This window comes from Pseudopodoces humilis, chromosome 19 (genome assembly GCF_049639895.1).
Source record: "Pseudopodoces humilis isolate 2021_Gansu_Grassland_sample_001 chromosome 19, ASM4963989v1, whole genome shotgun sequence".
Classification (NCBI taxonomy): Eukaryota; Metazoa; Chordata; class Aves; order Passeriformes; family Paridae; genus Pseudopodoces; species Pseudopodoces humilis.
The window spans coordinates 14,227,722-14,297,100 of NC_142218.1; the positions used below are offsets into that span (position 1 = coordinate 14,227,722).

Below are 69,379 nucleotides of genomic sequence, written 5' to 3' on the forward strand. Positions count from 1 at the left end.
CAACCCTTTGAAGTTCTCCACTCTTTTATTTCCCAAAATTAGGTTTCATAATATAAATGGGTCTCTAATTGACTTTTACCAAAGCCAGCAGCAATGGATATTTTAGCAGTGGTTCCTCTGGGTTTAGACCTAATTGACCAGAAGGTGTGTGACCTCTATAAATACACCTCTGGCCCTTCCTGGGAACCAAGAGCCTTATTATTTCTGCCTTCCTCCTAGCCAGCCTGCTTCCCACCTACTCTGAGCTGCTCCCTTTGTTTCTTTATACAGTTATTAGTCTTATTCAAGACACTGCCTATACACAGGTTCTATTAACTTATGGCTTGTGGTGCTACCAGCTTCCTATAGAGACCTGTGTGTGGTACTCTGTGTGAATATAAATTATTGACTGGCAACAGTTGTTCTGACAGGACTTGTCTGTGTGTGCAATAATTCCTCAGCTTCATCCTCTCTCCCAGTTTAACGTGAAAATTCCAAAAACCCCTCAAAACACTGTCACTTTTTTTACTGCCTGCCTTGAAAGGAGTCACTGAGCACCTCGAGGTTCTGTTGGCTGTGCCTGATTTTGGGAGCTTTGTTTGAAGGGAGGGAGCTGCCCCTGGGTACCTGGAGATGCCCCTGCTGCTGGGACGTGGGGTACTTGCTCTGGGGACGAACACACTGCAAACAGCAAGCTAAATAAAAAACACGGGCTTTTTGTAAATGCATTTGACTTCAAAATGGGACTTTCAGTTTCTAGAGGCTAGCAGGGAGTTAGTTTGGAGTCAGTCTTTGTGTGGTCATTTTCGTTCTGGAATGAGGGTGTTCTTGCACAGAATTACACTAAAAATGTGTTGTCAAGAGACATTGTCTTTTGTTTCCATGAGTTTGCAAATATTCCCAAACAAGTTTGATGTAAGCCAGAATGTCCCAGCTTTTATCTTGCCGAATAAAAGCTTCTCCCTGAGCACCAGGAGCCCTGGGCTGGCCGGAGCTCCGGGAGCTGCGGGAAGGAGCGCGTTGCTGAGCCGGCAGTGCCAGGCTGGGTGCCCCAGTGAGGTGCTGGGCAGGGGCTCTCCCATGGTGCTGCCACAACACCACGTCCTGATGAGACTTCAAGGAACTTTCTGAGCTGCCCGAGTTCCTCTTATGAAGGGCATTGTATGTGTACAGTTTGTTTGTATCGTTGCCTAATTATGAACAGCAATTAAGACTTCACACCTACAATTTGTATTCACAATTTGTAAAATTCCCTTGCCTGGAGTTCTCTGCTACTGCTGCCAACAAGGCACCCAGCAGATTTTATTCTTTCCCCGGTGCCACAGAACAGAGCTCTCCATCAGCCCCACGTCTCCAGCTGGCAGCACAAGGGCCGGAGCTGCTGGCTCGGGGCTGCTGTGGCTGCGTGTCCCTGAGCAGGGCTTGTGCAGCCCTCAGCACAGAGAATGGCAGTGCCAGAGGCTGGGCAGGCAGCAGCAGCAGTGCAGCGGTGCAGCAGCCAGCAGACAGCAGTGCAGCAGTGCAGCAGAGCAGCAGCAGCAGCAGTGCAGCAGACAGCAGACAGCAGTGCAGCAGTGCAGCAGTGCAGCAGTGCAGCAGTGCAGCAGTGCAGCAGCAGCAGCAGTGCAGCAGCAGAGCAGCAGTGCAGCAGCAGTGCAGCAGCAGCAGTGCAGCAGCAGTGCAGCAGCAGTGCTGCAGCAGCAGAGCAGCAGTGCAGCAGCAGCAGTGCAGCAGCAGTGCAGCAGCAGTGCAGCAGCAGTGCAGCAGCAGTAGCAGAGCAGCAGTGCAGCAGCAGTGCAGCAGCAGCCTGCTCCCGCAGATCCCCGGACACAGGTGCCTGTGCCCCAGGAGCCAGCGCTCGGTGCCGCTGCTCCCAGCGCTGCGGGGTTTGCAGAGAATCCCTTGTGTGGATCATCCTTGTGCCCGCTCCATCCTGCAATCCCAGCTACCAGCACCTGCCCGCGGCTCTCCCAGCAGCTGGCACCGTTTGGGACTTCATCGTGTTCCAAGTGCCGGTCCCAATCCATTTAACCGCGTCCGTGCAGATCCCGAGAGGATCTGTGGAACGGGGAGCACGCTGAGCACATTTATGCACATCCGAACTGCAATCGAGTTGTACTTTAAACACATGGCTTTGGAAAGTGTTCTCCTGGGGAAGGAGAAAGCCAATGCTTATTTTTTTTGAGTTTTTCTGCTGTGTTGTTAGGCTGGGTGAGGCTGGGCAGATCTGGGAGCAGGAGGGAGCAGGAGGGAGCAGGAGGGAGCAGGAAGGAGAAGGAAGGAGAAGGAAGGAGCAGGAGGGAGCAGAAAGAAGCAGAAAGGAGCAGAAAGAAGCAGAAAGGAGCAGAAAGAAGCAGAAAGGAGCAGGAGGGAGCAGAAAGAAGCAGAAAGGAGCAGAAAGAAGCAGAAAGGAGCAGGAGGGAGCAGTCAGTCCAGCTGCTGATGGCACTGTCTCGGGAGCTCTGTGCAGCCCAAGCACCAATGCCTTTCCAAGCGTGGTGGTCACTCATGGAAGCGTTTACCTTGGAGCCACAGGGCCTGGCCAGGGGCTCACACTGTGTCAGTAATTTTGGTGCTGATTCTGTGCCTTGTGATCAGAGGAAAAGCAGAACATGGCAGCACTGTTTGGACAAACAGAATAGCACCAGTCCTTCCTTTGTGGATGCAGCTCCTGGAAAACTCTCATTTTCTGACTCTGCTGGGGAGTTCTGCAACAACATCTAGGAAATAAATTCCAATGGGAATGTCTCCAAATGGTGACTATAACACGAGAATAAAGTATTGTTAATAAATTAATCGACTCTGGGTTTTTTAGCTAGAAAAATAAACCCAGGCTCATGTTGTTTGAGCGAAACTCAATTCAGCATGGGCAATATCAAGAACACAACTAGGATAAAAACTACCACACAGTAAATCAAAGAACAAGAAAAGTGCAAGCCTATTAATGCTTTACTATAACATTCCTCACAGCCTGTCTGCACTGTGGATAACTGCAAGCCAACATTTTTCAACTGTCCTAAAGAATGTGAAATGTAAATGTTTAGAAGGATGTTTTTGTGCCAAGCTGAGAGTGATCATAAACATCAGCTTCTAATAGAAACATTTTCAAAAGATGCACTCCGTGCTGCCAGCTTTTGAGAGCAACACCATGTAAATTAGGTCAGAGTCTCCTTGGATTCCTGACACTCCATTGCTGCCTTTTAATTGCCAAAAATTGTTGGATTGATGCTATGTTTTAATTTAAAGTATGAACTGCAACTGTATTAAATATGCTGCTTAAATGTCATGTGGATAAACAATAAATCACCTGCCTGGGATTTGTTTCGGGGGACAGGCCTGAAGAAAATCTTGAGGGAAAAGAAGCGCTGTTCTAATGATGGCCCTTTGTTTCCGTGGCACAAGGAATGTGCCTGGTATTTTGCTGCCAAGTGGAGTTTATGGGCTGGCTGTAACCCTGCCACGCTCATGATGCACCCAGAGCAAAGCGTGAGGAGCCGCTCCACCCTGTGCTGGAGCTGTGAGCACAGCAGGGAGGGCACAGTGCCCATCCACCTGCACGTGCTGGAACTGAAACCCTGCCCTGGCACTGCCCTGCTTCCTCACTGCAACCTCCTCCCTCAGCTAGCAGCAGGGAATCTTCAACAAAATGGCCAAATCTAGGAAAATTAAAAATCCTCGGGCACTATAACCAGTTTCAGATGGTTATGTCACCCCAAGATTCCCAACAAACTCACATTTCGTAAGTGAAGCATTTTCGCTTTGGGATTTAGAGTTTCCATTTTAGTTTAGTGCTTAATTATGTTTTAAAAACCCTTAAAGCAAAATTAAACATTCGGATCAAAGTATCAAATGTCTTTTTTGTCACTGTTGCTAGTGAATCCAATTTAGTATCTTGCTAGAGGAGACATCTCTGATCACAGCTCAGAGCATCTCCTTATATAATCAGTGTTCATATTCTTCCACTCCCCATCATCCATGCCAGAGATGATCCCTGATGATGTGAGGGTTAGACATGACATGGTTATTAGTGGATCGTGGCTCTACATCTTTGGAGGGTTTACTTTGATAAAAGCCTTGGAATAACTCCAGAAAAATCTGGTTTTAGATAAACTTTCCATGTTTTATGTGCAGCCTGACACTTGTTTGGAAGCAATTTAAAAGGGGATGTTGAGAGGACAGCTGTAGGTACCGACCCCAGGTACCCAGAGCAGGACCCAAAGTCAGGGCTGAAGTATCAGTGCAGAGAAGTGCAGTCCTGGGGTTTCATTCTCAAGAACAACAATACATTTTTGGCTCATTCTTTTCTTCAGTTTTGTATTTGTGCTTTGGGATGTTCACGTGCTGCATTTACAGCCTGCTTGTGGAAGGGTCCTGGGGCTCTGTTCTCCACAATCCACCCGGGAACAGCTGAACCTGACTGCAAAGCTGATGGGAAAAGCCAGGAGAAAACACACTCAGCGTGAGCAGGAGATGTCCTGCATGGGTGCAAAGACAGTGTTTGAGTTCATTTCCCCTTTTTACTGTTTCTATTGCTACAGAAACAAATCAGATCTTTAGGTGGAGTTAGAGCCTGTGTCAAAGGAACAGAGACCAAGAATGAGCAGGAGAGGGGAGGGGAGCAGTCAAGCCTCACAGCATGGAAAGATGGGAAAAGGACTGAGGAGCAGAGAGTAAGAGGATGTGAGCTGTGCTCACAATGAAATCACTGGGAATTCTGCCATGGAAGCAGAACTGAGTTGTTCTTTCAGGTATGAAAAGTACTGTGAATGACAAACAGAACTCCCATTAAGAGGTTAGGACAGGAAGTTGTTTTCTTCCAGGGATGAGCCAAGAAGCTGGAAAAGCTGAGTCCCTAAATGTGAGTGTTCAAGCCAAGCCTTGACAGAAGCCTTGCTTCCAGCATCCCCTGAGGGTGTCTTTTAATTCCCATTAATACCTCTTGTGGTCCTTCCACCTCTCTCTTGATTTCCACTGGCCTTCCTTCTCTTTTCCACCTGATCAAGGACTGCTCTGCAATCTAAAGCATGCAGGAGCCAGAGGATGTCTTTGCATTGTCTTTAGTAGCCTTTGAATCAGAGCAGGGAGGTCACAGTTCTTAGGTTTATAATTTGTGTTGCAGATAAATCAGGATATTTTGTTATAGTTTTGATTTGAGCCTCACAAAGCCCTGGAAATAACAGAAGCAGCAAATAGATAAAACCAGGTTCATGCCAATGGGACAAGCAAAATATGTCATCCCAATACAAGCAGATCTTGGTGCAGAACTAGGAATGAAGGCTAAGTCCTGACTTCCCTCCTTCTGCTTTTACCATTCCATCCTGCAAACTCCCCCAAATTATCCTAAAATTGTGCAAAGAGTACCAGCCAGCAGAGACCAGCTCTGCCTGGCTGCTCTGAGCCTGCCAAGGCTGTTGGGATAGCGAGAGAAGGGACACACAATTCATTCTGAGAAGGTTTTTTTCCCCTTTTTTGTCGTCCTCTTTGTGGTGGTTTGTGAAATGCCGAGGAGGAACAGTACAATGAAGAGAAAATGTTCCAAGGAAGCCAGGCTGCTCCATGGCATTGCCCAACAGCACCCAGTGTCCCAAGCACGGAGCTGTGCATGGGGGTGTGGGACACACATGGGGACCTGACCCTGCTGGCAGGGGCCTCCCTTCCCCTCTGAATTCACAGAGCACAGAAAGGGCACAGAACCAGAGCCTCCCCCTGCCTGGCTGAGGCTCTCCCTCACTCCAACACAAATGCAGGTGCAAAGTTAGCGAGTCCAGAATTTTTTTGAACAATTTAGAGCCATAAAATGGAAGCTGCCTCTGAGCATTTGGCTCTTCCTCTCCTGCAAGTTTGGGCCAGATGCAAAAGAGGACTTAAGCACTTACAATTCCATAGGTTACTCCCTGCTCAGGATAACATTTCTTCCAGTACCAGCAGCTTTATGTCTGGACATGCCCAGAACTGCTGGGATCTGAGCAGCTTAGTGCAGAGTCCCCACCTAAAACCCACTGGGATCCTCGGAGGAGGAAAGGAGCGTCCCTTTTCTGAAGACAGCCAGGTCAGGAATGTTCCAAAGCTGATGCACACCAGCAGGACCAGTCCCCTCCCGTGGTGCAGGGGCTCCCTTTAAAGCTGAGCAGGCAGGAGAGGCGTGCTGGGGCTGCAGGGCTTGGTTTGCACTGAAGGCTCAGCACAGGGACAGTCCTGAAAGCTCAGCTGGGACTGTCCAGGAGAACAAGCGTTCCCTCCAGGAGTGAGACAGCGAATCTCAATGTTCCCTACACAAAGAAGAAACAAAAACTCCAGGCCCTTTCAAGGAAAACATAAATGTAGTGAATTAGAGCAAAACCAAAACAAAACCAGAAAAACAACCAACCAGAAAAACACACCACCAAAAAACTGAAGAAACCACAGTTATTCTGCTGCCTAATATCAGAAGACATGATGGTACTTGCAGCTTCCTGCTTGGACCTGGCTTGCTCCAAAGTTATTTTGTGTGTTAATCCTGTGGTTTAGATGATGAAGATTAGGTCTGAGTGAGCTGGTTCAGATAAAAGGGGAAAAGGCAGCAACCAAACCTTCACCCAAACTCTAACCTAAACTTTTCTAAGCTTTGAATAAAATAAAATAAAAAAAAGTATTAACTTTTCTTTATTATTCTTTTGTTTTGCAATTAAGATTTTATTTGTAGGTACTGTTATTCATCAGCTACAGTTATTCATTCAAAGCTTTGCAAGTCACAGTGCTGTGAGGAGGAGAGCTCTTATCCCTGCAAACACCAAAACACACATTCCAGGCTCACAAAAATATGTTTCTTCTGTCTCTCCTGAACTTGGCTTTTTAATGGAATAGGGATTTTTAACCCTAGTTCCTGCTTCCAGTGTAACTGCCACCATACCATGCAAGTTTCTGCTCAGTTTTGGTTTCTGTGCATCTTGGCCTGGAATGTTCAGTTACAGATTTCCTGATAAAGATCCCAGCTGACAGCCAGCAACTTGGCCAATGTTCCTCAAAAAAACAGGAATATAAAATCATGTTCCAAAACCTAAGCAGAAATGTGTGAGTGATTGATTCTCAAAAAAAAAAAAAAACAAACCCAAAACTAAACAAACAAGAGCTGCCTGCTGCTTGGCAATTTTGAAAATTAAATTAAAACTCTGTTCTTTTACTTTACTACGTAATACTTTTCAGTACCTATTTTTAAACAGCTGCCTCAGCCAATAGCACACTTTAGGGCTTGGTTAGCACATATTTGGCACGCAGAGCACCAGGGAAAAACACATTTACTGCATTTATTCTCAGGCTGGACCACTCTGGAGATGTCAAATGCACACAGAACACAGAGCCAGGCTTTGCTCCTGTGCAGACCCTGGGCACGTTGGCACAGCTCTCGTAGCTGCTGGCTCAGCCTCGTGCTGGGAGCTCACAGACAGATCCTGGCAGCTCCGGGGCTGCTCAGCAGCACCTGGCACACGCCCTGAGCCCCTGGCTGTGACAGCCCGGGGGATTGGGCTGCTGGAGTATTGTCCATGTTCTGCTCAGAGAATCCCCTTTCCCCTCCTGCAGCCCAGCCCAGCACAGCAGGGCAGGAAAACCCTCGGGATCTGTCCCATGAGGGATGCAAATCCCAGGAGGGAGGAGGTGTGGGGCCAGCTCACCCCAACATCAGCACAAGGCAGCTGCTCCTTGGTCTTTGCAGGACATAAAGGAGGCGCTCAAATTGGAGTCTGGCTTCTTCACTGTGTCACTGGCAGCAGGCAAGAGCCTTCAAAAGGAGGCTGAGCTTCCCAAATGGTCAGGAAATGAGGATTCTAACAATCCAGGAGGATTCATCCAAGCCTTCCAGCCCTAAAGCCGGGTCGAGTGTCACAGGAGGGCACAAGGCTGTGGGAAGGGCTGCTGCTCACACCTGCAATCACTGACTTCGCGTGGGCACCAAGGAGGGAGCTGCTTTCTGTGCTCCTGTTTCTGCAGGAAATATTAAAAAAATAATTAAAATGGGATGAGTGAGCCAGCTCCAGAGAGTGACTTCCATCATTATAACCAAAGAGACTTTGCTTAACATTTGAACTTTCTGAGTGCTTATTCTAATTCAACCACAGAATCCTCTGAGAGTTCAGCCATCACTAATTAAGACCTGCAACGATTTATCTGTGGTTCATCCGTGCACTTGGCAGCTTCTGCTTCAGAGGGACTGAGCACTGCACAGTGTCAGTGCTGGGAATGCCTTCAGAGGAGCACAGGGACCAACCAACTCCACCTCTGAGTCGCCTCCCTTGCCCCTTCCAGAGCTGGGAATGCTTCTGTGTGGCCTCATATTTATGGTGAAAACAAATAACCCACTTCAAAAATAAACTGCCCTAGGAAGTGTCTTTGAAAATTTTTAAAGCCCAATTATAAAAACATAACATGCAAATGTAAATAATTTCCCCTGCAATGAATGCAGGAAATAAAGAAGTGGTATAAACAATAGGGAATTGGACAGGTCTGTTTTATTTCCCTTCCTCCTCCATCTCCCCCACAGTGTGATTTAATAAATATTCATGAAAAAAAAAGGAATAACACTTATCTATTAATTTTTCTGCTTTTATTTTCTGATTATGCCTAATTTAAAAGTGTTTTGGGGTTACATTTAGTCATACATACATGGTTGTTTGAGCCGTTTATTAGCCATGATTCATTGTGCATATCAGCACAGCGTGGAGCTGATGCCTTCAGCGTGTGTCTGCTCCAGGATGCTCAGTTATCTGCCTGCCCCGAGCTATCCAAAGGGATGGATTTGCATGGACACTGCTCCCCCATGGAGGAGAATGCCAGGAATGACCGGTCTGGTGCTACCTGGCCAGGTGAGCTTCCATTCAAATAATGCACATGCCACCAGGACAATTCAGATCAAAGGTCTGCCTTTCGACAGAATTCAAATGTAAGGACTTCCAAAGCAGATTTAGCAGCTGGCTTTACGAATGAACTTATGTCAGCTGCTCTGTATGATGAGTGACTAAATGACTTCTGTATCTAATCTTATCTCACTATCTGTCTGTCTGTTTTTCAGCATTTCAGTGCCCATCACCACATTATCCAGGTGCCACCAGAAGATTAAGAAGCTTTGCAGTGACATTCTCAACCAGGTCTGTTCAAAGGTCATTAGCAGAGCCCTTCATAGTGGAAAAGCACGGAGGGGAGCACGGAAGTTAGCCACAGGAGGAGAGGAAAAGGGAAAGGGAAAGGGAAAGGGAAAGGGAAAGGGAAAGGGAAAGGGAAAGGGAAAGGGAAAGGAAAAGGAAAAGGAAAAGGAAAAGGAAAAGGAAAAGGAAAAGGAAAAGGAAAAGGAAAAGGAACAGGAAAAGGAAAAGGAAAAGGAAAAGGAAAAGGAAAAGGAAAAGGAAAAGGAAAAGGAAAAGGAAAAGGAAAAGGAAAAGGAAAAGGAAAAGGAAAAGGAAAAGGAAAAGGAAAAGGAAAAGGAAAAGGAAAAGGAAAAGGAGGCAGCAACTGCTGGAGCCTTTCTGGTTGTGCTCACGTGGTGTGGATCTGCTCAGGTGGTGCTGGAGCCCAGGGACCTCGTGGCAGTGGCCTTTGTGCTGCTGCAGGGACTGTCACACTGGTTGTATGCTCCTGTCACCTCGGACTTTGGCACTGCTGTCCCTGTGCTCTCCTCAGATGCCGTTCCCAAGCTGGGTCTCTGATTTCGGTGTGCTCCAGCCTCAGAGCAGGATGTTTCTCCTCAAACATCCCAAGCAGAGAGTGGGCACTGCAACTTGGAACCAGCTTCTCTGAGAAAATGTATTAGTTCAATTTTATTTTCCTCCCAGTGGACAAACCCTCCCAGCTGTGTGTTTGAAGAAGCCAGAAAGGGTGGGTTTCAATGTATGCAAAGCTACATGGCACCCACGGAATCAGGAGAGAGGAGTTTGTCCCAGGAATGCCAGTCCTGCTCCCACTGAAGCTGTGGTGTCTCTGGGGACAGCCTGGGAGCGTTGTCCTCTCGTTCCAGGAGGGAACTGCCCATCCCCTGCTGCTCTCCAGGCAGGTGCTGCCAAGTGAAAATGTGCCCAAGCTGTTTTTTGCAGCACTGCTGTTCAGAAGCCTGGCTCAGTCCTGAGGAGCCAATGGCAATTTGCTGACGTGTTGCTCAAACAAACCCTGCAGTCCTCTGTGCCCCCCTTGGTATGAAAGCAGCCGGGGATTTACGCTGGGGGATAAATAGGTGGTTCCAAAGTGAGAAGGAAAGAGCCAAAGCTGGAAGCTAACCACAAAACGTGGGTGTAAACGATTACCAAAGGCTTCCAGTAACTCTGCTATCATCAGAGACTGGCTTTATGGGTATGGCCTCAAGAAGTTTCCCTCCACTTAATTAAAGAGGCAGATAAGTATCTAGGTGGAGTGTGCAGATAGGTTCTGAATGAGTTATCCACTAAGGCTGGTTCGCTGCACCTATTGTTAAAGCCAGAATATAATATCAGATTAATGCATTATATTTGCCTATTATAGCACTATGTCATCATTATATGACATGTTATAATTAAAGCTCTGCATTAGAAACAAAACTATTTGGCTTGGGATAAGTTGCCTTTATGACTTCTGTGGTTATGATTTCCTCCTTTTCTTAACCCCTTAAAAATGCATAATATAGCTATTTGTAGCTGTATAAAGAAAGTTTCTAGTCTCAGATTCTAATCTCAGGTAATTCAATGTAAATAAAGTCAAAGTCTGGCACATAGTCTTTTCCTGTGTCAGAATATTTGCTAGTAGAGGGAAATCCATGTTGTCAGGGTTGACAGAATCCCAGAGCTGGGCAGATTAAAGAAGGGGGTGCCTGACTCGCCTTCCTGCCCGTGGTCCCTCAGCTGTCCCCGGCAGCCCCTGGCTTTGGAGCATTCCCCAGGACTTTTCAGGGAGCCTCTTGGCAAACTCTCACTCTTCCTTTTCCTTCCTGGAACTTCACGAGATAAAATTGGTTCTTAGAGCAGTTCCTGGCCGCAGCTGCCGGGAACCCAGCGCTCCCAGATGGAGCAGGGGTGCGGGATCGCTGCCTCGCTGAGATCCGCCTGCGACTGCAGCTTGGCTAACCAACCATGCTAATGAATTTAATTAGCCATTTGCATATGCACGCTTTTCAATTTCAGTAGTTGGTGATTCACCAGGTAAGTGCCAGCCTCAGCCTTGCTGTCAGAGTGGGGCAGAGGGTGCCAGCAGTGCCCCTGTCCCCCACGCCAAGGGCACAGAACAAGGCAGTTCCCAAAAGCAGCCAGGCTGGGGCCGCTCTGGCAAAGCTGGCAGGGCACTGAATCTTCCTGCTGCTCTTCGGAGGCAGCAGCTACTATCCAATATTTTGCAATGCTCTTGTATAAATCTAATTGATGTCCTTTATGCCCCTGGCCGGAGTGAGCGCCTGTTTGGCTCGGAGATGACCCCCTCAGTGACGAGGGCACCCTGCCAGCAGCGGGGGTGACACCCCCCTGGTCCGTCCATCCCTCTGTGAGAGGATGTTCTGCTGCTGCAGTGCTGCTAATGCAGTCATTTTCTTCCTGACTTGTGATGACCTTTCCCCTGGACTTGCAGAGAGCTTGATTTGGCCTTGGAAATTGCCTTGTGCACCAGGAACTGTTTTGTCATTTCTGTTTCTCTTGGAAATGTGCATTCTCCTCCCTGGCAGTTTCTCCCATGCGGGCAGGCCCCGAGTGTGAGTGCCAGATGTGTCAGATCATCAGGCTGGGGCACACACAGGCTTCTGATGGAGCTGCTGGAAACACGATTTTAGCATTTCATCTAAAATAATAGAATTCCTACGGCGAGAAGTAGACAAGTAAAAGTAATAATATGCAAAAATTTGATTTTAACTTTTGCCTTGAACAGATATTTACCTGGATTTTGCCGCTGGTCCCGTGGCCACAGCTGAAGGGAAATTCCCCTCTCTGGTGTCACTCAGGCAGGTAAGGCACTGAGCTCCATCAGGGCTGTGCAGGGTGACCCAGAGGGGTGTGCTGGGCCACACTCGGGCATCCAGCAGAGTCCTGCCCAGAGCTGCTTCATTTTCTGCTCACAGTATCCTAAACACTACAAAACACCGCTCATTTCTCTGAACATTTCCATCAGCCTATTAAAGGTGCTTTTAGAGCCCCCTTCAGTGCTTCCCCATCCTGCCTGCCAGGCTGTGAGCAGGTTCATTGTCACTGTCCCTGTGTCACTGAGCTGTGCCAGCCCCCAGCAGCACCAGGAGTTACACACTGGGGCTCCACAGGACACGGCTGAGGGCTCAGCACAACTCAGGGGACACAGAGCTCAGCTTCAAGGCGGAAAAGGGAAGATGCTGTCCAGTTCTGAGGCTGAACTTTGAGATTATGGGGCAGGATAAAAATATGGCCCCTGCAGAGGATTTCCTAATGAGGGACAGGCCGCCCAGTGGGGGAAAAAAATTACTTTCTAATAGCATCTGCCTATTCTACATATATAATGAGTCAAACTCTGTGTGGTCAAATTACTGTCTGGGAAGGGTTTGGAGTGGAGTTGTGCTTCTGGCCTTTGCAGTAACCCTGAGAGACAGAGCAGAGTGGAAAAATAGAACAGTGTCTGCAGAAACCAACAAGTGACAAACCTAGGAGGTCCATTTGCCTCTTTACTACAGGAATCTGTGGATCAGAAGATCAGGAAGGCACTGAGAGCACAGCTACTACTCTGATGAGCAGTTTCAGTCTTGTAAGAGCACTCGTTTTGCTCTGTCAAGCAGGTGGCTCTTTGTTGGCAGCTGGAGCCTAGGAAAGGGTGAGCCCTGCAATGTGGGGGAGTCACTGCAATGAGGCTGCTGTGGGGGCTGCAGCCCCCTGCCCAGCCCTGCCTGTCTGCACCCCCAGAGTGCCTGCTGTCCCTGCTGTCCCTGCTGTCCCTGCTGTCCCTGCTGTCCCTGCTGTCCCTGCTCCGTGTTGAAGCAAGGTTTTGCCTCCTTAAAAAAAAAAAAAAAAAAAAAAAAAAGAGAGAAACATTTTTGCTTTACCTGTCATAGTAAACTGGCTCTCATGCCAGTAAAGCATTCCTAATTGGCAGGGTTTAGAGACTGATCATTTCAATTTATGCCCAGAACAGGTAGGGCAGCAATGAAAGCTGTCCCACCCAGCCCCACCCCTTCTCACCAGTGTGCCTCAACCCTGCCCTGGAGGGACCACCTGGAGGGCTGAGCAGGGAGTTCCCTCCTCTGCACAATAAAAAGGCCCCATCCTGCAGTAAATAGCAGGCTGAGCTTATGGCTCATTAATAGTCAGTGTCCCTCTGGTCATAAAGCTCCTGCAGGGCTCGTGCAGGGGAGCACCTGCTACCGAGTCCTCAGTCCTTTCCTAAAACTGCCTTAAAACTTGGCAGAAAACACCAGAGTGAAATTTTCACTCCACATTGCCCCGAGGTCAGTGGGGGAAATCGTCCATTGGCTGCTGGAAGCGGTTCCCATCACTGCCACAGCTTGCAACAGCCTTCCCAGAACCATGGGCTGTGGGTATCGCTTCCTTCTTCCCTTCCCCACGTGCAGATTTGCCTCCTTGTCCTTTCTGCTAATCCCTTTCCACTCTGCCCCTCGCTCCAGGGCTGTGTCCCCTGGCAGGCTCAGGCTGCAGGACAGGAGGGTTGAGGGGCTCGTTCCCATCTATTGTGAGTCCCTCACAAGCCAAACTCACAGAACTCCCCTCGTTCTGGGGGAAGGCACAATCAACCCATATTTGTTATTGGCAGAGGGAGAACTACCCAGGAGTTATTACATTTCCCCAGAAAGTGGGAGCATCTATTCCTCTAAGTAAAATGCTTTGCAAAAATGAAAACTGAACCCAAGCGTGGCACAAACTGGGAGCCATTAGCAAACCAGGCTTCTGCAACTGCACAGCTAAAATCCAAATAACATTTTCCAGTAGCCATTAGTCTCAGTCAGATTGCCCAATGCAGGCATCGCTGCTTTTCTCAGCATCTGCTTTATCAGTTGTGTTCCAGCCCGGAGAAGTCCGGGCTCTTGGCAGCAGCAGTGCTGATGTGCAGTGGGTTATTGCTCAAGAGCCTTTGATCGGCAGCCAGCCCCTATCACACCGTGCTGCCGAGCCCTGGCTGCCAGAGCTGGCCAGCAGCGGGGCTGGATGGGCTCCCGAGGTGCAGCAGGGTTCCTTCGCAGAGATGTCCCCTGTTATCTCCCGTTATTAGCAGGGTTCCTTCGCAGAGATGTCCCCTGTTATCTCCCGTTATTAGCAGGGTTCCTTTGCAGAGATGTCCCCTGTTATCTCCCTGCACAGCCAGCTTTGCCCCGTGCTGCCCGTGCCAGGGCAGCCCCCAGCAGCGAGACCCCAGCAGCGTGCCAGCCCCGACAGGCTCTGCTGGGCTCTGAACATCGCAGCCAGAGCTGGGACCCCGGGGCTGCTGGAACACGGGCTCTATCCCACTCCTCAGGCCTTTCGGTGGTTGAGGTTTTCCCCTGGGAAATGCAGAAATGCCTGAGCCGTGGTCAGCTCCTTTCGCACAGCCGGCGGCAGCCAAGTCAGCTCTCCCCGGTTTGAGAACACACGAGATGAAGTGATCAGAATTTGCCGGGGCATGTGCTGCAAAACTGAGCAAGGCACAGAAACTTTCCCAGAGACACGGTGATCTCAGATCCATGTATATACAGATCCATGTAAATACATCCCATGTAAATACAGATTTATGGATTTATCATTACTCATGCCAGTAATAATAGTTCCACTGAAATCACTACAGCTACACGTATAAAATGAAGCACATGTGTAAGATCAGGATCTAAATATGGAACAGGCAAATCCACCTGCAGCTATGGAAACTGCACCTGGAACTGCAGATGCACATTCCTGCATGAGCCTCTGTTATGTTCGGGGGCTAACTGATAATATAAAGATGTTATAGGAAAAGTCAGGACCAGAAACTCTTTGGTTCCAAAGCTCCGTATTTATCCCTTGTATCTTAATTTCTGTCAGTGTTCTTCACTCATTAACTCTGCAGCTCTGTAATTTGCTTTAAGAGGGGTTGAGGACGCTGGAGCTGCACTCAGACATCAAGGCCTTCTGCCATCTCTCCTACTCCTTCAGATTTGGGGACTCAGCCCAGCAATCAGCACTGTTCTTAACTTCAAGCACAGCAATGTTTTGTGCCACCCTGCGTGGTCATCAATAACTCAGCAGCAGGAGCGCAGCCCTGTGCAGAGGTTGGGCTTCCTCACTGAGCTGGCACCGAGGCTGCCTTGTGTGCTTAACTGAACTGCTCCTGCCTGGGGGCCAGCCTGCATTCCTCTTAGCAACCAAACTCCGTGATAATTACTCCTGGTTTTGTACCTGTCCTCGTCTCCTTGTGCCAAGTTCTCCCCCAAATATTCTGCTCCTTGTGCACTGCAGGGTTGGACACGCTGCAGTGCCTCAGTAAGTGACATTCTTGGTTTGTTTCCTGGCCTTTTGCATTGCAAAAAGCAATTGAGACAGGAGCTGTATTTTACTGTTCCAGGACACCTGGGCTCAGAATCCCTGTCAGAAACGTCCACCCCCAGTTGTGTGTGGATGGCAGAGGCTGGAGAAAGGAGCAAAACTCAGTTTCTGCCGGAGCCACCGCGCCCCTTGCGCTTCGCAAAGCGGCTCCAGGCACTTTCTCTGCTTCTTGTGATTCCCTTCCTGAATTGCTGCAGCCAAGTAATTGTTTCATCATGTTGCTCTGAAATATTTTCCCATCGTGTCACCATGGCGTTCATTTCTCAAACCAAAGTTCCTCTGCTCACTTATAGCAAACGCATCCCTAAGCAGCGGCGCCAGGTGCGGAGGGAGCGCGGCGGCCGGGGCTCAGAGCGCATTTTGGGATTCCCGTCACTGTCACTGCTGGCCACCGCTCACCACGGCCCGAACGAGCTGCTGTTGCAATGCCCTGGCAAAGGCAGTTTTTTGTTTTATAGCAAACAAACAAGTCTGGGTCCGTGTGGGGCTGGGGACCGGAGCCTCCCGCGGCCTCCTGGCCAAAGCCCCGCTCGCTGCAGCGGTGTCTGAGCTCCAGCCCATCCCTGCCAGGGCTGAGCCAGAGCTTCTCCAGCCTCCCCTCCCACGGGATTTATTCTGCAAAGTGTGTGAAATTAGGAGACACAACTAAATCCTCTGATTAAATACCCTGAACTCTGGGAAGGTGCTTTGATAGCTATGGAATGTGTGATACAGGAATCCCAAAAGCAAGGCCAACAGGATAGGGCAAGGTGAAAACCAGACTGTGAACTATTATTATTGTTATTATTATTGTTATTATTATTATTATTATTATTATTATTATTATTATTTCCATATTAAATATATTTTGGGGGGGAAAGTTCTAATAAATGAGGGTTAAATTTGGCACCACTTTTTGAAATTGTGGCACCCAGCTGGAAGGTTTGGAATTAAATATGTCCCTGTTGTAAATGGAAATAAATTATCTTCAGCAAGAGTTAACCCACTTACACTCATTTTGAATTCCAGCCCTATAGTTTCCCCCAACCAGGCAGATCTATCCAGCAGCATGTCTGGGAGGGGATAAAAGCTTTTTATTCAAAATAAAACATTTGAGCCCCTGAGCAGGTGGGCAAATGATCACAAAAGGCAAGTTGGTTTCCAGTGGAGTTTCCAGTAGATCAAATGAAGCATATTTAGGGAATGAAGGCCCTGCCAGTCCTGGGGGCTGCAGTGCCCAAGCAGGATGATTGATTTGTATTTGACAGAGGAGCAGGGTGATTTTTATTGGACAGAGGAGCAACAATTAGTACAGAAAGGTGCCTGAACTTTCCTGCATCTTCCAAGAGTCACCAATGCAAGGCAGTGGGAAGAGAGGCAAAGCAGCACCACAGTGTCAGAACTGCGCTGGGTTTCGCATGCTTTGGGCAGATAACAGAGTGAGAATTGAAGAACTGCTTTCAAAACTACAATTGTATTTTTAAATATATTTTTTAGCTGTTGCATGTGATTCTTTTTGCAGAACTAAGCACTACTGAATTCAGACACCTTGTAAACCAGTGCTTTGGAAAGGGGATGGCAGTGCCAAGGATTTAGAGACTGACTTCTACAGAGGAAAAACCTCTGCTATTTTAGTAGCAATGAGAAAGACCTGTAGAATTAACCAATGTAATACATCATTTGAAAAGAAAGATAAAAAGCATAAATGAAATGCTGCTTATAAATTTCTATAAAGCTGAGAACAGCCCTCCAGTGCCTGGAGTTCTCTGCATGGTTTGCCTACCACGAGCTGTCCTGAGTGGCTTCAGGAGGAGAAGCTCAGGAAGCCCTGTCCGAGGCCAACTGAGCAAATCCTGCTCTCAGCAAGCAGAATCTTCCTTGCTATGAGAAACTAAATCAACATTTGGACAGGGATTTTCCAATCCCCCCACTGCAATTAGAAAAGGTATTTGGAATCTTTTGTCTAATTGAGTGCTTGCAATTTTCCCAGATTCATTTACAAGCTATTTTTTCCAGACTATTATTCTCTAGGAAATGTTTTAATTACCCAGGCTTTTTCATATGCTGTTTTAGAGGGCAGAGTATTTCATGACCTCCATGCATTTAATGGCACTACAAAGCTCCTACAGTGTAAGTTATGAGGGTAATACAAGATTAAGAATGAAGGATTGGGGAATTCTCTTTCCAAGTCTTTCACAGATTCCTTCTGAGACTACTGTAAAATTGGTGCATTTATGGCCTTAATTTTCTTGTCTGTACAAAAAAATCACTGCTGGACAAGGTTTCTCCTGAACTAGAAATCCATGGTCCTAATTAGGAGATACCTTGGAATCAGCAGCAATTTAAACATCATTCTTTAAATTGCAGCAACGCAGCCCTGGCTCTCCTGCACTGGGGCAGGCAGGGTTTAAGGATGGGGATTAGCTCCTTCATGCCTGCTAGAGCTCAATCTCCAAAACTGGACTATTATTTAAACAGATATAAATACCTTCAGTGCATCTTATCTTTCAATCTACCCTGCCTTCCAACCCCCACAGACTGAACTCTTGTTGGAAACTCGGTTGTTTAGAAAGATAGAAACGTATCTGAGTCCATCTCCAGTCCCCTGGCAACTCCACCTTGGGCAGCGCTGGGCTCCGACTGGGAACGCTGCTTGTGAGTTTGGGTGACATTGTGTGGCCTCCAGCACAAGAAGAAAATAGGGTCTAACGATGTGGAGAAGTTTCGTAATGATACAAATGGTAGAATAAACAGCCAGGGGAGGCTGGAGTAATCAGCGTCACGAGGGACAGCCAAGACAAGATCTAACGTCTATCCTGCCTGCAAGAACTTGAGTCATGCTGGTGCAGGAGCGAGCTCACCCAAGAAATCTATTTTAGGGGCTCGTAAAAAACAACTGAAGTGCACTGTAGAAATGAAAAAGAGAATGGGGGAAATGTGAACAGGGCTAAGCCTGCCCTGCCCGCTGCTGCACAGCTCTGGGGTGAGCAGGGGACTGCAAATGCCAGGGAGGGCTCCAGCTGATGGACCTGCAGGAGGCTCTGATCTTAACAGTCAAAAAAAGCAGAGCAGTTCTTTCAGCAGAAAACATGTTTTGCTTAAAGAGACACTAGAAATAAGCAACAAATTCTGGAGTTGTCCTGCAGCCCACGGCTGTTTGTGTGGAATGTATAGGAACAAATTCAAGGCCACTGTCTTTGTACTGAAGCCCCCTTTTGTCCTCAGCTGTCAGAGCACGGCCAGCAAAGGAGTTTCTTTCCCCAGGCACTGGGAATATGGATCTAAAAACTTCACACTTAAATTTGGCCTAACAGGAAAATGGAAAATGCTGACTAAGACCTGATCTTTTGCCCAACTCCCTCCACAGAACCAGCCCGAGACTGTTCTCCCCTTACAGAGCTTACAGCAGGGAATAACAGAGCTGGGAGCTGCAGGCAGGCTGGCCTGTCCCAGCCTTGCATCTCCCCTGTCCCAGCCTTGCATCTCCCCTGTCCCAGCCTTGCATGTCCCCAAAACAAAGTCCTGGCATGCTACAAACCTCCTCCTCCTCCTCTGCCATCCCCCACTCGTCTGTCTCTCGCCCCCAGCAAACACCTCTCATCACAGGATCTCCCTGCAGTTTTAGGAAAAGTCTCAGGAGCAAAGGGAAGGGGGTGGTTCAGGAGCCTCTCACCTGGTTGGGTCTCATGGGAGCTTCCTGAGCAGTGCCCAAAATTACCGAAATCCAACAGAAATGCTACTTTCTCATGTTTATTCCTGTAAACTACAAACATAAGAAATGCTGAATCATAGAGAATAGAAACTCTGTAAAGAAAAAACCAAAACAAAACAAAAACCAAACACAAACAAAACCTCATTTCAGGCTTCCTCCCTTACTTTTTCTTCCTCCCTCCCACTTCAGACTTGGCGTTATTTGCCAAGGATTGGTCATGGTTTGGATAGCACATCTTGCTCTACACGTTCAAAACAGCATGAAGTGCAGAAAAAAAACCCAACACAAACACCTCCTCCCCAAACAACACCCAAGCAGCAGCTAAAGCAGGTGATTAGAGGAAATAAAATGAGACAACAAGAACTGGCTCAGGTTTCCAGCTCTGCTCTTTGCCGAGTTTCTCTTGAGGGTTTTGGGGTTTGGTTTTGGTTATTGAGTTGTTTTTCTTTTTTTTTCCTTTCTCTCGAATAAAGCCAAAAGACCAACAAAAATCCCTATCCCTGATCACAGCGTTGAGCCAGAATCAGCTGGAATTTCAACCCTGTGTTTAATCTAACTTTAAACATGCCTTCAAAATAAAACAAGCTACTGGTTTTTAACCTAGTCATAAAGTTTATTAAAATTGTTCATTAATGCTTCAAATGTAGCAAGAATGCATAGATCCCAAAATATACATATGTATTTTCTTATAGAAATAGATTATTCTTTATAATAAAAAAACTGTAGGAACATCTTTAACAGATTACTCAATCCATGACTGACAGTTACACGAGATTGCATCATGTACACAGCATTCCCAGCCATGCTTAAAGGATTGCATCACTTTGCCTTTGCTCTCCTCTCGCTCTTTTAAATAACCCAGCGCCCAGCAGAGCCCGCCCGGGCCGGGGCCGGGGTCTCTCCGCGCCCGGCCCCGCTCCGACCCCGCGCGGCGGCGGAGCCTTCCGCCAACATGTCGATAAAGACCGAAAAAAAAAAAAAAATAAATCCAACAACAACAACACAAATTGAAACCAAACCCGCCCGCTCGGCTCTCGCCCCCTCGGCCCGGCCCCAGGAGCGCGGAGCGGCTCCGCTCGCCCCGCAGCCCGGCCGGGGGTCAGCAGCGCGGCGAGGAGGCGAGCAGGGGCTCGGGCAGCTGTTTGAACAAGTTCCTGAGGGTGCTCAGCTCCCGGGAGAGCTGCTCCACCTTCTTCTGCAGCCGCTCGTTCTCGGCCGTCAGTTCCAAGACTTTATGCTGTGTCTCCAGGTTGCGCATTTTGGCTTTGTCGCGGCTCTTGCGCACCGCGATGTTGTTCCTCTCCCGGCGGAGCTTGTACTCGTCGCTGTGCTTGTCCACGCACTTCTTGGGCTTGTTTTTGCCCGCCGGGGCGGCCGAGTAGCCTCCGCCGGCGGCGGCGGACTTGGAGGACTCGGAGGGGTTGGGGGTGCCGGGGGGGCTGGAGGAGGACGAGGTGGAGAGGTTCCCGCTGCTGCCGCTCGGCACCGACTGGTAACCCAGGTAGGAGCGCACGGTGCTGCCGTAGGGCGAGGACATGCCCCCCGGTCCCGGCCCCGCGCCCCCTTCTTCCTTACGGGGCCCTTTGCAAGAGTCCAGGGTCTCGAAGACCGGCTCCACTTTGGTTTCCACGATCTGGGGCGGGAAGCAGCCCGGCAGCCCCCCCGGCTTGTGGCTCTGGCTGGCGCAGGGGTGGCTGTGCCGGGCGAGGCTGATGTAGGTGTAGTCGGGCTTCTTGCTGCCGCCGCTGCCTTTATAGTCCTCGGCGAAGAGATCGGAAAGGAAATCTTGGCCGGCGCCGCTGCTGCACGGAGGCTCAAAGTTGCCCCCTGCTGCTGCCGCGGGAGGCGGCGGCTGCGACGCCAAAGGCTCCAGGTACGGGCTGAAGTCGATGGCTCGCTCGTGGTCCCCGACGGTGAGCTCGGTCATGGAGCGGCCCCCGGCCGCCCGCGGGTGCAGCTTGTTGAGAGCAGCCAGACAGTCCGCCTCGTAATAGAAATTAGCCACTTCCATGGATTTAAAGGCGGGCGGCTGGATGGGGAGGCATGATGCGTCCCAGGTCACCAGGCGTTGCATGAAAGCAAAGGGGGATGCGGGGAGGAGGAAAGGACGCAGGGGGGCCCCCCCGGCAGAGGGTCAAGCTGCCGCCGTCGGGGTGGGGGGCTCCAGACCCTGCCGCAGTCTCTGGCCTGGGCACGGCCCCGCGGCGCTGCCCAGCCGGGCTGGATCAGTCCCTGCGGCGCGGCGGGGCTTCACCGCTCCGGCAGCTGCGGCGGGGGCTGGCGCGTCTCCTCCGGACCATCTGGTTCTGGGTCCCGTGTCCTAAAGTCTCTGACTTAGGAAAGTTCCTTTCCTCAGTTATTTATAGGGGCGGTGGATCCCATAGCAACAGGCGCGTCACCGCCTGGCCGCCTGCCACTCCGCACGCTCGGCAGCGCCGGTCCCGGCCCCGGAGGAGGCTCCCGGGGCGGCTGCGCCGGTGCCGTGCGGGGCCCGCCGGGCCGCCCACAACAAACCCGGGCAGGGCCCGAGGGAGGGGCCGGGCTGCGGGCCCGCAGGTGCGGAGCTCGGGGCTGGCAGGGGCCGGGACGGGCACGCTCAGCCCGGGCCGAGGCTGTCCCGGGAGCTGCGGCCCCGAGCCCGGCCGGGCTCCGCTCGGGCACCGCAGAGCGGGGCCGGGCCCGCGGCCGGGGCTGGGCGCACATCGCTCCGGGTCCCGTTCCGCCCCAGGGGAAACCGAGCGGGAGAGACTTTTCCGAGTTCTTTTGGCAAAGCAGGGGGAAAGCTGCAAACCAAAGACGGATCCCGTTACTCCCCATGCCGGGCTCGCTTTGGGGAATGCCACCGGCAAGCAGAAGTGTCCGCAGGGACGTGCCCAGAGCCGCTTCCAGCGGCGAGAACAGGGCCGAGCGATGCGGGCTTGGGGCAGGGCACTGCCCCAGCTCCCCCCAGCAGGCAGAGCCCAGCCCAGCCGCCTCCCCAGCGCTCCCAGCACCCAGGAGGGGCTGGAAATTTGTCTTGGCGTATTCGCTTTGCACGATATGGAGCAACTCTCGGGGCACACACGGGGTGGGGAGTCGGTGCTGGAGCAGAAGGAGACACAATGGGGCTCAGAGGAGAGTGAGATTTGTGCGTCAGAAGGTGGAATCCAAAAGTTTTTAGATTTGCGGGGTAAGTTTGGGAAGGAAGACTGAATCCCCATGTCCGTTTTAATTAAAGACACCCACCTTGGGAATCAAACTTATATTTTCACTCTCTTACTCCCACATTTACCTGTCTACAAGCTGATGATTCATGCCCAGAATAAAGGACATTAATTTAAAACAAAACATATAATTAAAGGAAGTAGGAGTGTCCTCCCTCAGTAAAGAAGACCTAGCACTGCAGGGAAAATGACACTGCCTCTTAGAATAATGTGAAGCAATCCTGCGGTGTGGGAAATATTGTAACGTTAAGCCAGAGGAACAGGTATTGCATTATATGATTCAAACAGTCAACTGTTCTTAATGTTCAAACCTCAGAACTCTGAAAAGAGGAAGAATTTGAGAATCAGTCAGTGGATCATCAGACTTTTTCTTTCTTTTTTTTAAATTTTATTTCTCTTTTCACATTTTAATAGGACTTTTTTTGTTTGTTTCCATAACAAAAGCACCCTAGCAGGTTTTCAGGCTTCAAATATTTCTAGTTCCATCTTTATCTACCAAGTTAATCTTCGGTGAATGCACTAGAGATTAAATTGGAGCTGGGCCTGGCCAGAGAGCTGGGTCTGGAGATTGTAGTTGGAGCCTGTACCTTCATAAATACAAACATCTGTATTGGGTGCAAATACTGGCAAGTTGCAGTGAGCCAGGGCTTGTTCTTCTGGCTGTTTACTCCCTCATCCTGTGTCTTTATCCTGCATTCTGATCTGGCAGTTACATCCAGCGGCTGCCCCAACTGGCCCTTCCAACCGAACTCCTAAAAATCAGTCTCGTGTGTTTCCTACCCTGAACGGTCCCAGGGCCGCAGAGCTCTCAGGGGGGTGACCTGCTACAGACACAGCTGCTCTGCCTTGGCATTGCCTCAACAGGTCTCCAGCCTGTCGTGCTCCTCGGCTAAAGCCAAACGTTAAAGCTGCTTGGTAAAATTCCCAAAGAGATTTTCAAGATGTTTTCGGAGATCCCAGTTTGCCCTCCTCAGATTTCTGCCCTATTCTCTGCTGCTCTGCAGTAGAAAGTTGTATTCCTGCTTGGAGTTAATCTTCCCTAACAAAATAAAATGTCTGTGCAACTGTCATGTGAAGCAGATTCTATCAGGGCTGGCGTGGCCCACACCTGCTCTCCCGGCCAGCGCTGAGTAATCCCGCAGTCACCCCGATCACGTCAGCTGGGGTGGTAATTCAGGTTGGATGCCCAGCTTGTCCCCTCCTTCCCTTCTCCCCCTCACCTCCCTGCTCTGCCTGGATCTCTTTCAACTTCCTCCAGCTCACCTCAAATCCCAGCATCCACTCTCATGGAGCCAACGTCCGCTCTCAGCTTCTCATGGGAACCTTGTTGGCGGGACTAACCACTTATCCAAAACCCCAGCGTTCCGCAAGCAGGTTTTGAGCTAACTCTGGTCTCTTTTAAATTATTTCTGCACTTGTCACAACAAATGCATGGCCAGAAATGGGGGTTTTGAAATGGGAACAGGTGCAGAATGAGGCTCACACCGCAGGATTGAGCTGAGGCCTGGGCACACAGAGCTCTGTCCTTGCGAGTGCCTGGCTTGGCCCTGCCAGATGTGCAGAGGTTGTTAATAATTGTCCTGGAAAAGCTCCTCAGAGGTGCTTTAGGCAGGGGGATGCAGACATTTCTGGTAAAGGGACCTGGCACTGGCAGTAGCCCTTCTTCAGCTTGTCTCCCAACAGCAATTTTCGTTAGAAAAGCAGCACTTCTGTGAAAAGCACCTTCCTTCTAGTCATTTCATGACTTCTTTTTTTTCAGAACTATTCAGCTAAGGGAGGAGACAGCAGAAGTCCCAAGTTACTTAGTAAGAACATAACATTTTTCAGAAAAGAATTCTGATGCAATAGCATCCAGATTCTTCTACATTCACATGTGAAACAATCCAGACACGGGGAGGAGAACAGAGGAGACCTGCATGGTGAAAAGGTGGAGGGAAGGACCTCACCCTCACTGCTCATCTCTGTCATGAACTAAACTCTGCTCTCCCTTTGTACTGTAGAAGCCTCAAATTTGCAGCCCTGGGCTCAGACCTACAGTAAAGCTCGGCAGAGGAATTTTCTTCCTGGAAATTGTCTTCATTTCCTGGATTTCTTGCAAGCTTTCCAGTTCACGCACTCCAGGTCTACAGCAGCTGTCTCTGGAATGACACCAGCTTTGGGGAGATGCTGTTAGTTTAGTGCTGATGGCTCAAACACTGAAATGTTTAATCAGAAGGTCTCTGGACCGAGGGTCATACCCTAGAAAGAGCCTGGCTGACATTTCTGATGTTTCTTGCTCAGTTTTGTCCCATTTATTATTCCCCTGGCAGTAACTCTTAGCAGGTCAGTAGGATCATCACTGCCGTCCTGAGCTGCGGTGTGGAACAGCAGAGGGGACAGAACAGGGCAGCGAGGGAAGAGAGCAGTGCCAGCAGCTGACACTGCAGCAGTGCCTGAGATGCTGTGGGCGGTGTGCTGGGGCTGGACACCGGGAGGGATCCCAGAGCAGTGTCCCGGCAAGCAAGCACGGCAGGTCTCTGGGGGGTAGGAGGGGACCTTGCCTAAAAGGCTGACTTAAGTAGAGCAGTGTTGCAATAAAGGCTGTAAAATAGAGAAGTAGCATTGAAATTTATTTCTGAGCACGTTGAGCACTTTCTTTCCCTTCTCCCTAGCCCCAGGTCTGTCTTTATTCAGCCTCACACCATATGCCAACAACAACTCACCAGCTGTACCTGGTACAGGTTTGAAACGATTGCTCTCCGCTTGCCGTTCTCTGTAAAACAACAGCCCTTACGAAATGTCAGACAGGGACAATGTCTCAACTCAGAGAGAGGTCAACTCTCCTTCTGTCTGCCCCAACTCCTAGAGCAGGCTCGAGACTTTGCTTCATTTTAAGACAAAAAGGGATTGCCACACGCTTTGCCCGTCCTGCCCCGCAGCTGGATGTTGTGCTGGCAGTCCCAGGGGCAGGGAGCTCCCCTGGTGCTCACAGGCTGTGTCTCCTGGCCTCTTTCGCTTCTTTTGTTACACACCAGAGTCCTCCCCCGAGCGCTCCCTCACCCTGTTCCCGTGTGACACGGTGATGGGCTCTGACATGGTTTTTGTTGGTCTTCTGCTGATTTTCTGCTCACCTCTGACCCAGCAGGCTTGGCCTTTGCAGCCCTGCGTTGCTCAATCCCCCTTTATCTCCACGTCGCTCTTTGCCCTACCGGGAGCACGGAGACGACACCTGGAGACTGACACCGGTGGGACAACATCACCCAAACCCTCCCTGACCAGACAGAAAATTTTCCAGAGCAAATTTGAGGTCAGAGCACCCACTCCGTGGCTCTGAGAAACAAAGAAAGGAGGAAGAGTCAGAGCACACAAAGGCCCATGGAAGGGAGCAGGGACAAAGCATAACCCACAATCTCCATCCTGCATGGCAGAGAAAGTTTCCTGCTGGAGCTGTCTGGCTGGAAGGGCTGTCAATCTGAGCAGGGACAGCGAGAGGTGACTTCGGATTTTATGAGTAGCCCATTTCCTTGTGCTTCAATAAAAATGGCAGAGAAGTTGCTGTCCACTAACTTCCCAAAAGTTCTCTATAGCTGCCTGACATTTCCTGGGCAATTGCAGCCTCCTGCTTTGACGAATTTGTTACAGGTCATGTATTTATGACCTCTAGTGTATCCAAGCTTTCAAAAGATCCATCAAGGGAAGATGAATTCTATCCTTCCAGGGTCCCCTGCGAAGTGTCAGAAGTTCCTAGTAACAGAACTTGGTAGCTCATTTAGGAAATTTCTAAAAGAGGAAAACTCTTCCGAGGTCCTGAGGCTGTGGAACAGACAGCTTGAACTGCATGGGGTGTATGGCCAGGGGCAGCATAAAACAAGGGAAGTCTGAGAGTGTGACAGGAGAAGGGGCTTAGGTGAAGAAATAGAAGATTTTTTCTTTATTAAAAGTCTGTGATTTACACTGTACAAATACTTGCTTTCCATCTGCTCTCATCCTGTGTTGAGAACCACAGGGAAAGTGGGGCTGCCAGGGAATTGGTTCGGACTTGTTTGTGAGTGCTGGCACTCGGAACAGCCCCGGGGCTGGTCTGTGTCACCTGGCAGCTGGCTGTGTGCACGGGCTGCCAGGTGGGAGCAACCACGGTGCCCTGTCCTCCCCACGCCGCGCTCCTCGGCCCCGTCATCTCCCACCTTTGCAGTCAGGGCTTTGGAGGGGAGCCGTGGAGGGGCTGTTCCAGCTCTGCCACCCACTGCCGCTCTCCCGTGCCGGAGAGAGTCCAGCGAGGAGCCGCAGCCGGTTCCTGCCCGGGCAGGAGCGGGGCCGAGCGCTCCCCGGGGATGCGCCAGGAGCCGGGACACGGCCGGGTGGCACCAGCGGCACCAGCGACACCGGCTCTCGCCTCTCCGGTGCGGGGCAGGGGAAGAGTTCAGTGTGGAACGGGCTCCGCAGTCGTGGGAGGTTTCCCCGGTCCCGTCCGGGTCCGTCTGGTCCGGGCGGGGCTGAGGCGCCGCAGGGCCACGTCGAGGGCGCGGGGACCGGGCGAGGCTGCCCCGCCAAGGAGACCCCCGAGCCCCGCCCTGGGCGAGATCCCGGGCGAGATCCCGATCCCGTTCCCGATCCCGATCCCGATCCCGATCCCGCTCCCGTTCGTTCCCGATCCCGATCCCGATCCCGATCCCGTTCCCGTTCCCGATCCCGTTCCCGATCCCGATCCCGCTCCCGTTCGTTCCCGATCCCGTTCCCGCTCCCGATCCCGGTAGCAGGCTTGGAGCTCCACCTAGCGGGCAGGGCCGTGCCGAGCCGTGCCGGACCGGACCGGGCGTTACCGGGGCCTCACCGGGCGGGCAGAGCGGGACCGGAACCGTGCCCATGGACCGGTCACCGCTCGTGCCGTGCCGCTGTACGAACAGGAGCGGCTCTGGTCCCGCCGATCCTAAGCCATTCTCCAAGGAAGAATCTCCCTCCACAGCCGAACTTTGGCGGCGATGTGCCGGTGTTTGTTCCTCCCGACAGCCCTTTGGCTCCGACGAACCGGGATCACCAACACACCTTGGGAACCGCTCCCGGGATCGTGCCTCAACCAGAACCGGTTACACCTTCCTCTAACTTACACACTGGTACCGGACACGTGTGGCCGCCTGTCGCAGACCCACGGGGAGCGTCCCGGCACCCGGAGAACCGCGGCTGTGCGGGCAGCGCACGGTCGCCATTTGTGCTCCCCAGCCCCGAGAGCACGGCCCGTGCCTGTGGCCCGGCTGGTCAGGGCAGCGGGCTGGCTCATCGAAGGCACCGGCAGCGGCGTCACTGTCACACATCACGGCAGCCACTGTCGCCGTAGTGGCGGCGGCTCCCGGGAGCAGCGCCCGCGCCGCCAGAGGGCGCGCGAGGCACCGGGCGGAGGGGGCGGTGCGAACGGGAACACCCGGGACCGCCCGGCCCCGGCCCGGCCCCGCACCCGCCCCCATCCCGGACCGAACCGGACCGCGCCCGCCACCCCACCCTACCCTGCCCCGCCCTGCCCCGCCCTGCCCCGACCGGGACCGCCCGTCCCCGCGCCCGGCCCCCGCCCGTCCCCGCCCCGCGCTGCGCCGCCGGCCGTGCCGCCTCGCTATTGGCTGCTGCTCGCCGGCCGGCGCTGCCCATTGCCCCGGAGGCCGCGCGGCGGCGCCCGTGATTGGCGGGGGGCGGCGGGGGCGGGGCCCGGCTGGCCGCCCCCCCCGCCCCGGCGCGGCCCGTTGCCGTGGCGGCCGGGCGGGTCCGCGGGCCCTGCGCGCCCATCCCGGCCCGACATGGCCGAGAGCGGCCCGGGGGCAGCCGCGCCGCGGGACGGGGCCGCGGAGGAGCCCGAGGGCGGCGGGCGGCGCGGGGGCGCTCAGCACGCCGGGGCCCGCGAGCTGGCCGAGCTCTACTCGCCAGGTGAGGCGGCGCGGACGGGCGGGGCCCTCGGGCCGGGTGCTCGCGGCGGCTCCCCCAGGACCCGTTCCCCTCGATTCCGGTTCTCCTGGGCCCGGCTCCCCGCTGGCCCGGTTCTCCCCGGCCCGGCTGCCGGCCGCTCGGGGGCCGCGGAGGAGCGGGCCGGGGCTGGCGGGGCTCGGAGCGGGGCTCGGGGCCGGGAGCGTTCCCAGGCGCACACTGCCCGGAACCGGCGTTCTGCTCTCCAGAGCCGAGGGACAAACACCGACCCTTCCCCTCTGGATGCAGGTGGGCTGATGCGGTCGCAGCACGAGGTAACAGCGGAAGCTTTGGTGCAGAACATCTGCTCAGTGAGCTACCCTGAGATCTCCGGGCCTGGCACCTCAAGAAAGCGGCACGGGGATGCTGGAATTCCTGTTTCGCTTTCCTTATGCTTAGAACTTGCCAAAGAAGCTTCAGTTTGTGATTTGAGCTCAGGAAATGACTGTTTGCACTGTGGAAATAATTGCAAACTCCTTGTAGAAAAGACCATCATTTGTTTTTAGCTTGCAGTGAGAAGAGTGGTGGGTATTCCTGCCATGCCTAGTGAATCCATTCTCTGGTGAAGGATTAGGGAAGATGTGTTTTCAGTATCTTGTGGTTTCCAGCAGGTCAGCTAAGCCCAGCTTGCACATCCTAGGCAATTCCTGCACAAGTAGGTGATGATAAGGAATCCAAGGCCTTTGTTGGTTTGTGTGACTGGGACAAGTTTGTCCATTTCAGTTTCTTTTGCTCAGCTCCTGGTTGCCTTGAGGCAGTCCTGTGTGACACCTTTCAGCTGCTCTGGTCTCTGCAGAGCTGATTCCTGTGCTTTACACAAAAGCAGTCACTGACTTTACCACTGCTTTGGCTCATAAGGAAAAGATTTTCCTCCCTGCAGAGCTTGCTGCCCTTCTCACTGGCTGTAGCACATGTACAGTGATATGTCAGAGAGCTGAGGGTGTATTAGATATGCAGGTTTCTTCTGGCATTACATAAATAATTTACATAAGCAATGCCAGAATATGTATTATGGTGGAAGCATATCATGTTCAGATTTTGAATTTGTAAGAGCAGGGATTACATTGAATTGCGCAGAGTGAACATGACTGGAATATTTCCCTGATTTCTTTAAGCACTTACTTTGTGGCTTTGGCACTTCATTCCTTCACACAGGACACACGTTGGGATTTGAGTGCCCTTTAAACACAAGTTATCAGTGCTGACTCAGTTCCTTGACTGATTTGCCTTCCCAGTGCAGAGCTGAGGCTGCAGTTTTGAACCTCAAGAGCCATCCTGGATCCCTGTGTTCAGAGGTGTTTGCACACACTGGACTCAGGGGACTTGCCAGCCTCCTTTCCAGCACTCAGCTAATTGTTCCATGAGGATCTACCCACTTAACTCCTCTAATCAGGGTGTGGTTTTCTTCTACAGGATGCGAGTGTTAATTAACTCTTACTTTCCTTACTCCAGGGATCTCTTTATAGAATCACCCATGTTGTGACCTGATGCTGCTGTCAAATATGGTTGTTCTTGTGTCTTAATTTAATTTTACTGTTCTCTCCTCTGCTACTGCAGAGGGTGTTAATTTATATACCCATGGCCCTTCTAGAACTCGTAAAATTGACCTGTCAAAGCCTTTGCTCACACTTCCAAATACTGCCTTGTAGGCACATTGGAGATAAGACTGATCCTCCATTTATGTTCCTACTATCCCTGCTCATTGCGTGGTACAGTTGAGAAGGAGGACTTGATTTAGCATTTAGGAGGAGAAATTTGATCAGGCATTAGGTCAGCAGAGAGGAGGAGTAGGACAGAAGCTGAACATGTGCCAGGCCTGAGTGTTCCTCTGCTCCTGGGAGAGCACGTGCACCCTGAGCTTTCCTTGTGCTCTGCTAGAGGCAGTGGGGAAGGGGCTGTGGGGTAACTGCTCTGGGGAGCCCTGGGCAAGAGGAGGCCGTGCTGGCTGACCCCTAAAACAGGCAGGGCCTGGCCTGACAGCTCCTGTGGGCATTAAGAGCTGCCTGCAGCCCCGGCCCTTCTGGTGGCAGTTCAGATCTTCTTGGCCTTGGGTATTAAAGGTCTGTTTCTGTGCCCTAATCCTGCAGGTCTCACCCTGAGTGCTCCCTGTGCTCTGCCTCAGCACCTCGTGGGGATCCAGCAGTGAAGAACAGGGAGCAGCTTTCTCTGCTAATCTGATACTCCAAGTGTTCCCGTACTCTGATGTGCCTGTTCCCTTTTTAGAGGCAGTAAATTATTTTTTTTTTTGAGGTACAAAGTGGTACAGCAAGGTGCCAGAGAGAATTTGTGCCAGTTCTTTCTCTTTTCTTGTTCTGTCCCTTGTCATCTCAGAGTGGCTGAGAGTTCCCAGCCTTTGCCTGGGAGCAGGAAGGCACAGACAAGACAACAGTTCAGGGAGAAGCTTCAGGGGAATACTTGTGATGTTAGACAAGCCATTCCAGGGCCACCAAAATACAGAATGGTGAGAATGGTGCCTTTTCCTGTTAGTACAACAGCTTTATTTAAAATCTCAGAGCTTGTAAATATTACAGATCACAAGGTGATTAAAATATGTTTGAGGCCAGAAATTTGTTCCCAGATTCAGCCCTTCCAGCAACACTGAATATTGGATGAAATGCAAATTGAGAAAAGATGTGATGTGGAGGAACTTCATGCCAGCAATCTCAGGGAGAGGGAAACTAGGACAGTGTGAGATGATGTCTGATTTGGCCCTATTAATTGGACAAGGGCAGAGGGAAGAGGTTAGTATTGGCTCGGGGAAGAGGAATGTCCTTTGACAAAATGTGTGCCCCTCCCTTGCACAAAAAAGTTCCTGTTTCAGTTCCCTGAATGGAGCAAGTCATCCAGGCAGTAGAATGGTCTGTCTCTGTTACTTCAGGCTTCAAAATGTCCTCTCAGATAAAGTAAAACATGCTTTTTCCCTTTTTTTTTCCCCGACAGGAAAGAGACTACAAGAATGGATCTCTGTCATCTTATGCTTCTCTCTGATCTGCTTCAACTTTTACAATCTCCTCTTGTACCTGCGGCTGGAACACACGGCCTCGGTCCTCGTTGGGATATGTAAGTGGGAGCTGCTTGCTGCCCTGTTCAGGGCAAGACTGTTGTGATGTGGGAGGCAAACGTGGCATCCTTTAGGCTTGACCTGTTATTGGAAAGGGAGAGGGACATTTGTGTGTGAGCCTCTGAAACTGAGACCATCTGCACAATGTGTTACTGCTTTGTCTTTACATTTCAGTGGCTTCTCAGTGTCTCAGAGGGGAAGTTGTGATGTAGCTGTGTAGGTTTGGTGTTCTTGGGTAGTCACTGCAAGTGTAAGGACTATTGAGAAGGAAAAGGGCTGTCAGAATGGTCAGAGTTGGAAACAAAATACATCGATTGACAAAAATATTCACAAGAACTTTCAGAAAGCAGAAGCTCAAGGGAAATGTTATAAAAGGTGCTTCAGGCATCAAACTGGCTTCATTTCTGGGACTGCAGACTGAACACAAGAATTTTGGAAAATTGTGCTTTCATGTCAGGATGTGATGTTTGGCTTCTATCCTGAATGAAGACGTTTTCCAGGAGTATAAGAAAAGTTGATTCCACCTGATCTGTGGAGGAGAGTAAGAACCAGTGAAGGGTGCTGATAGGATGTCCAGCTCCTGTGCTTTAGAAAAAAATAGCTTTCCTATAAACTGTATGTGGTGTGTGTTTTAGAAGAGAATGGTACTTGTTCATAATCAGAGCTGTACATTGCTAATGAGTTCAAACAAAATTCACCCAAAACACTGCACCAGGTTCAAGCAGTGGTACGTAAGAGAAGCTCTGAATTTCTGCCAGTGCTGGGACGTGCTGATTCCTGATGTCTGCATAGAGGTTTTTGCCTTTGTTGGGGCTGGGGGCGAGCAGTGTCCTCCACTGTGAGTCACTCCAGCTCTCTTGGCCTAATTCAGGCTTGCCTGCTCTCAGCTGATGGGGTGGAGGTGTTGGGAGGAACGGAGAGAGCATGGCATGGGAACTGCTCCGTAGGGATGAGGGCAGATCCAGACAAGAGAATCAGCAGTGATGGTTAACCTGTGGTGCAATCTGTTTGCAGCTGACTTTCATCTCAAAGTTAATATTGATAAAAGCTGGGCTTCTCTGATATCCTGGTTACTGGTTTAACTGATAAAGCAGCCAATTCACTGATAGTAGTATTTAATTAGTAGTGAATGATTAAAGTAGCAGAATCTGGATTCTGTGTAAATAAAGTGGTGTGGAAATAACTGATACTGTGTACAAAAATGAGTGCCATAAAATATTAAGTGCTTCAGGCTATCTTGTTTTGTTGCCTTCAATACATTATTTCTCCAGGTGAAGTGTGAATGATGTCTGTAATTCACAGTGATTATTAGGTTTTATTGCATATTGTGAAAGTCATATCCATAAAAGTCCTGATTCCTAAATACGTGAGCAGCTCCATGGGCACAGTTGGGAATCCTGAGTCACCCATAGGGTGAGCTGTGTTCCACTGACAGCTTCCCTCAGGCTTGGTTTGGAATATTGACCTTTGAGCTGAAGTCACAAAATAAACATTCTGCTAATAAAGATGGAGCTTTAGATCAAGTTCCTGCCAGGTCTTTGGGAATCTGAAAGGGGTCACTGTTCCAGTGGGCTGGATCTGTTCTGCTATACAAACCTGTTCACTGCATGGGGACCCTCTGTGTGCTCTTATGTAAATGTATATTTTCTGTTAGGAAATGAAGTAGTTTGAACATCCTGCATGATTTCACTGAGCCTAAACCTTGTGTCTGTAATTAAAGGCCGTGCCATGGCTTCTTTCTTTCTGCCTTCAAAGGCACACAGAATTGTGACACGAGTAATGCTGTAAATACCCTAAGCTGGGGATTCTTGGGGCAGGAGGGATGTGCTCCTGCTGCAGCTGGCGTCGGGCAGCACGTCCCTGGCTGTGTGCTGTGGCTGTGCTGAGTCACTCTGTGTCCACAGGGGAGTGCAGCACTGAGGGGACACCTCTGTGCCTTTGCTTCAGCTCTTGGGCTGTGTCGTGTCCTGCTGACTAAAGATGAGCTTGCTGGACAGGAAGAGCCACATGACTCTCTTGTCTTCCAGGCTGGTTTGGCAGAGATGAGACAATTTCCTTCCCCTCCTCACCATAAAAAATATAAATTTAAAAAAATATATATATAAAAAGGGTGGGAGAGGATGGATTTCTGTTGTGGTTTGTGCTAACTCCAGTTGTGTTGTTCTGGATTCCTCAGCTGCTGGGCAGCCATGGAACTGTTCCTCTTTCTGCAAGCTGAGAGCAGTGCAGATGTGAGTTTGGTGTTTTATTTGCATGCACACAAGCAGCCAGTTAACTCAGGCAGCCCTGGCAGGGAATGGGGCTGGGGGGAGGTTGAACACCCCTGTTTTTCCCACTGCAGCAGGACTAGATCCCAGCAGGGCCACAGAACCTGAGCAGCCTCTGCCACTGTAAGCAAAGGTTGGGAGTGCCAGGGACAAGGCTGGCAAAGGAATTATTGTGTGGTAAGCAGAAAATCCTCACCAAGATGTGTAATATCAGGCTCAAAAGCTCTTGTACCTTCAGGTGAGCTTATGGTGTCCAGCATGTTCAATATACATGAGCTGGGTGTATAGTTCATACACTAATAACATCTAGATAAAAGTTTGGCAAGTTACAGTATGAATCATGGTTTTAATTTTCATCTCCTTCCTCCTATTTTTGTATAGGGTTTTAAACCCCTTCTTTCCAAGTTGGTTGACTTGTTTCAGATATTTGACTGTCGTCTACAGCCACATTTGTTCATGACAGGGACTGTTCATTGCAGTCTTACAAAAGAAGAAGAGTTAACTTTGTGTTGTAATTTGTTTATATTCCTAAGAACTGCCCCACATAGGACAGATATCTCTAGGAACATCTTGTGACATGATACAAGTTGCAGTTAATTACTGCTCTCTTGAAAGATGGGCAACTGTTTTTTTTAACCCATTTGAGGTACACGTTTCATTATTGCAGAGGCTGTGGGCTAGCCAGAGAGAGCACACAGGAAGAAATCACTTAGTGCAGTTTCAAAATAGAAACTGGATCTCATCAGGGCCCAGAACCTCTTTGTTTTGAGTTCCAGCAGCTCTGCAGGGCTGCCCTTGGCCAGCTGCATTGCAGAGCCAGACGCTGAGTGTGTAACACACAAAAGCTGTGGCACACATTGGAGAAAAAACACTCCAGAGACATCAGTGCTGACTGAAGTGAGTGCTGGGCACGTGGGTCAGGTGTTTTAATTTTGTTTTAAAAGGTTCTTGAAATTACACCAGGAACCCCAGCTAGCAAAAGATCCTTTACTTCAGTGCTGGTCTGAGTAAGTCACTTCTCACCCACCTGAAGTCACCATCAGTTAGCTGTGGTAATTTTGTGTTTCCATTCTCAGCAGCATCATCTCTTGAAGAGGGAAACTGCACAAGGTGTGATTGAAGAGAGGGATTTGATTCTGATACCCTTTGCAGGGTAGCTTTGTGTGGCAGCAGCAGAGTTTGTGTTCTGCTGTGGGTGCCTTGGGCAGAACTGGGCTGGGTTCCTGTGAAGCCTGGGTGGGTTGGGCACCAGGAGGAGGAGGAGGAGGAGGAAGGTGTTGCTCTGGGAAGGGAAGTGACCTGCTAGAGTTATTGCCAGCTTGCACTCCCCAGGTGATGCTGCACCGCTGTCAGTTCTTGGTGTGGCTGGGGTTGGGGGTGGGCTCCTCGTGGGTGCCCTGGTGGGGCAGGGTCTGCCAGGCCCTGGCACTGCAGGGACACTGCTGGCACTGCCCCATCCGTGTCCCCACGGGTGTGCATGGGGACAAAGGCAGCTCTGTCTGCCTGTGCAGTTGTCAGGGCTCTCTTAAAGTTACAGCTGACTTTGGCTGGAGGATTGAGTTCATCAGGTGGTGATTCTGAGCTGCGCTTTTGCAGATGAGTATTTGCTTTAAGGTCTGCTGCTGCTCAGCCCTGGAGGAGACAGGACCCCGGTTCCTTGGGGGCCTCCTTTCACTGCAGTGTCCAGCTGTACCCCGAGGCTGAGTGGTTGTGCCCTGCTGGGGAGCAGTGCTGGAGCAGGACCTTGGTCCCAAGGGTTCCAGAGCAGGGAGTAGCCCCAAGGAGAGGTGTAGTGCCAGGTGTGCCAGGGCAGCTGCTGAGCCTGTCCCTGTCCCTGAGGCTGTCCCTGTCCCTGAGGCTGTCCCTGTCCCTGGAGTGTGGGTACTGCAGACAGGACTCGCTGGAAACCCTGGTTACAGTGGGATTGGTAAAACTGCTGTACACACTGATACATTTGCTGTCCCAGCCCTGCTTTTGGGCACTCTCAGGTCCACTTCTGACTGAAAGTTTCTCAGCTTTATTAGCCAAAATTATGAACTCTCTTGTTTTGCTTTCAAGCTGCTACAGTTTATACTTGTTGGAATGTCCAGGGATCATTATCTTAACCTTGTAATGTGCCATGATATCAAGCCCCTGCCTTCTCTGTACTGAAGGTCACTAAATGGAGATTGCAGGTGACCAAGGCATTTTATTTCTTAAGCATGTAAGTGACAAAAAACTGGTACTTTGGTATATTGATATTTAGACAACAAGATTTTTTCTGTGTGAAGTTAGCCACGCCAACCCTTTAGTGCTGTTTGACCAGTTTACACAGTCACTGATTAAACATGACTGTTCTCAGTGATATTACACAATAGCATCAAGTTATTTAATAACACCTTATCCTGGTTTCTTCCTCTCCAGAGACTCTAACTGAATTTTTACAGTAAATATGAAACTTTGTATACTTTGATGTAAGACTTCCAGGTTACAATTTGATCATTCTATCTACAAAAAGCCAAGCTTATGCTTGTCTCATAAAATGTGGGTGAAGTAAACTTTTAATGGTAAATATGCACAGCAGTTTTGTCTCTCAAAGCTCCTGTGGGGCCTCCTCCCTGTGCAAGCCCCAGAAGCAGCCTGGCCACGGGAAGTGGTTTGAGAGTCACCCACAAGAGCAGAGGTTGCAGGTTGTCTCTGAGTTTGAAGCAGTGAAGAGATGGAGAGGGGCCTTTCCTGGGTCACAAAGCGTACACATCCCCTGGTTTGTGAGCAGGGACAGAGCTCTCCTGTGTCGAGTGTTTGCTTGGATACTGGCTGGAGTCCCTTTGTGCACCTCTGGGCTCTGCTGGGCTGCCCTCCTTCCTCCTTATTCTGCAGTCCACCTGCAAACCAAAACATGTCAGTGTTCTGAGCAAGTCCTGCAGCTGGAGTCCTCCTGCCTCCTCCTGTGTGCTCCGAGCATCACCCCCTGCTCAGGGAGAGCCCCTGGATGGGCCGATCCTCACCCTCTCTCAGGAAGCTGGAGGAAAGCTGATGTGTGTGAGTTGGGACTTCCCTAGTGCTGCACTGAGCTGCCTTCTGGTGAGTGTTGAATCCACAGTTTGCAGTTCTGTGCCTGAGCTGGGGTTATCTTGCTTTTCCTGACTGTGTGGTTAACACTTCACCCGTGCTCAGGGCTGTCAATCTCCTCTCGCCCTCCCAGCCTCCCTGACAGAACATCGAGATCTTTCACCACCTCTGAGCAGCAGCTGAACTCCCGTGCCTCGGTCTTGCCGTGTTGAGTGAAGGCAGTGCTGGGTGTGGGAGGAGCCCAGTTCATCAGTGTCCTCTGAGCCCAGGGACAGGACACTCCGAGTGTCACCGTGCTGGTCCTGTAGAACCTCAGCACGGCTCTTGCTCCTGTTATTGCAGCTCATCCTCAGGAGCGCAGAGGAGTGAGCACTCCCTGCTGCAGTACAGAACAGGATTGCTGGCAGTTAGGGTTTTTCCCAATTGCTTCAGTATAATGCACTGCTCCAGGCACCCTCCATTCTTCCCTAGACCAGCTGACATCAAAGCAACATCAGGAACATCTACTGAACTGTCGGCATTTTGCCTCAATTTGTGTTGCTGTTCCTGCAGTTATTTCACTCGGATGATGCAGCAGCTGGAGGCAAGGCAGGCTAATGGGGCATTACCTTCTGAGAATGGCATTTGAGTTGTTGCAAAGAGAAGTGTTGTTTGGATATCTTCCCCTGAACCCAGGCTGCTTGCCCTTTCAGCTGCCAGCAGCAGATCTAAACGCTATTGTGTCCCACCCGCTCTCAATCAACAACAAATGTACAGAATTTACTGCTTACAAAATAAGCTGTCTTCAGTGTAATAAGGGGGTAGATAAAGAATGAAGTGTCTCCTGCTGCATTTAAGACTTTGGGCCAGCTGGATAATGGACTCAACAGTGGGGGCTGATTTGTAATATGAAAAGAGCTTTTTTATTTCTTCCCCCTTTCTGAAAATGAAAGGGGGGGGGGAAAGACTGCAGAGGTGAGGGGTCAGCCAAGCAAAAGGTACCCACTAGGGGAGGTATTTCTGTTCTATAGGATATGGGTGAAACACAAATACAGATTTGATGAAGAATGTTTCTGCCCAAATGGTGTCTTGCTAACCTCTTTTTCCTAATTGCCTGACCGTATGTTCATTCAGACTGGGTAGATCACATGTGGTTGTAAATAGCTAAGTTAGAGGCAGATAAACAAGTAAACTTGTAAAGCAAGAATAAGATGTGACTGAGTCAGTAAAAATGCTGTGTTTGTCTGACTCTCTCTCTCTCTTATTCAAGTTGCAGGAGTTATTACGGCCGACTTCCTCTCAGGATTGTTCCACTGGGGAGCAGATACCTGGGGATCTGTGGAGCTGCCCATCATTGGAAAGGTCTGACATTGTTATTCTTGAGCTTGAAAAAGTCCTGAAGTCCCTTCTGCAGCACTGGCAGTGCTCCAAGCTGGGCTCTGTGCCACACCAGCCCGGGGAACGGCCTGGGCACAGCTGGGCAGGGCTGTGTGTGCACCTGGCCTGGGGGACACGTGAAAGGTGGCACTGCTCCCTTTTGTCACCTGCCTCGAGGCTGGCAGGGCTGCAGTCCCAGTGTCTGCAGACCTTTCAGGCTCTGTGGGAACAGCCTGTGACACCACAAGTGCTGGAACCTGGCTGGGCACTGTGGATGTTCAGAAGGTCAGGAACACAGATTTGGAGAGTTGTCCCTGCAGCTGAACTCCTAAAAATGTGTGAAACCTGAGGCTGCTCCAGGAAGAATCTTCCCAGTTTCCACTTCTACAGCCCCTGCTGTAACACAGTAATATTAGAACAGTGGTGACTGAAGATTTAATTAGAGATGTGTTATACATCTGCAGCTACAAATGCCAGTTGCTTAGTGGAAGCTGCACTGGCTTCTGTAGTAAGCAACAATCTGTTTTCTTAATTAAATTTCTTAATAGCTACCATTAATTACTCATCCCAGTGCAATATTAGAAGGACTGTTATTTAAAAAAAAAAAAAAAAAAAAAAGTGGGCTATTGCTTGTTGCTACCCAGAGTTACACAAACTACAACAGCAGAATTGAAACTGTTGAGTTTGGTTTGTTTTTGTTCACCTTCAATAGACTTAGTAGTCTTGAACCCCTGTATCTCTGGACCAGAGTTTAAATTATTTTTAAAAACCCTACTGCTAGAGACCCTGCACTAAATAACCACGAGCTGAGACTGCTCAGGACAGCTTTGCACAGGCTGGACATGCTGGAAGTGTTAAAGGCAATTCAGTGACTGGTTTGACTGTCCCACACAGTAAAACAATTGCTCTGTGTGTTCAGATGTGATTTCTGCTCATAGAGGTGACTTCTGTTTGTCTTCCACTGCTTTGTCCAGTCACTTAATTTGCATTTAGTCTGTTAGTGCTGGCATCTGTAGCCCATAAATGTAGTGGGCTGAATCCTAATTTTTTTAGTGTTTCTTTTCCCCTTGGTGGATTCTGCTTAGCAAGTGAATTTCACAGGTTTATTTTGCCTGAGAAATTAGGGTCCTAATGCTTTGTTTTTAAGATTACATGCAAAAGGTCCTAAGTGAACATTTAGAAGAATAAAACTAAAAAGCAAAGAAAATCTGGATTTGGTTGTGGGAACTGAATTGCTTTGCAAATGTAAATCAAATTATCTGAAGTGTCATGATGACAAAAGTTAGAATCCTGCTTACATGTTTTGTACTGTGGAATTCTCTTCAACTCAGTCATCAAATTGGAGTGTATGAGAGGGGTTTTGGGTTTGTTTGGGTTATTTTTTGTACTATTTTTCTTTTCCAAGACCCTTATTGAGTGTGGTATTGTGTTTATTCAATTATTTTCCCAGGCTTTCATCAGACCCTTTAGGGAGCACCATATTGACCCCACAGCAATCACCAGGCATGATTTCATAGAGACCAATGGAGACAACTGCTTCATGACACTGGTCCCCTTGGCAAACATGGCATACAAATTTGTTTCTTTTTCCCCAGGTAGGCTGTGGATTTAGCATTCTTGTTGCTATTGAATGAACATTTGTCCGTGTGAAGTTTGGAGACATCCATGGATGTGAATGACAAGAAATAGCTGTTGGAAGCATGGTGCTCCTGGCAGGGGGGAGGGAAGCTTTCTTTCCTTTTGGTGGCAGAAGGTGGCACAGTGAGGTTCTCCAGCTCAGCAGAAGGATCTGGGGCTGGAGAGGTATGCAAGGAAGGTTAGAAGTTATGTTAAATACTCTTTTTGTAAGAGGGACTGAGCTGTGAACATCTGGGGAAGCTCATTGTTCCAAAGTGTGTAACACAAAACAATGCTTCATCTCTGGCCACAAGTACTTTGTGTGCAAACCAGAAGTTAAGACCTAAAGGATCAAATTAATTTTTTTACGGTAAACTCAGTTTGACTTCCTGTTTATGGTGTGTTGACAGACTCTGGCACTTAGCAGCCAGTCTTGTGATATTTGGGAATTGCTTATGGCTCACTGGCTCTTGTGATACTTCTGCCAAAGCAGCTTTGGTGAGGCCTTTGTCAGCTCCTGCAGCAGCGGGCAGCTCTGGCTGGGCAGGACATTGTCCTGGTGGAAATGTGCCTTTCCATGGCTGGTGCTCACAGCTGCCCGTGGTGTTTTGCAGAGGTGCTGTGTGAGACCTGTCCCTGGGAGTGTTACGTCTTTGCCCTCATCATCTTCATAACCATGACGAACCAGATCCACAAGTGGTCCCACACGTACTTTGGCCTTCCACGCTGGGTGATATTCCTCCAGGACTGGCACATCATCCTGCCCAGGAAGCACCACAGGATCCACCACGTGTCCCCACACGAGACCTACTTCTGCATCACCACGGGTACTGCCCCCAGGGCCCAGGACAGCTGGGACACACCTGCACAGTCCTGCAGTTAACTGGCAAAACTGCAGCTGGGCTTTTGCATAACAAGGGGGGGGAAGGTTTGTGATCAGCTTAGGGAACTCACAGCCTGAGGGAGCAGTCAGTGGTGCTGAGATCTGATTGCAGGGGGTCTTGCTGAGCTCAGGCCACTCTTGGGGTTTGTTCACTAAAGCTGCTGTTCCTTCAAAAGAGCAGAATGTCTGCAGCTGCTCAGGAATGCTCGTTTCTAAAAGCCAGGCTTCTGGGTTTTCAGCATCCACTCATTCTGACTCAGAGGAATGGACAGGTTTTGCAGAAAGCTTTAGCTTCCTTTTGTACAGGTGGGAATGCTCAGTCACCAGTGTTGCATGATCCTAAATAAGATATCAAGTTAATTAGACAGCTGGAAATAAACCACTCTGATTCTTCATTCTGTCATTGGCTTCGACAAACAGTTCATGTGGGTTTTGAAACCTCTGCCAAGAAAAAATCTCATTCTCATTAACAGGATGTCATGTAGAAACATGGTACAATTAAGAAGCCTGACTTGACAGATGGTGGCAAAAATCTTGCCACCCAAAGAGCTATTTTTAAGTCCTACTATGTCCTGAAAGTTTAAGCCTGATCATTTTTAGCAGTATTGGGCTGATTGCTTTTTTTTTTCTCATTAATAAAAGTTGAACTTTGGATACTATGACAAACTAATCCTCTTTTTCCTTTGCAATCCCTTAGGGTGGCTGAATTATCCGTTAGAGAAGATAAGATTCTGGAGATGCTTGGAGAATATCATCCAAGGACTTACTGGGGAGAAGCCAAGAGCAGATGACATGAAATGGGCTCAGAAAATCAAATAACTTTTGCCAGCCTTCTGCAATCCTTAACTTGTTGCCAATGTTGTTTTTAAAAGAAAAAAAAAAAGAAATAAAGCCATCAGCCAAATTCAAGACCTGCAAAGAAATAACAGACTCTAAAGCACAAACTAAAAAGTGCTAACACAAACTGCAATGAAAAGAACTAATTCTTAAAACAATACTTGAAATGAAGATGATTACTCTCACTGAGCACCTTTTTGTGTAGCCATGTCTGCTTACACCTTAGAAGTTGCTTCATCGCTGTATCCGTGAGGTACCGGGCACGCCAGAGGCAGCACAGGCACTCCAGGGGGACGTGGGGGCGTAGGAATCGTGTGTTGTATCAACATTATTGAACACTTCCCAAACAGCTTCTTGCCTAAGACCTACAGGGAGAGCGGTGATGAGTTTGTCACTCGGTGTTGGAGTGCAAGGGCACTGCATGAGAACAGTGAGGGGAGCAGTGGAAGCCTGTAAAATCATGTTCAATGTACTCAGTGACTGATGGACCTACAGCTCTGTCTTCGCTATCATCTTCAGCCTGATTGATGTCATGTGGAACAGACCTCGAGAATCCCGCTCCTCCAGGGGGCCACCAATCCTCAAGTGTCTTCAGTTTCCCTTAAAACAGAATTGTGCTACTCTCCACGTGGAATTGAGCAAACAGTTTCTGCATAAGCCTTCAACTTCAGGAGCCTCTGGAGGAGAGGGAGGGCACCCTACAACACGTGTCTGTTCGTGTGGAGTGCTCACTGCTGAGTCTTCTATTAAGTGTTTCCTACCCTAACAATAAATGTTTGAAATAGTTCTAGCATTGGGCACACTGCAAATAGCTGTATTCAAGACCTCAAGGTATCAAACTCGTAATGTTAGAAGGGAAATGTCAATGACTGGTGTTTTGTTCTTTTTATTTTTTTTTTAAGGTGCTTGCTCATTTCTGTAAATAATATAAAGCCTTAATCTCTTCTGGTGTAATGGAATAATATTTTAATGTGATGTTTGAATGTATATAATATATTTATAACAAAGCAGTTGGATTATACTAATCATGTTGAAGTCTTGTTGCTGTTTTTCATTGCTGCACTGGCAGCACGTAGCACAAGAGCTGGATCAGTGGTTGCACAACACCTCGTGCAGTCCCACACCTGAGACACCAGCCTGTCACAGCTTGTTTGGGCTGGAGTGATCATCTGCCAGCGTTTCAGGGGCTTGGCTCTATGTTATACCACACTTCTACACCTTTCAAGGAGTGTAAGTACTTGATTCTGCTCTGGATGCAAAGGTGTGACCCCAACTGAATTGGGATGAAGAAGTTTCTCTAAAAATATCCAACAGGCACTTTATCAAGTTAATGTGATTTGGGTCTTGTTTAATTCTTGCCTGCCTGAAAGCTTACTGATGATCAGATGTAAGGTACGTTCCCTCCTCTGGTTGTAAATTGTGTTAAATTCAAACTGCCTCTTCCCAAAGGGCAGGGTAAGAGGGTTTTGAGTCATGGGCTTAGACTGACCTCGATCTCCACTTCTTCAGATATGGTGGATGGATTCTGAATGAGTTGGGACCTGGCAACTCGCCTTCAGTAGGAAGTGCTGAATGCAGGTGCCTCTGAGCTGGGTTCTGCAGATTAAAATCAAAGTTGGTACCTTGGTCACAAAATATTTCATGTAAGTTTAGACCCTTGGAGAACTTTATGCCATTACGTGAAACTGTTTTCTGTTCCCATTGCCACAGTCAATACCAGGTCTCTGTGCAGCTTTGACATTAAAGAATTCTTCCACTTCAGGAGTCCCAAAATGTTTTCAGTTGATTGTGGAGAGTTCTGGACAGAACTGGGTGGATGTTCAGGGCTCCTGTGTAAACTAGCCTGAAGGACTGGGTCCTCTGAGAGCTCTTTTCACCACAGGTTTAAATGCCAAGTGAGCAGCACTGGTGCAGTGGCTGGAACAATTGGATTTGGGACCCAGACATCAACAGAATTTGAACATCCAAAGTGCTGTTTAAGGCATTGCTGCTGCCCAAACCTCCCTTGGCCGCCGTCACCCTACTGGAAACAAATCTGAGCTACTCATACTGGTGGCTGCTGGGACTATTTATCTGTTAATCTTGCTTAATTAGGAGAAACTGGGACAGAGTTAATCTGCAGCTGCATTTTCCACGTGGATGCTGTGCTGGGCTCCTGGGGCAGCACTGGCTCTGTGGCTCCCCTCACCCGACGTGCCTGCGGCTCCCAAGGTCCCTGTTCCACCCCTTCAAGGACGTGGATGCTCCCACAAAATCAGTATGGCAATTCTGCAGCAAAAGGCTGCCTGGCTCCTTCTTAACAGCTGTAAAGCTGGCTTAAGAAAATTTGTCTTAAGTTGATTAGGAACAGATTAGAGCTGAAGCAGAATAAGGCACTCCTGTTGAACTCCTCAGGGATGGATGGCCTGCGTTTCAGTTCAATGCTTTTAAATGCTTTCAAAAGCTCTGATTTCAGTCTCACCTCCACAGAGAGCTCTGGTCAGGCTCCTGCTCTCTGCACCCTCAGGCCTCCAGCTTTTGCCAGGGTTGCAGCTGCCCTGTGTGAGTGGATCTTGTGGTCAGGAGGGCCTTGGAGGAGCAGGGGTGATCCCTTGTGTACATCCCAGGAGCAGGAGTGATTCCCTGTGTGTATCCCAGGGGTGATTCCCTGTGTGTATCCCAGGAATGATTCCCTGTGTGTATCCCGGGAATGATTCCCTGTGTGTATCCCAGGGGTGATTCCCTGTGTGTATCCCAGGGATGATTCCCTGTGTGTATCCCAGGAGTGATTCCCTGTGTGTATCCCAGGGGTGATTCCCTGTGTGTATCCCAGGGATGATTCCCTGTGTGTATCCCAGGGGTGATTCCCTGTGTGTATCCCAGGGATGATTCCCTGTGTGTATCCCAGGGGTGATTCCCTGTGTGTATCCCAGGGGTGATTCCCTGTGTGTATCCCAGGGGTGATTCCCTGTGTGTATCCCGGGAGTGATTCCCTGTGTGTATCCCAGGGGTGATTCCCTGTGTGTATCCCAGGGGTGATTCCCTGTGTGTATCCTGGGAATGATTCCCTGTGTGTATCCCAGGAATGATTCCCTGTGTGTATCCCAGGGGTGATTCCCTGTGTGTATCCCGGGAATGATTCCCTGTGTGTATCCCAGGGGTGATTCCCTGTGTGTATCCCAGGGATGATTCCCTGTGTGTATCCCAGCGGTGATTCCCTGTGTGTATCCCAGGGATGATTCCCTGTGTGTATCCCAGGGGTGATTCCCTGTGTGTATCCCAGGGATGATTCCCTGTGTGTATCCCGGGAGTGATTCCCTGTGTGTATCCCAGGGATGATTCCCTGTGTGTATCCCAGATGCAGGGATGATTCCCTGTGTGTATCCCAGGAGTGATTCCCTGTGTGTATCCCGGGAATGATTCCCTGTGTGTATCCCAGGGGTGATTCCCTGTGTGTATCCCAGGAGTGATTCCCTGTGTGTATCCCAGGAATGATTCCCTGTGTGTATCCCAGGAATGATTCCCTGTGTGTATCCCAGATGCAGGAGTGATTCCCTGTGTGTATCCCAGGGATGATTCCCTGTGTGTATCCCAGGGGTGATTCCCTGTGTGTATCCCAGGGGTGATTCCCTGTGTGTATCCCGGGAGTGATTCCCTGTGTGTATCCCAGGGGTGATTCCCTGTGTGTATCCCGGGAATGATTCCCTGTGTGTATCCCAGGGATGATTCCCTGTGTGTATCCCAGGGGTGATTCCCTGTGTGTATCCCAGGAGTGATTCCCTGTGTGTATCCCAGGAGTGATTCCCTGTGTGTATCCCAGGAGTGATTCCCTGTGTGTATCCCAGGGATGATTCCCTGTGTGTATCCCAGGGATGATTCCCTGTGTGTATCCCAGGGATGATTCCCTGTGTGTATCCCAGGGGTGATTCCCTGTGTGTATCCCAGGGGTGATTCCCTGTGTGTATCCCAGGGGTGATTCCCTGTGTGTATCCCAGGGATGATCTCCAGCTCTGCTCCCCACGCTGGGCCGGTCCCAGCCGGCTGAGCTGGGCTCTTGTGCCATCTAGCTGCCTTCTGCCTTCTCTTTCCTTGCTGCTTTGTCCTGCCCATTCCTGCTGCCTGTTCCTGTAGCCTTTCTTTTCCTCCTGCTGCTTTCCCCGCTGCCCTCAGCCGCCCGGCCTCAGCGCGGTGCCAGCAGGGGAATTAAAAGGCGAGCAGTGAGAGCAGCGTTGGTGTTTTACAGCAGCTCCAAGAGCAGCTGATGGCTCCTGTCGCTGCTCAAAGCTCAGTCTGAGAGCTCATTGCAGAGAGGCTTAAGCTGCCGTGGGTGTCCGAACGTTTCGCTTCCTAATTGTTTCTGGATATTTTCATAGGATGTTCTGGGGCTCATTTTGGAGCATGCGTTGCAAAGTGAAGCGGAACTCATTGCCTTCCTATTTCTTTGATTTTTTTTTTTTTTTTTTTTGTATTATGCACGAAGCGGAGCGGTTTGGGGGAAGCTGGGCCGGAGCGTTAGGGCTGCTACACGGCCGAGATGGCGCCGGTGTCCCGGAGCCCCGGGCCGGTGTCCGGGGATGCACCGATAACGCCCGCCCGCGCCGCGGAGCTGCCGGAGCGCCGCGCGTGCACCACAGAGCTCCCCGCGAGCCCCGCCCCGCCGCGAGCTCCCCTTAGCGCGCCCGTCCGCACCGCGCCCGAGGCTGCAGTTCCCGCGTTGCGGTGACGTCAGGCGGGGGCGGGGCCGGCGGCGGCGGCGCAAGATGGCGGCGACCACGGGCGCGGGTGAGCGGGGCCGGGCCGGGCCGGGCGGCGGGCCCGTGCGGGGCCCGCCTCGCCCCGGGGCACCCGCGGGGCCGCGCCCGAGGTCGGCGGGGCGGGAGGCGCCCGGCGGAGGGGTGGCCGCGGCCGGGGGGGACGAGGCGGCAACGCGGCCCGAGCGGGGCCCGGTGGGGCGGGGGTGGAGCCGGAGCCGTCCCCGCTCCCGTCCGCGGGTCCCGGCGGGCCCGCCCGCGCCTCCCCGGGGGCCGCCGAGGCTTGGCGGTGGCAGCGGCCCCGGTGCGGGTCCGGAGCGAGCGGGGCCGCTCGGGCCCTGCGGCCGCGGCTCCCGGCACGCCGGAACCGGGCCGGGCGCTGGGCCGGGGCCCCGGGCGGGCCCACAGCTCTTGGCGGGGCCGGGGCCCCCAGCCCGGGCCGCCCTTCAGGCGCTTTCTCTCCTGGCCGGTTCCGTGCGGCCGGGGCTGACCCCCGTGCTCTCCTCTCGGTGGTCCCCGAGCTGTGGCTGGCGGTGGGTGAGGGAAATCGGCCGCTTTGGGAGCGCTGAGACCCTCCGTGTGCTCCAACCAGACAGGGAATTCTTTATTCCTTTCAAACCTGCTCCGCACCAGCTTTAAGTAGTTACACACACTCTCCCTTTGCGTTTATCATTACACATTAAACAAAAATACTGCAACTAGATTTGGAGTGAGGTTTTTTTCTGTTGACATCTTCTAATGAACTTCCACAGATTGAGTAAATCAGAGTCACTTCTGTTGAGGCAGTTTCATTTTCCTGTTTTCCTAAGTCCATGGAGGGTTTCACATGCAGTACTTGTTTTCAAATTGCACCCTCTGAAGTTTGACTGTGTGCTCACCAGAATGTGACTGATGGGGATATAATAGAAGTATTTTGGAGTTCTTTTTTACAGATGGTTCTCTGTCAATGACCACTCAGATTTTAAGAATAACCATCACAATGCACATAATTCATATTAATCAAGTTAATAAAAACACTTTTAAAGTGCAGTGGTTGCTGTCCTGAGAATTGTGTTGCAGGGCTGTGTTTGAACATGTCGAGGTGTTGACTAAAGACACAAAAGCTGTAGCTTGGAAGAAGGGACCCTTCTTCCCCTGTTCTGTCAGGTTCTCCTGCCTGCTCTGCGTTCTCCCTGATCCTTTCAAGCTGCTGACTTTGCATTTTGTGTTTGGCTGGAAGAACAAGGCAAATACTTTCCTTTCCGAGCCAGTGCAGCTGTGTGAGTGAATTGTTAGGTGCTCATGGTGAGGCTGGGCTGCAGTGACAGCCCCAGCACGGCCTTTGGGACAGGCTGTTGTTACCTGGCAGCTGCTGGCCACGTTGTGTCCTGCTGTCCCTGGCTTTGTGCCAGCTGTGTCCCAGGGCTGGGAGCTGGGCCCTCAGGGTCCTGTGTGAGTGTGGGCACACGGATCTTGAGCTGCTCCAGGGGAGACTTACAGACAGTGCTGCAGGAGCACTGCACATCTGCAGTAAACCCAAAATTCATCCTGGCAGTTTTAGCTGGAACTCCCAGCATTCTGGAGTGTTGAGAAAGGACAGAGATTTTGCTGTGCTGGTGGCAAGGGCAGCCCGGTGCCCAGGTGCTGGCAGTGGCACTGCGGTGGAGGCACAGCCTGGCACAGGCAGGGGCTGGAGGTGACACCTCCTCGCTCTCCACTGCTGAGCCCTCCCTGGAGCCTTGGCAAAGTGCCTCAGTGCTGCCTTCACTCTTCTGGGAATCACAGTTTGCTAAAACTTGTTTTGTGGAATCTTAATGCTCGTGTTTGTCTGTAAAACATGAGTATGTGTGATATCTTGAACTCGTGGTTTAGCAATGGAGCCTAAACACGTATTGAAAACTGCTCATTTGTCTCCAAAAGCAGGTACTGACCCAGAGGAAGGAGTGGTTACAAATGTCCCTGTAACTTAAAAAAGTCCTAGGTCTGGTCCTGGCAATTAGACAGGTAGATAGATTAGATATTTGTATCTATTGAGAAGGTAGAAATTATTAAGAAGGGGAAAAACCCAACCATTGGCCTGGAAGGAATGCTGGATGTGAAGTCCATCTGAACCACTGAGAGAGGGGAAGCCTGTGTTGCTGATGGTGTGGGTTTCCCACACACCCCATTACTGTATGAATAAAAATAAAGGGTTGACTTTAATGATTTTAATAAGGCTGTTCCTAGGGGACTCTGCTCTGTGTGTGGCCATCCTTCAGACTGAGCTGTGCTGCAGGAGTGCTCAACTACCAGAGGTGATCTAGCAGGAATCCAAGGCTCCCTCACAGGTTCCTGCACTTGCTGGGCTGCAGTAACACTATAGACCGTGCAGCACACTGCTGTTCTGCAGATTCACATTTTAAAATGAGTGAAAACCCAGCCATGCTGGCCTGAGGGATTGTGTTTCTCTAACTTTCACCCTGGGAAAGGTTTAATGACCTCACTTAACCCACTTTTCTCTGACAGTTCAGTTTAATGGAGCTGTGAGGCACTGTGTTCACAAACAGCCTGGAAGTGCTGAATAGTAAAATGGTTTGCCCAGATTTAAGTTTTTCCAAGGCTGAGGAAGGTGAGGAACTGCAGAAGAACCAGTCATTTGGTGTATGGCTGTGACAGTGCTGGCACATGTGGCTTAATGCTCCTAATAGAGAAGAGCACACATTGGGGTTGGTACAGTGTGTTAAAAGTGTCTGTTTCTAACTGTTTGGGGCCGTGTACCATCCCTGTGAACTCCAAGGGATGCTTGTGAAAGGCCCAGGAGATGTGCAATGTGAATGTGGCCCAATACAGCCTTGCAAGTGCCCCACGATGGCTCCTTGGAGTGACAGCAGTCATCCTTATCTCAGAGGAAACATTGCCAGCACCAAGGGCTCTCTGGGACTGTGAGTAAAGGATTCAAGGGTAGAGGAAAAGTAATCAAAGAGAAGATGCAAGAGAAGTTTTGTGTTCTAAAATGATATGGACTGTGAGAGCATGTGAATTAGTGCCAGAGGAGCTGACTGCAGGGCTTTGTCTATTGTAATAGAAGGATGCAGTAGACTGAATAGAAAGGTAAATAGTTCAGCACTCCTACCAGATGATGCTGAATTGAATATTTTCAGCTTCAATTATATAAATTACATAATATGTTTGAAGAGCATCATTCTGGCTGAGAACAGTACTAATTAGTGTATCAGATGCATAGACAGGTAAGGATCCTGGCAGGTGTAACACTGACAGATGTGGTGAGGGTGTGAAAGCTGGAATTTTCAGCTTGTGGGGGTGCTGTTCAACTCCTGCAAGCGGAGCTGCAGTTACTGGAGGTTTGTTCCTCATCTCCCTGAGTGTGAGCTGGGCCTGTGCCTTCACCTGGGCCCTCAGGCTGATGTTTTAGTGATATCTTTCCAAGGAACCTGCCTAAAGCATTGAAAGGTAGAACCAGTGCTGAAACTTGCACAGAGCAGAAAACACTTCAGATTGTTGAAGTGCACAGGAAGTTATTTTTGTGTCTGCAAAATATCTCAGTACCTGCCTGCATCATCAGAGTGGAAATTGTGACTGTAAAGACAATGCAAGAAATCCAAAGTTCCTGTCTCCTGAAAGCTTGTGTGACAACTGCTGAAAGCCTTTTACTTGGTTTTAAGTATTCCATCACTTCAGCAACTTTATACACCATTGTGACAAGGAATGGCTTGTGTATTTTTTACAGTCTCAGTGCTGCAAGGATAAGCTGTCCAATTCATTATCTGCAGTCAATGCAAAGACATGAAACACAGACTGGAAAGGATGTAATTAAGGCTGAATATCAAATACACAGAAACAAGCAACAGAAAGCACTTTAATGTATTGAGCAACAGAAGTATTTAAAGCTGTTGGATTTCAGCTCACTTGAGTTACTGTAAATCAGGAACTAGTATAGAAAGCAGAGTTTAAATTGTCCAGAAAGGCCAATTTGATAAGTTGTTTGTTACCAGTTAAGATGTGAAAAAACCTTCAGTAACAGACAGTTCCTTTCCTTGGAGCCCCATTTTCTGGGTGCTTTGCTGAGATGTGCTGTGCCCTGTGCCTGCACTTTAGTCCTGAAGAGAAATGCTCGTCATTCTCTCTCACTTTAGAAAGGAAAGATAAACATGTTATTGATGTTTTTGAAAGGTGTATTTTTTGTTCTACTGCCACTGATCAGAAGGATTGGAGGAGAGGATCTGCCCCCAAAGGCACATGGCCTGCCTGATTTCACAGTGCTGTTCTCAGCTTCACAAGGTGTCTGGATGTGAAATTGCTTCAGCTACTTAACTGAGGAAAATGGAGATGGAAAGGTGTAGTCTGTGAGTAAGATGAGAAAAATCTCAGCCTGGTAAGATCACTCTTAAAGTTGTTGCAAGACACATTCAGTCACATATCTGTATCTTTAGTAGTGCTGTATTAAAAGGTAAATCTGAGAGTGCTTTAAGGTCTTAAAAAGTCCACGCTGACCTTTAACTGTCTTTCAGGATAATTCTGTTCTTCCTTTAGTGAGATTCTGACCAGGTCAGATTCCTTTTGTCTCCATTTCAGTGTGCTGGCTCTGCCTTGCAGCTGATTGGTTTGTGAGCAGCTGGGTTGTGAGGTGCCAGAGAAGTTTCTGACAAGGAAAACAGAAGGTCCTGATTTGGTTGAAGGCTGAAGAGGATGTCATGAGGTCACCCAGCTTAACTGCAGCTCTGAGCTCCATGAAGTACAGTCTGTGGTTCAGTTCTCCTCTTTGGTTGCCATAAATTATTTCCTTAACATTTTGTACGTGTGAACTCGTGTGCGGGGTTGAGGCTTCACAAATATACATTTCTGAGAGGTGTACTTTGAGAAGGATTGTTCAAACCTGTCACTGGAGAGCTCACCTAGTCAATACAGTTACAATTTAGGTTTCACCGGTTTACTGTTGTGATTAATAGCGGATATCTCCTTTTGCTCTGAAATATGTTTGCAGTTCCATTTCTGGGAGTATTTCTGTGAGGTTAGGCAAGCTGCAAGTGAAGCAGTTACTGAGATATTACTATATTTGTGTTTCAAATAAAGCTGCTATTTGAGAGTCATCTTGAACCATAGTGAAGGCTAAATTAAAATGCATAACTGAAAGTACTTTGGACAAGCTGATTACTTTTTAATTGCCTCTCACTTTATTTAGGCTTTCTTGTGTTAAATGAAGGGCTCTTAGAAAAACAGGTTGGTTTGGTTACTGCCATGGAAGTCTCCATTGCTGCACTGAGAGGGTTTTAGAAGGTATTTATTGGGGGGTGGGAGGAGGGAACACCAGGGACTCCTGGTGCTGCCAGGGCCACAGGACATCTCCTGACCCTGCAGCTGCCATGCTGTGCAAATACTGTGTATGCCTGCGACAGATCTGGCCACTTTCTAGGAATCTTGGTGGACAGCAAACCCGATGGTGATGTGTTTGTGTGTGATCACAAGTGATAACATTCATGTGGCTCCTGAGGTTGGGATCCCAGCAGGATGTGGTAGCAGACCATGAGTGCTCCAGGCCCTTGCAAATGAGGAGGAGATGGGATTGGCTTAATGGCCTTGTGCATCTTTCCAGACTGACCAGAAGGACGAATCTGGTCTTTATTCTGCCTTGCTTAAGTTTATTTATAGAAACCATTTATGGTCATATGGGCATAATCTTTTAGATTAATATGTGGGATTCTATTGAATAAATTTCCTGAGGATGTGTCAGGGAGGAAGCTGAACTGCCACCTTCTGTGGTAGCTGAGGTGGTGGTCCTTGATGTTACACCCTGAGCTTAAGAATAGGGGTAGAACATGTTTAGAAAGCAGAAATGTTGATGACAGGGTCATCTCTGGTAAAGTTACCAGCTATCTCCCATGATCATTTTATTTTCTGTGAAGCGCATAAAACTCAAATCTGTGTCCTTCCCTTTGGGCATCCCCTTGCCATGATGCCCCTGCAGTGCTCCCAAGGAGTGAACACTCATTCCTGTTCAAGATTTCCGTGTGACAGGAGTCAGTGCTCAATGACTCGCCAGCTCTCTGGAGACCTCACCCTTGCCAAAGAACTCAAATCCTGTGTGACTCTTTTATGGCTCTGATTCATGCTGGATTCATGCTGAATCAGAGCAGCTGTATCTGGGGAGAGCTCAGCAATTAAGTTGCCTTCTCTTCCCGTAAGGTTGTAAAGCCAAGCCCAGCTCTGGGTAGCAAATGTCAGAGCTGAGGCTGCCTTTCAGTCTTGGTTGTGGCCTGCTCGAATATGTTTGTGATGATGTAATTTTTAATTACACACTCACTTAGAGATGCCTGCTTGGCTCAGTGAGCAGGGTGTGATGCTCACAGAGATCACTCAGAGTGGATGCTCAGAGGAAGGGTGGACGGGCAATATTTTTTGTTTTCTTCTTTGGTGTGGGGCCTGTGTCTGCCATAAAGCTGATTCCTTCTGGGTTATTTAGTTTGGTCTAAGTAAATCCCAGTAAATTGTCTTTGCACCACTGATAACTATGAAGTGATGGTATTAAGTAGCGAGGCACAGAGACAGAGATGATGATTGTTAAGCACTGATGTTGTGGACTGGAAGTGAGAGCATTTTTTGGCATTTGTGTAACTCATTCCAGGTGGGTCTTCCACTGGCTCCTGCTGATGGCTGCTCAGGCTGGGGATCTGATAACAGCCACAGGGTTTCCTCTGTGGCATCCCCTGCCATCCCTGGGAAAGAGCTGCTGGGCCCCCTCCAGAAGGACCTTCTCTTTGCCCTTGTCCCTTGGCCCTTTTTTCCTCAGGACACCAGCAGGCAGGGCTGGAGCCCAGGCAGCAGCTTAGCTGTGAGTCATTCCCCATCAACAGCTCTCCCGTGCATCCTCTGCAGCAAAAATAGGGAAATAGGTGGGGTGTGTGCAAGCAAAGGCTGCACCTTGTCCTTCAACTCATGCTCCCTGTCTCCTGTTCCCCAGCTCTCAGCTGTTAGAGCTGGGCTGCTCTGCCTCCCCAAGCTGAAGCATGGAGGGTGTTTGGAATGGAATTAAAAACAGGATGACTCGTCTGTCATGGCTCAGGTGTGACTTGCAGACTTGAACCCTCTTGTGTCTGAGGCACGTAGGATATACACTTCATCATTTAAGGATTTTGTGGGAGAGTAAATGCTGGAGTTTGTCATGCAGAGGATGTGACAGTGATGCCCAGGAGGTCCTGTTGCCACCCAGGATCTGGGGCTTGGGCAGTCTCATGGCAATGGCTTTAGCAGCCCCAGCTGACTCATTTCCTTTCACAGCCAAGGATTTGTGTTGCTCAGCAGCCGTGGAAACGGCTCGGTCTGGCTGGGAGGAGATTTGGCAGGGAGCTGTGCTCAGCAGCCCCAGATGGGAGCTTTGGTTCTGCCAGGACAGGTCTGGTGTCTGCTGGCAGCACTCTGCTGGATCTGAGTTCCTGTGCTGCTGCTGCAGCTGTGACTGAATCCTGCTGCCCAGGACGTTCTGGGGTATGATCACGTTAGATGTATATCCAACTGGCCAACAAACTACTTTCCTTAGTCATTTCTTGGTTTGGTTTCTTTGATGCAGGCTTTGTAGTGAATGAAATTTGGACACTTGATTGTGCAGCAAAATCATCTCTGCCATTTACCTTCCTTAGTTTCCATTATTTAGAGGAGGGTTTTTAACTACTGGATCCTCTGTATTTTGCCCATGGCCAAGGAGTGCTCCATGTGCTGCAGGTGGATCTCTGCTTCCCCAGAGGCCTCCACAGGCTGCAGGGGCATCTCTGCCCATCCTTCACTGACCTTGGTGTCTGCACAGCTGTTCCTCTGGCACATTCTCCCTCCTCTCTCCTGCAGCTCCTGTGCAGTAACTCTGTCCCTTCCCAAGCACTTTATCCTGGCAGTGCTGGTGGGCTGGGCCATGGCCAGCACTGGGTCTGTCCTAGAGCTGCCCAGGGTTGGCTCTGCCACACGGGGGGAGCTCCCAGCAGCTTCTGACAGGAGCCAGCCCTGCAGTTCTGCTCTGTGATGCCTGGGCTGCAGATGCCTTGAGGAGCAGTGAAACCCACTGTGGCCTCAGTTCAGATCCTCCTTCACCACAGACCTGGGGGCTGTGTCACCTAAGCTCTTATGCCATTGTTTTCCATTAATGCAGGGGGGAGAAGGAAATCTCTCTGTTTTGATTTTTTGAGGACAAATGCCAACAATTACAAAGTGCTGAAATTCCTTGGTGGTGGAGGCCACAAGTACAAAGGATGCTATTGCTGCTGACAAAGCCCACTTCAATTAACTTCAGATTAACCTACTAATGCTATGAAAGAGTTTTATTTGCTTTGAAAGGTATTTCTAAAGCTCCGAGTTGACTGTTGTCAAGCCTCTCATAATGTCATTTTGTTGAAACTTCTAAATTTTTGTACTATAAATCATATAGACAAGTGCTAATTAGAGCTCCATAATACTGGGTGTACCTTTGAGGTAAGAGCTTTCCTTTCATTTTACTGCCTGCCATAACATGTGGCCTGTCAGCCTTTTAGAATGTTTATTTGGGGATACCTTGATTTTGATTGTAAAATCTAAGCTAAATATGGGAATACCGTTTTTGAAATGTTGAAATATTGTCATTCAAAAAGTGGTATTTTCATGGTTTTGCCTAAAACATGATCTGTAGAATGACCAAAAGTATCAGGGAAATTACTTTAGCTTTTTTTTCCTTTACTAGATTTCTCAATTGAAAATATTTTTCTAATTGTTTCAGGAGTAAAAGTTCCTCGTAATTTTCGTCTTTTGGAAGAACTTGAAGAGGGTCAGAAGGGAGTAGGAGATGGAACAGTTAGTTGGGGCCTTGAAGATGATGAAGATATGACACTTACAAGATGGACAGGAATGATTATTGGACCTCCAAGAGTAAGTGTCCACTTAAATACTAAAATAATACTATTACATTTTTTCCCCCTTCTCTTAGCCTAATCACTGAAGTAGAAAATAAACAAAAGGCAAACAAGTGAAAAAACACTTTAGGAAGTGATTTATGTTGAAGTTCTTTATAATAATGGGTTTCATATATCTATATGGCTTTATGCTTGTAATTTGAAGCATTTTGGTGTTACTTGTCTGCTTTATATTTGCAGATTCAGTAAGACATAACTTTTGAAATCTCAGAATTCTAACAACCTGTACCCTTGAATCCAGCAAGGTTTAAAGTCCCTCAGCTAGTGAGGCTACAAATGGAGCTGCTGCAGGTGCCAGGGGATGCTCTGTGCTGTTTTTTCTGCTGTTCCTCTTCAGTTTATGGGCTGCTGTCTATTGCAGCAGTACTGAGGAGATCTTGCAGAATTTCAGTTGTCTGAGGAAACTCAAATTTTAGTGATTTCAGTCTCTTCTCTGAACGTCCTCTTCCAAAGCAGCATCTTAAAATGCAGCTGGTCTTTGTGGGAGTATTGTGTTGTCTTTTCCCCCCAGCCCTACTAAACCTTGGGGTTTGCACTCTAGTAGTGAACTTGAGGGCTTGTGTGTTGAATGTGTGCATGTGTTCTAAAACCAGAACTTGTCTGTTGTCTCCAGTTTCACTGTTCTGTTTCCTTAATGTCCTTTGATGGAGTTCAAGTAGCCAGTTCTCCTTCCTGCAATAGCAGATGTCGTCTACATCTGCCCTCAGTATCATTTCTCAGTAATTCCAGGGGTCATTATATGAAAACCTTCACAGACCTTTAATCATGTTCCTGCTCTCTGTTCCCATTCTGTCAGTTGCTGTTTCTGACATACAGTGAGGTTGTACAAGAATATGAATTATGAAGGCATTATACATGCAGTGTTTTCTGTCTCACCCAGAAGTGTTGTTTACTTGTTGTCTGCCTTTGCTAATCTCTCCCCAGTCACGAGCATTTCATTTGTTTATGATGTACCCAAATTGTTTTCTAGAACAGCATTTGATTTTAGAACATTAGGAGAGTGCTAATGAGCCTGCATTAAGGCTGTGGAGAAAGCTCACTGTGTGCATAGGCTTTATGGAAAATTTAAACAACCTTGAAATCTAATTTAGAAAATTAAATAGGAATTGAAATGTGCAAACTGGAATGTGCAGCCTTGCCAACAGTGAATGAAGTTTGCAGTTCTTGTGCTGCAAACCAAGGCTACAGGACTGTCACAGCAGAGGAGTCAGCTCTGCCTCTCCTGTTTTTCTGACACATCTAGGAATCTAGATCTTCTTGCTGGAAGTGTCATGAGCTTCTTGCTTGAAGGCAGCAGACTGTATTGAGATAATGACTTGCAGCCATTCTTGTTTGCTGTCCTCCTGTTAACACTGCTCATGTTCAGTTATTACCATTTTGGTTCTCAGTAGGATGTGGAAATACTGGCTGGTAAAAGCTAAGTGCTGTTTCCCTCTGGGTGGAAGGCAGTCACACTTGTAGCAGGTGGGAGGATGTTTTGCTGGATCCCAGTGAGAAAAACGAGCAGCTGTGCAGAGCTGGAGTTCCCAGTGTGCTGCTGCCCCGAGTTGTCCTGCAGGGGTGTCCTTTGCAGGCTGTGTGTGATGTCCCCTTGTTGACACAGACTGTTCAAACCAGCAGCACTGCCAGAGCTTCAGCTTGATCTGCACATGTTCTGTGCTTCCCACTGCCTGCTCCACGCACAAAGGCCAGCAGAATTTATTACCCTGGAGAAACATCTGATACTCTGAATATTATAAGATGAACTAAAACCAGGTAGCCAGCATAGTGTCTACATGGCTGCCACGCTTTTTCCCTTGTTCCTAAAGTGTCCACTGCTTTAACCAAATGCTTATTGAACTGCCTGTGTTTGTTTTCTGTAATTGTTTCCCCCTTTCTTTTCCCCTCAGACAATTTATGAAAACAGAATATACAGCCTTAAAATAGAATGTGGGCCTAAGTATCCAGAAGCACCTCCATTTGTAAGATTTGTAACAAAAATTAATATGAATGGAGTAAATAGTTCTAATGGAGTGGTAAGTTTTTTTTCTTTTATTCATTTTAATGTTGGTGGTTTTTTGTGCACCTTCAATGTTTTGTTTATACTTGTAACTTGCTTAGCTACTCATTGCTTGTGGTGCTGTTTGTTGGAGAAGGAAGAGGGGTAGAGGGGAGGACAAGTGAAGATTTATTATGCTTTTAGGAAAACACTTGCTTTTGATTTCTCCCACTCAGATTTCATGTGGGATCTTTATTTTGGGGTGGGGAGGAGTTTAAGTGTACCCAGTGCACCAATTCTGACAGGAATGATCTTTTTTTCTGTTTTAGGTGGACCCCAGAGCCATATCAGTCCTAGCAAAATGGCAGAATTCTTATAGTATCAAAGTTGTTCTGCAAGAGCTTCGGCGTCTAATGATGTCTAAAGAAAATATGAAACTTCCTCAGCCACCTGAAGGACAATGTTACAGCAATTAATTAAAAAAAAACAAAACAACATGCCCCCCTTATTCAATTTAAGCTGTCTTCATTTTCCACAGTAGTAAATTTTCTAGATGCATCTTGTAGACCTCAAAATACTGGAAAGGAGGTTCCCATTCAAAGGAAGTTTTTCTTGAGATACTGTAAATGATACTAATTTTTTTTTTTTTTTTCATTTGAAATATAAGTTGTGCTATAACAAATAATCCTGTCGTGTAACCACTGTCCACATAGCTGAACTTCTGGTATCAGGAAAAGTCTATTTAAATTTATTACTGTCAAGACCAGTGTGGCACATCCAACTTAACTGTGAAAGGATCCATCCCACAATCACCTTGCTGTGTGTCTGGCCTGGGTTATTTTTTTCTTTCTCTGTCTTTTGCAATAGAGTCGAAGCTCAGGGCTATTTATTAGAGTAGACACAAAGGTTTTTGCTTCCAGTGCTACACTGGGCTGTATGGACTACTACTGGGGATGTGTGCTAACCTCAGTCATCCCTCCCTTTGTGCTCACTCTAGTAAAGGCTGAATGTGACTGTGGTTGTTTTGGGGTTTTTATTATTTTTTTAAATGCCCCGATAATCTGGGGCAAGCTTTTATTCTTTCCTTTGGCCAAGGCATAGATTGTATTTCTCTTCCTGGTCCCCCTCACCAGTGATGGGAGCTTTGGGTGAGGGATTCAGGGTTCTTTTAATCTCTTCCCTCTTCCCCTCTTTTTAGTGGGGGTGCTGCTTTCTTTTTGCCCCTCTTGGTGACTCTTCTCACCCCTGGCCCAGGGGTGAGCGTTGGGGCAATAACTTGACCTGTTCCCTCCTGCTTATCATTTTGGTCTTGCAACAAATTTAATCTTCACCAGCCTGGGAAACAAGAGTATCTGTTCTGCTGGCAAACTTGGGTTTTCCCTTCCCTCCAGCACTGCTGCCACACCGCCAAGCTGGCCACGGCCGTGCTCTTAGATAGGCTTTGACGTGGGGAAAAGAGCAGTAATTTACCAGGATTGCCCAAACCTTCTGCTGCCAAACTTCAGCGGGGGAGTCTCTGCACGTAGGGATTCTGAGCACACTCCAGGTACCCTCAAATCGCTGTGTTTTGGTGCTTTGGGTTGACCCAAGAATGTTAATTAACAAAATGTTGCACTTGCGTTTTCCCCTTCAAAAGATGCGACAACCACAGACAAATCAAACCCGGGTGGTAGCTTTGATTAGGGTTCTGTAAGTCTTAGAAGGGGCTCCAGTGAAGATTTTGGGGAAGTGGTGGCACAGCAGATTAAGGACCTTGATTGGCTTTGCATCCTGGCAAATCACTGCCTTTTCTGGTTTACTGTTCCGGACCACTAACTGCTGCAATGTGGATGCAAGCTTACTGGAAACCAACTTAGTGTGTCCTAAGTTTTATGAAAAATTCAGTGTTTGTGTAAAAAAAAAAAAAAAAAAAAAGAAGAAAAAATAAGGAAAAAAGAAAAGAGTAAAAATAAACACATTTTAAAGCAGCAGCTGTCAAGTCAATGAACAATTGATGTTTCCATTAACTTCTGAGGAAAATATTAGTTGTAAGGATTTAACATCCTCTGTACTGAAAGTTTAACATAACAGTATTCCATAAGCAGCCTTTTTATTGTATCAGACCATTGCCTGATTTTAATATAATAAAAAGTGTGCATTAATATTAGAAGGCTTTAATTGTATTTATGTTTAGAATTTTGATTCCTTATGGAATTCTCGATTTGTTGGAAGTATCTTCCTGCAGATCACATTTAGCTGACAGAACATAAACTGGTGGTGAAAGGCAATTGTCTCTATCCAGCTGCTGCTGCTGTGCCAAGGAGCATCCATCTGTAGTTTTGGTTTAAGGCTCAGGCTGGCCCAGATGTGGCTGTTGGTAGCCCCAGGCGAGGCCCAGGAGCTGCCGAGGGGTTCTTGGATCGCTGTGCTCTCAGGGCTGTGGCCTTGCTGTGCTGGAGTCCCGAGGAAATGGAATCCCTGTGCAGCTGCACATTGCACTGTCTGTCAAGGTCAAGGAGTATTTCACAACCTGAAATTTTAAATGTTTTCCTCAGATAGTAAAGAGTATCTTCCTGCACCATGCCCTGCAACAAGCTGAGCTTTTCTCCCAGTCTGGGTAAAAACAAGGCTGTGAAATGTTGGCCTTTTCCCAGTGTAAGTGGCTCTAGTTCAGGGGATGGCTGGAAGGTCCTGATGCAGTGATGGGCTGGAACAATTCCTGGGCTGGGAATGAAACAGGGAATGACCTTGTGATGCTTGGTGAAACTCTCTGCTGCTTTCTGGGCTGGAATGAATGCTGCTCTTCCCTGGGGCAGCCCCAGGAGGTCTGTGAAGACAATGGGACTAATACTGTGTGTGTTTTTATTTCAAATAGCTTAGTGTCAAAGGTGGTAAGTGGGCATTGGAGCAAGTGATAATTACAGCGGGCTGCTTGATTGTCTTTTTTTCAGAGTGCCCTTGCCCTGTTTGGGGTGTTATGGTAGGTGCTTGTTTGAGACCTCCCTGAACCTTCCTACGTCAAGTAATGACTTTAAAACCTTGAAAGCGTCGGGTTTGCTTTTCGAGTTGTACAGGTGAGAGCGTCCCACCCTGGCTGGGAGCTGTCCTGGCAGGAGCCGCCTGTTCACAGCCTCTGCCAGACGAAGTTGGATGCTGCTTTTAGTTCTCCCCCAGGATCTGCCCTCTCTGGTCACCTCAGAGCTCCGTTGCTGTTCCCACAACCAAGTAAAAGCAGTGTGGAAAAATAACTCCTTGGGAGTCAGCTGCCATTGGAGCTGCATGCTGGCTCTGTCAGTGTGTGTCACCTGTGCAGGGCAGGGGACCATTCACCCCAGGCTGGTGCCTGCTGGTGCTTCAGAAATGAGGTGTGGAAACAAGGGCATGTCTCACCTGTGCTGCTCTGAACTCTGGCAGCGCCCAGCAAAGCGCTGAGGTGGTCCCTGCCAGCCTTCAGGCTGTGTCCCGAACCTCTGTCTCTTCAGAGAAAGCTGTGACGGGATAATAAATGAAATAAAGGGATTGCCCATGAAATAAATGCTGTGCTTGGAGTAGCTTGTGCTGCTGGAGGTGCTGAGCAGCGCTCGGAGAAGGCTGCTCTGAGCTGGACCCACCACTCCCTGTGCCTGCCTGGAGAGGCTCCCTGAGCTGGGCTGTGTTCTCTGTGTTCCCTGAGCCATTCCTGTACTCACAGAGGATCCCTGAGCCATCCCTGTGTCCCCTGAGCCATCCCTGTGCCCCCTGTGTCCCCTGAGCCATCCCTGAGCCCCCTGAGCCATCCCTGTGCCCCCTGAGCCATCCCTGTGTCCCCTGAGCCATCCCTGTGTCCCCTGAGCCATTCCTGTGCCCCCTGTGTCCCCTGAGCCATCCCTGTGCCCCCTGCGCCCTCCCTGAGCCCCCTGAGCCATCCCTGTGCCCCCTGAGCCCCCTGAGCCATCCCTGTGCCCCCTGAGCCATCCCTGTGTCCCCTGAGCCATTCCTGTGCCCCCTGTGTCCCCTGAGCCATCCCTGTGTCCCCTGAGCCATCCCTGTGCCCCCTGAGCCATCCATGTGTCCCCTGAGCCCCCTGAGCCATCCCTGAGCCCCCTGAGCCATCCCTGTGCCCCCTGAGCCATCCCTGAGCCCCCTGAGCCATCCCTGTGCCCCCTGAGCCCTCCCTGTGCCCCCTGTGTCCCCTGAGCCATCCCTGTGTCCTCTGAGCCATCCCTGTGCCCCCTGAGCCATCCCTGAGCCCCCTGAGCCATCCCTGTGCTTCCTGAGCCATTCCTGTGCCCTCTGTGCCCCCTGAGCCATCCCTGTGTCCCCTGAGCCATCCCTGTGCCCCCTGAGCCATCCCTGTGCCCCCTTTGCCACCCCTGTCCCCTCCGTGTCCCCTTTGCCACCCCTGTCCCCTCAGGGCCCGCAGATCCCCCGGCTGGCCGTGTGCCCGGGCTCGGGAGCAGCAGCGGCCTCGCCTGGGCTGCGGGGACGGCAGAGGGAGCCAGAAAACTTCCCAAGGCTTCCCGCAGCTGCTGCTCGGCTGAAATGGCTCATCCTCGTGTGGGAACCGCTTCTGGAGTGTCCGGATCGGGTTTGCTTCGAAAAGCCTGTGTATCGTGAGTGTCCTGCTGTACGGGGAGCAGCAGCACCACAGGGAGACCTGGGCTGCTAATAAAGACTAATAAAGATTATAAAGATTATAAAGACTAATAAAGACAAATAAAGACTTTGCTGCTTGGTGTGATGAAATTAAGCTCTGTGTGTGTATATAGGGAGTATGTGCTTAAATGTGCCCTTTCTGCTCTCTTACAAGCCCATGCAGTGCTTTATATATAAAATGTAAGTTTCTCCCACTATCATTATATTAAAGCCAGGACGTGTCATCAGCTGCTCTGTGAGACACCAGTGTTGGCTGTGGCTCATCCCGGCGTGGGACAGGGACACGGAGCAGGAGGGATGAGGACACGGGGCAGGAGGGATGAGGACATGGAGCAGGATGGATGAGGACATGGAGCAGGAGGGATGAGGACATGGAGCAGGAGGGATGAGGACACAGAGCAGGAGGGATGAGGACATGGAGCAGGATGGATGAGGACATGGAGCAGGAGGGATGAGGACATGGAGCAGGAGGGATGAGGACACAGAGCAGGAGGGACAAGGACATGGAGCAGGAGGGATGAGGACACGGGGCAGGAGGGATGAGGACATGGAGCAGGAGGGATGAGGACATGGAGCAGGAGGGATGAGGACACGGATGGAGCAGGAGGGATGAGGACACAGAGCAGGAGGGATGAGGACACGGAGCAGGAGGGATGAGGACACGGAGCAGGAGGGATGAGGACACAGAGCAGGAGGGACAAGGACATGGAGCAGGAGGAGAAGCCGAGGTTTGCAGGATGGGTGCAGAGGAGCAGCGCTGAGCTGTGGAACCAAACCCGCAGGGATGTGCAGGGGATGTGCTCCTGCTCCTTTGCCAGGTGCTTGGCAGAGCATTGCCAGGCTGTGGGAGCTGCTGGTGGCTCAGTCTGGTGTTTGTGGGAATTGGCCATTCGGCCTCTGAGGTCGGTGCTTTGCCTACAGGGCAGAGTTTGCTGCACCAAGGAACAGCTCCAAGGAACAGCACGCTGGGTTCAATGTGTGTTTTCAAGCTGGCACAAATACACCGTGCAACAAGGGAGTTCCAGTTCTGCAGGTACCTGTAAATATGTCTGCATCAGCCTCTACCTACCCTGAGCTGAAAGAAGCTGAAGAGAAATTGATACTGACAATCTTGATATCTAAACTTTTTTACTTATTATTTTATGTTTAAGAAGGTTTTTCTGATGGCTAAGAGTTTCCTGTCAGTAGAATTGCCATGCTGCATTAATCTTGGCTAATGTGCTCTCCCAACGCTGGCTAACCTGGCTGCTCACTGACACTGGGGTCCCTCAAGTGCTCCTCGTTTCCCCGGTCATGCTGTAGCAGATTGCTGGAGAATGTGCCAAAGCCTGCAAAGAGCCCCAGGAAAGGCAAATTTAATTTAGGCACATGCTTAAGTGCTTTGTTGGACCAGAGCCAGTGTGCTCAGCCTCCGCTAGGAAAAAGGCTTTCTTAGCCCTTGTTGACCATCTTCTTCCTTGTCCTCCCTTCTTGGTGCTACATGCCTGGTGCTTGTGCCTTTACATTTTCCCTGATGTCTCCCACATCTGTGGTCACAAAAAAGTAAAGAGCAGAAGATGATGTTGATAGGCAGATAAGCTGGGTGCTGATTATTTTATATCTGCCAAGCATCTTGTCACCTTTTTCCATCCTTATTCTCCTTTTAAATAAAGCCTTCAAAAGGTTTTCAGAAACGTGGGTCCTGTCCTGCTTTTCTGCCTCTTGGGCCAGGTTGTTGGTGGCTTTGCCCTGACATGTCTAGAGAGCCCTGCAGAACCTTGATGGGTGATAGGAGGGGAGAGTAAATGTCAAATGGTCTAAAAGCCTTTTCCTCCTCTCTATTGCTCAGCATCTATCCCTTAATGTTGTCTTACTTTTTATCTTTCCACTTGCCAAAGGAAGTTTCAGGATAGCCAAAGCTGAAGATTCTTTGGGAGGAAAATCCAACCAAGCAGGAGTTTTGGAAAGAAAAGTGATGCCAACTTTTGAGCCATCTTCATCAGAAACAATGGGGCCATTGCCCCTCCTACTTGCTCTGCTTTAAGACCAGGTGTTTCTAATGGCTTTGATCACCATCTGCAGATCTATAGAGAAGAGGATTTTTGTTTTCCTGGTGCTGGAGACTTTCTGGGACTGATTTGCTGAAAATGAGGCAGAGGGAAGACAAGCCAAGGGGAGGCTGGAGGGCAGTTGTGTGCCCATGGGCCCATGGGCTGGGGCAGAGAGGTGGAGAAGTGCCTGGTTTGGAGAGCTGGCAACGAGCTGCTGTGTGTCCCCCTGAGACAGGGGGAGCACACAGTCCCACACCTTCAGCAGTGTTCCTGGAAATCAGTGCCCAGCTGCAGCTCTGGACAGCTGGATGCTGTAGGTGGGGTCTGTAGTGTCAGCCTGGAGCAGTCACAGCAGGACAGAGATCTCAGCAAGGATCTGCCAAACTTCTGTCCCAGCAAAGAGACCTCTGAAATCCCTGGGCTACCAGATCAGATGCTGTCCAAGGTTAGCAGCCAGATGTTTCTCAGCTGTTTGGACTGGTTTCCAGCTGAGACCAAATGAGTGGCTATCCAATGTGTACGTATTAATATAAACATCTTAGAGGCCTTGCCTTGAGTGAGCCATTAAAAACTTCCCACGATCCTGTGAGCGATGCTGCTTCCTTGGAGAGCATCAGAATTTTGTGTCTCGCACTTGAGTGTCCCGAGCGGGTCAGGCTCGGCTGCCACCTGCTCACTCAGTGCTGGGGCTGGGCCTCCCCCTTGCTTTAGTGGCGCCAGAGCAGTGTGGTCCCTGGAATTTGATTATTTGTGTTAGCAGATAATTTAGGCCAGAAGGCTGAGAGTGTTCCCTTCCTTCCCTGGATGTCGTCATGCTCCCAGCAAAACAGTCCCGGGTCCTGTGTCCCCTCCCCACCCCTTGCCCCAAAAGCACAGCAAAAACCCTTTCAATGTCTCTTCTTGTGCAGGGTCACTGTCCACTCTTTTTCAGCTTGATTTTGGTCTGTGCAGGCCTACAGAAGGAGAGGATTTCATTAACTCCACCGTGCAGAAACATGTTTTAAATTATTGCATGTGTGAAAAAAAAATATAAGAGTTGATTTTTGATGTGTAGTTCTTCTAAAATATTCCTAATGCCACCAGCTTTGGTGTTCAAACAAGAGTGACAAGAAATGACCCCTGTGGTCTCCCACTGCCACAAAACAAGACCCTTCTAACACTTTCCATCATTTTCATCAGATTTTAGTGCCTCGATTCCCCCAGCCCTGGCTGTGGGACCTGCCTGGGGTGTGGAGCAGGAAATCTCCCGGTGATGTTTTAAGGAGATCATGGGCTCAGCTGGGCCAGCAGCCATGCTGACATGTGCCTTGGCTCGTGCCATTTCTTGCCTGGCAGTCTCAGCTGTCCTGCCTTCAGCCAGGCCCTGGACTGGCACTCGGCTCATGGCAGAGTCTGACTTTGGGGAGCAATTGTAACTCCCCAAGGACAGCTTTCAGTGCTGTGTACACTGACACCTCTGTTCTTGGTGTGTGCTGGCTGAACAGAGCAGGATGCAGCTTCCCTGATGGCTTTTCAGAAGAATGTCAAGCAGCTGAGATGCTGTGAAAGCAAAGAGTGATGGAGTGGCTTTTGCAGCCCTCCAGCCCCGGGTGTGCCCCTGGCTGGGCCCTGTCCGTGTTTGCAGCTCCCACAGTTCAGTCAAAACCAAGAGCTCACATCCCTTGGTGGGACTGAATATGGGAGTGAATATGTGCCAGCACGGATCCCAGTCAGGGTCCAGGAGCCATCAAACCCAGGGCTGGGGGCTGGATCTGTTCCTCACCATTCCCCACAGCTTGGCATCCCCAGCTGAGAAAGGGACGCAGTTTGTCGAAAAGAAAAATGAGAAGTTATTTTCCCCTCTCTCTCTAGCACAGAGGCATTCCTGTGAGTGGGAACTGTCAGCCCTGGATCATGAGATGGGTGTTTTCAATCATCCCATTTCCTTGTATTTCTTGCTCATTTTTTACCCATTTTGATTTATTTTTAATGGCCCTGACACCCTTGTTTATAATAATAAACAACAAACGTGTGGACACAATGAGTCTGTTTCAGGTTCAAGTGTTTTTAATAACCTTCCAGTGAGAAACAGACCCGAGCCCAGGTCTGGAGAAACTCGATGAAGACTCTGTGCTGCTGCAGTGAAATCGGATTTCGGAGTGGCTGCTGTGCAAACAGCCCGGACAGCGACGGCCGCGCCGCTCTGACTCCCGGCCAGGCCTTCCAGACAACACTCCCCTTTGTATCGCTCCAAACCCCCACTCCCAGGCAGTGTTTTTGTCTTCCAGACATGACCTGGTTTAAGCAAAGGGAAGACAAGGGGGTAGGTATAAATACATTTTTATTATTATTATTTATGGGTGCCTCTGCAGCGTCCTGGGCACACGGCCCATCCGGAGCGGGGCCGGTGATTCCCATCGGGGATGTGGCAGCAGCACAGGGCAAAGGGGAAAAGTGACAATCAGCATTCTGAGGCCTCGTGCTGCTTAATTAAGTAAAACCTTATTAGTTATTTTCAACTTTGAGGGAGTTGTTGTTTGCCAGGAAAAATACCCGGGTGGGTCTGCTGGTGGCCGAGGGGGCTCTGCGTGCTCCTGGTGCCTGGCAGGAGTCAGGGGATGGCTGCTGGAAAACACTGCCCGGGCTGGAGGTGGGGATCAGCCTTTTGGGAACAAGGGTCTGGTTCTGGATGGCTCAGGATGGTCACAGGATGGTTCAGGATGGTTCAGGATGGTTCAGGATGGTTCAGGATGGTCACAGGATGGTTCAGGATGGTTCAGGATGGTCACAGGATGGTTCAGGATGGTTCAGGATGGTTCAGGATGGTTCAGGATGGTTCAGGATGGTCACAGGATGGTTCTGGATGGCTCAGAATGGTCACAGGATGGTTCAGGATGGTCACAGGATGGTTCAGGATGGTTCAGGATGGTTCAGGATGGTTCAGGATGGTTCAGAATGGTCACAGGATGGTTCTGGATGGCTCAGGATGGTTCAGGATGGTTCTGGATGGCTCAGGATGGTTCAGGATGGTTCTGGATGGCTCAGGATGGTTCTGGATGGTTCAGAATGGTCACAGGATGGTTCAGGATGGTTCTGGATGGCTCAGGATGGTTCTGGATGGTTCTGGATGGTTCAGGATGGTTCAGGATGGTTCTGGATGGCTCAGGATGGTTCTGGATGGTTCAGAATGGTCACAGGATGGTTCTGGATGGTTCAGGATGGTCACAGGATGGTCACAGGATGGTTCAGGATGGTTCAGGATGGTTCAGGATGGTTCAGGATGGTCACAGGATGGTTCTGGATGGTTCTGGATGGTCACAGGAGGGTCACAGGAGGGTCACAGGAGGGTCACGCTTCCCCCAGGGAGCTCTGGCAGGGCTCTGAGGGGCAGCACAGGGTCCAGCTCTGAGGGTCCCTAGGAGCCCTGGGGAGTTGGGACAGGCCCCCTGTGACCCCCAGCCCCTCTCCCGTGACCACAGGGCACAGGCTGAGCTTCCCTGCCGGTGCAGGGCAGAGCCAGGGCTCTCCTGCGTGCTTGGGGCACCCATTTCCCTGGCAAAGAGGTGCCAGGTCCCAGCAGGGAGGGAAGCGTGCAGCCCCCTGTGTGTGTGCCACGGGCTGGGAAGGAAAGGGGTGCCCATGGAAGCAGGGCCTTGCTGTGCTGGGGACTGCCTGTGAATGATCCCAGTCCTGCTGGCAGAGGAACCCCCGAGCTGGAGCAGGTCCTGCCTGCGCTGGGAGCAGCCCGGGAGCGTGCCAGAGCTGTGCCCGTCCTCAGACACAGCTGGGAGCTGGGAAATGCTCTCCCTGCCCCTCTGCAGCCCTGTCCGAGCTGGCCATGCCCAGCCCTTTGTGTTTGCAGGGTCTTCTGCCCTATTTATCTTCCCCAAATGTCATCTGCCCTCCCCACTCCATGCAACACCCCCCAAAAAATAATAAACGGCGGCAGGCTCTGTAAACAGAGCCTATCTCCAGAGCTGTTTGAAATGTAGACAGGCTCAAGTGAATTAGTTCAGCGAGGACTTAATTGCTGTCCTGTCTGTCAGCGTGGGGCGCTGAGGGTTAGCAGGGAGGCCTGGCAGGGAGATGGATGGGGTCCTGCCGCGCTGGCAGCCGGGGTCACTGCTCCAGGAACCACGTCCCGGCGTGACCCCGCACAGATAAACGGGTTCTGCACCGTCCCCATCGCTGCATCCTGCCGCTCTGACCCTTCCCTGGCCTTCCCCAAATGCAGCCTGGAACAAAAACAGTGGGAGAAGGGCCTGGGTTGGCAAAAATGGCCTGTTGTCTGGGCCTCGTGCCAGCCTTTTTGGGGCTCAGGGCCACCGGTCTCCTCAGATTGTGAGGATTGGCTGCTGGTGGCAGTGTCATGTGTCCCCAAAGCATGAGCACTGCAGGGAAATCTCCATCCCAGGCAGGAAAAATTCCTTCAGTCATGTAGGAGAGGAGCAAGATATTGATTGCCTGTCCCCTCCTGAGCAGCAGCAGAGCTGTAACCCTCACGCCTTGCTGTGTCCCCCTGCCTTGCCAAACAATCCCCACCCCCGGCAGAGCCCAGCCCCGGCAGAGCCAGTGCCGGCCCTTTCACACAGGATGGTTCAGGATGGTCACAGGAGCCAGCCGAGCACAGCTGCTGGGCAAAGGCTGCACAGAGAATCACGGAGCAGCTTCACTGTGCCAGCACCAGGGCAGGGGATGCTCAGGAGAGGCAGGAGATGCTCAGGAAGGAGAGGCAGGGGATGCTCAGGAGAGGCAGGGGATGCTCAGGAAGGAGAGGCAGGAGATGCTCAGGAAGGAGAGGCAGGGGATGCTCAGGAAGGAGAGGCAGGGGATGCTCAGGAAGGAGAGGCAGGGGATGCTCAGGAAGGAGAGGCAGGGGATGCTCAGGAAGGAGAGGCAGGGGATGCTCAGGAAGGAGAGGCAGGGGATGCTCAGGAAGGAGAGGCAGGGGATGCTCAGGAAGGAGAGGCAGGGGATGCCCAGGAAGGAGAGGCAGGGGATGCTCAGGAAGGAGAGGCAGGGGATGCTCAGGAAGGAGAGGCAGGGGATGCTCAGGAAGGAGAGGCAGGGGATGCTCAGGAAGGAGAGGCAGGGGATGCTCAGGAAGGAGAGGCAGGAGATGCTCAGGAGAGGCAGGGGATGCTCAGGAAGGAGAGGCAGGAGATGCTCAGGAGAGGCAGGAGATGCTCAGGAGAGGCAGGGGATGCTCAGGAGAGGCAGGAGATGCTCAGGAAGGAGAGGCAGGGGATGCTCAGGAGAGGCAGGAGATGCTCAGGAAGGAGAGGCAGGAGATGCTCAGGAGAGGCAGGGGATGCTCAGGAGAGGCAGGAGATGCTCAGGAGAGGCAGGAGATGCTCAGGAAGGAGAGGCAGGAGATGCTCAGGAAGGAGAGGCAGGGGATGCTCAGGAAGGAGAGGCAGGGGATGCTCAGGAAGGAGAGGCAGGGGATGCTCAGGAAGGAGAGGCAGGAGATGCTCAGGAGAGGCAGGGGATGCTCAGGAAGGAGAGGCAGGGGATGCCCAGGAAGGAGAGGCAGGGGATGCTCAGGAGAGGCAGGGGATGCTCAGGAGAGGCAGGAGATGCTCAGGAGAGGCAGGAGATGCTCAGGAGAGGCAGGAGATGCTCAGGAAGGAGAGGCAGGGGATGCTCAGGAGAGGCAGGAGATGCTCAGGAAGGAGAGGCAGGAGATGCTCAGGAAGGAGAGGCAGGGGATGCTCAGGAGAGGCAGGGGATGCTCAGGAGAGGCAGGGGATGCTCAGGAAGGAGAGGCAGGGGATGCTCAGGAAGGAGAGGCAGGGGATGCTCAGGAAGGAGAGGCAGGGGATGCCCAGG

At 50.0% G+C, this 69,379-nt stretch overlaps 3 protein-coding genes across 3 annotated transcripts; 2 read left to right on the forward strand and 1 right to left on the reverse strand.

Annotated features, from left to right (window-relative positions):
* Positions 1-19,135: 19,135 nt before the first annotated feature.
* Positions 19,136-21,437, reverse strand: CEBPB (CCAAT enhancer binding protein beta). Its single transcript, XM_005524876.3, has one exon. It carries the CDS (start codon positions 21,185-21,187, stop codon positions 20,213-20,215), a length of 975 nt encoding a protein of 324 aa, XP_005524933.1. The 5' UTR covers positions 21,188-21,437; the 3' UTR covers positions 19,136-20,212.
* A 6,636-nt stretch (positions 21,438-28,073) lies between these two features.
* PEDS1 (plasmanylethanolamine desaturase 1) lies at positions 28,074-43,077 on the forward strand. The gene is made up of 6 exons (XM_005524877.3): positions 28,074-28,205; positions 31,182-31,301; positions 37,870-37,961; positions 39,427-39,571; positions 40,208-40,420; positions 41,174-43,077. Exons 1-6 carry the CDS (start codon positions 28,079-28,081, stop codon positions 41,293-41,295), a joined length of 819 nt encoding a protein of 272 aa, XP_005524934.2. The 5' UTR covers positions 28,074-28,078; the 3' UTR covers positions 41,296-43,077.
* Positions 43,078-46,003: 2,926 nt separating this feature from the next.
* On the forward strand, positions 46,004-57,432 carry UBE2V1 (ubiquitin conjugating enzyme E2 V1). The gene is made up of 4 exons (XM_005524878.3): positions 46,004-46,074; positions 54,754-54,902; positions 56,836-56,961; positions 57,254-57,432. The coding sequence occupies exons 1-4, from the start codon at positions 46,053-46,055 to the stop codon at positions 57,398-57,400; spliced, it is 444 nt and encodes a 147-aa protein (XP_005524935.1). The 5' UTR covers positions 46,004-46,052; the 3' UTR covers positions 57,401-57,432.
* The last annotated feature ends 11,947 nt before the right edge of the window (positions 57,433-69,379 follow it).

Bases quoted from the DNA above. Each gene is read 5' to 3' on its own strand.
- CEBPB (XM_005524876.3), bottom strand. From the start codon at position 21,187: ATGCAACGCCTGGTGACCTGGGACGCATCATGCCTCCCCATCCAGCCG.
- PEDS1 (XM_005524877.3), top strand. From the start codon at position 28,079: ATGGCCGAGAGCGGCCCGGGGGCAGCCGCGCCGCGGGACGGGGCCGCG. The intron at 28,206-31,181 runs GTGAGGCGGCGC...TTTCCCCGACAG, and splicing joins GGCCGAGCTCTACTCGCCAG to GAAAGAGACTACAAGAATGG. The intron at 39,572-40,207 runs GTAGGCTGTGGA...GGTGTTTTGCAG, and splicing joins ATTTGTTTCTTTTTCCCCAG to AGGTGCTGTGTGAGACCTGT.
- UBE2V1 (XM_005524878.3), top strand. From the start codon at position 46,053: ATGGCGGCGACCACGGGCGCGG. The intron at 54,903-56,835 runs GTAAGTGTCCAC...TTTTCCCCTCAG, and splicing joins TGATTATTGGACCTCCAAGA to ACAATTTATGAAAACAGAAT. The intron at 56,962-57,253 runs GTAAGTTTTTTT...TTTCTGTTTTAG, and splicing joins TAAATAGTTCTAATGGAGTG to GTGGACCCCAGAGCCATATC.